Genomic DNA, 61,949 nt, shown 5'->3' on the forward strand with positions numbered 1-61,949 from the left:
TAGCTAACAGTTCTAATTCATCACCATTTCTCTTTTCTTTAAAATAATTATGATAATTTTAAATTTTTGATATCTATCATTGTTGTACCATTTAGGTACCTGATAAATTATACTTATATATTGATAGTATATTAAAAGTTATGAAATTAAATACAATATATTAATATGTATTTTATATAGGACACCTATACAATATTAACTAACAAACCGGTTCACTAATATTTACTTTATTTAAGACAGTGACAGGTATGGTCCCAGAATTTAGTCTTAATTTTCTTAAGCCAATCAAAGAAATAGTTTTGATAAACTTATGAATTAAAATAAAATAACACTGTGAGTTAAGGGGCTGTTACAGTGACATTTGTTGTCTCCGTCGTACAAGTGAGTAACATACCAAATTGTACGCTCAGCAGAATATGTTTATCTCTGTTAGTTTAAAAATTAGTGCTAATTGACCTCTTATAAAATTTAAAGGTAAGATTATTATCTAGACAATGACATAGGCTTTTTATTATATTTTAATTTTAAAGCGAGTTATGAGTATTTTAAGATGTACAAACAGTTTACGATTTTAAAATACATATAACTCACTTTAAAATTAAATTATAAAGTAGGTAATAAAGAAAAGTTGCAATAAGTACGTACTAGAAGAAATATCAAATTATTGTTTTGATAAATTTTGAAAATGAATAAACTAACTACAAAAACTTTTTTTCTATTTTAGTGGAAGAAACCGAAATTGTATTGCTACTTTCCCCAGACAACCATGTGAAAACAATATCAGATAGTTAAAAATTTTGCTCATATACCCTGGAATGTCTGTTTAGTGAAAACCCTATGGCTTTTTCCAAGTAGCACTATCACAGCAACCAAGAACACAACTTTTATTTGACACCATTGTTTAATAAGATTAAATAAATGAAGGACGAACTAGTGAAATATAAATTCGTAAATTATAATGCAATGTATACTTCTATAATCTTAAAATTTGCGTTTTTATGTAAAATGTGAAGAATATTGAAACAATTTCAATAAAATTGTTTATTTTTATAAATTTAGGAAATTAGAAAGAACGCAGTCACTCTTTATGTAATCCACATAAGTACTAATTACAAAAAGTAATCTACTTTTAGTAGACTAATTTTTTTTTAACCGAGTTACCTTTTTATTTCTGGATTTTGATCGGAGCGATGAACGTAATGATTTTACAATGATGTGTGTTTTTAAATTTTTTATTATATTATTATTATTTATATTTGTTGTTTGTTTACACACAACAAATAATGCTTGGATTTTCAACTTCAGTATCTTTTCCGGTGGAACAGTGAACCTTGTGGTTGCATTGGGGATGTCAAAATTTGGAATTCTCAGCAGTTTTCACAAGCGCCTGGAAAAACAAAACAATGGAAAACTGGAATTTTTACGCAACATCATTTTTTGACAAAAACGATTTTAGTTTTAGGTCACTCTTACAAAAAATACTACCTATACAGGGTGTATAAGAAGTCATTGTACGCGGGGTTTCTTAAAAATTATGGACCGATGACATAGAATTTCGTAAAAACGAAAAAAGACGTGTTTCTTTATTTTTTTGTTACAATTTCAAAATTTTTAAACACGCAGGCGTACCTACCAATATCAAAATCAACTTTATTTTTTCAAATGGTAATTACTATATTTTTTAATGGATTCTGGTAAAGATTTTTTTCCTGAAAATGTTGATATTCAAATCATCAATTTTGGTTTGCTAGTTTAATAACTAAGGTCCTAAGGTTAAGTAAAACAGGGCCTAAAATTATGATATTTTGCTACTGCACACCTAATTCTATATAAAACTATTTTAAAATAATGAACATAGACCTAGTAGTGCACATGCCATATATAACTTCATTGCACAATTGTTTTTGCTATTTATCAATAATTAGGTTGTTATAATAAATACAATCTAAGACAATCTTCTATAAAAGTTCTTGATACCTATATGACTAAACATTTTAAATTAAAAACGAAATAGCTTGGGTTAATATATTTATTATATTATAACAGACTTATAGTCAGTACATATTATTTTAGTGTTAAAAATTTTAAACGAATACAACATGCTAATTAGTAATTTTCAATAATTTAATTGAATATTAATCAAATAAAAATGTATAAAAACCGAAAAAAAAGTACTGCACACTTTGGCCACCGCACATTTAATATTAGCTACTGAACACAATTTTAGGCCCTGTAGTAAAATATGCATTAATATTTTTAATTTAAATAATTGGTGTAGGTTTAATTTACAACAGCTAAATAATTTTTTCATATAACTACCTTTTTATACACTTAAGTAGTTTAATCGGTAATCTAATGACACATTAATGTCTTAGGTATGTTAGGGTTTAAAAAAAATTGTATAATAAAAAAGTGCAATGTTTCGTAGTGTGATAAACTTGAAATTTGAACCATATAGGTTCCCTATATTGGTAGGTATTGCATGCAAACTATTAATTTAGGAGTTGAAATTCATATTTTTTAGTTTTGAACATTTACATTTTATTTCGTACTTTTCCTATCATACTTTTCTTACAATAGCATTAATTTGGGTTCTTTATTAGGTGGCTAAGGTAATACCAAATGGTATTTGATTCTTGTTATAATAATATTGGAAATCTGTAATTTACTCAGATTAAAAGTATGCCTAAGTTAGGTACAAACCTAAATTGAGTTTTATATTTATCTAAATATCTTGCAAATAGTTTATTTTAAATCACAATTATTAAATAACTCTCGAAGAATTTCAACTGCTGAATTCATACTTTGCATACGATACCTACCAATATAGAGAACTTATGGTTCAAATTTCAAGTCATAAATGTTAATTATAAGAAAAAAATATTTAGCTCTTGCAAATTAAACCTATACCAAATATTTTAATTAAAAGTATTAATGTATATTTTACTAAACTTTAGAGGGTCATATAGTTAATAAACTAGCGAACCAAAATTGATGATTTGACTATCAAAATGTTCATATGTTGATGTATCTTAATAAATTATTGTAATTATATAATTATACGTAATGACCAATCGTTATATAATTATCTGCATGATTTTAATATCCAATAAAATATTATATTTTATGATAAATATTATTTTATATATTTTACTATATTATTTAAAAACTAGCCTATTGTAATATCTTCACTTAAGTATCTCTCTTATTCATTGTGTAATTAGTCTTGCAATGACTATTTTTTTAAATTTTTTTTAATTAATTAATTTAAATGGTTGAAAATGTAATTTTATTTCTCAAATTCAAGTTTAAGTAAATTTTTTTATTTTTTTCCAATATTTTATTATTTTCAATACTTATAGATTTTTATGTAATTTGTAATTTAGTTATATAAAATAGTAAATTTTTCTAAATCAAGTGCAAAAGTAGCCGAAGCGTAATATTTTCTAGTATTGTCGTATATTAATATTTTTGTAATTTCAAGATTATATAATATAATAAATGTAATAATATTTTGCGTTTCTAGAATATAATATATACTTATAAATATAATATTAAAAAAAAATATAAATATTCGAAAATTAATAATACCGTATAGTAATGTTATTGGTATTGTTTTGGTTAAAATATAACAAATGTAATAATATTTTGAGTTTCTAGAATACAATATAAACTGATAATAATGTTAAAAAAAAATAAAAATATTCGTAATTTAATAATACTGTATAGTAATTACATTTTAGATTCTGAGCGGAGCGATGAATGTATTGGTTTTACAATAATGTGTGTTTTTTTATTTTTTATTTTTGTGTCTGTGTACACAATTAGTAGTCAAAATAATGTTTCGATTTTTAATTTCAGTATCTTGTATTCTTGTTCAATGGGAAAGTGAAACAAGTTGGTACTTTGAAATTTCCAATAGTTTTCATAAGCTCCCGGAAAAATAAAAATTAAGGAAAAACGGGAATTTTAATGCAAAATCTGTTTTTGATAAAATCGATTTTGATATTTGGTGTTACTGTAAAACAAATGATAGTAAATACATGCAATTTTAAGTTAGCCTTTTCTATACATGAAAAAGTTTTCAAATTATTTTTACTTGTTTTGAGATGTTTACGGATGATATACTCAGTTTCCAACTTTTTTAGATTTTTATTTTTCTATGAATGTCAATAAAACTTTATTTGTTGTGTAAAAAAGCTTGCAAATTTAATAAAAAGCTCCTACTATATTGTTACAATGAGATTTAAAAAATATTAAAAACCCTTAGTCACAGTTTTTTTTATAAGCATTTAAAGTTCAAATCCTGAAAAAATACGGAAAAATCACGAAAATTAGCAAGTTATTTTGAGTAAAGACTTCATAACAATTTTTCTTTTTAAATTTAAGATTTGAAAATGTAGTACATGATTATTCATACGTTTGTCTACCTTAATCAAAAAAAAAATGTTCACAAGAAGAAAATTAAATTTTTACAACATTCACTCGATTTCTTATGTAGTGATTTTCTTATTTTGTTGTAATTTAAAAAGGAGTAACTGTAGATACATGAAAATTTCACCGAATGCTTATATTTCTATATACCTCAAAATTTTGAAAATATTTTGACTCGTTTTAAGCTGTTTACTGACAATTTCAAATTTAAATTTCTTTAGTTTTTTTTTTTTTATAAATATCAATAAAATTGTATTTGTCGGGTCAAAAAGCGTGAAAAATTAATACAAATTTTCTGATATATTGTTACAATAGCAGATGAAAAATATTAAAAATACATAGGCACTTTTTTTTTCTATGTTTGTATTATATTTTAGTCGTACTGTGGATATCCTGTTTAACAGCACTATCGATAGTATACTAACGAATTTCTAATTAACAAAATGTTCTGTTAAACTAAATATTAGAGAGATCCAAATGTATTTATTTCTATTTTACAAAATTTTCCATGATACAAATTTTTTTGTTGCTTATATGAGTCCATGAGACTTTAATATGTATGTTTCACTGTACCTACATGTTATATTATTTTGAAAAAAAACTTAATTTGATTTGTAAATTATTATAATTATGGCTGTGAATATAATGCAGTAAAAATGCTTGTTTAATGCGTTTTAAACCTAAACAATTTTACTTTATAATACAACCTATATATATCCTAAAAAATGTAAAGTTTTAAAAAAAAAATCAAAAATGGTGATTTAATGAATAAAAAATTGACTTATGATGGAAATAAAGTCTTAAAATTTAAAAATCGGGTAAGTGGAAGTCACTCTGCTGTACATTGTAATGGATGGTGTTAAATTATATAAAATAATTGTATACGAGTGCGTATTTGACTATATCATTGTGATTAAATTAATTTATTTTACTTTGAAGCATTAGTACAAAAGTAAGTAGTATAACAATTACATTTGAAATTGTAATTGTATGTATAAAATATAATAATGTAACATTTTCATATACCCACAAATAGTATTTTTCACTGAAAACAAAATAACTGTACTATAATAGTTATTCTTAGTTTTAATATATACCTAATTTTGTTCTAATTTGAACACATTATATAATGTCTGTAAAAAATAACTAGACAGTTCTGAAAGTTGAAAATCATAACATATACTTTTAACTACCGTAGAATGGGCATAACCTGGGTTACTTTGATTTCGAGGGGCTACTTTGATACACTTATATTTTTATTCACAGGAATACCATGATGATATAATTTTTTTTTTCATAAAATGGGTTACTTTGATATTACATTAAGAAATATAGGCATCAAAGTTGCTCACGATGTTGTGTAACTTTGATACTTAGCATATTAAAAAGATTGATATTTCTGAATAATAATTTCAGAAATTTAAAAATTAAAACTTTAAAATATTGAGCATACCTAGCTCCAAGTAAGATTTAATTTTGAGAGTTTTATTGTTAATACCACAGGAGTTATCCATAAAATAAAAAGTAAAGTTTTCATAAAACTGTAAAAAATTATCTAAGTAACCCCATTTTACATTACTAAATAATTTGTAAATTTTCAGTTTGATAAATGTTGTCAACATTTGGAATTTAAATGCTTATAAAGAAAATCGTGCCTATGGATCTTTATTATTCCTCAACTGTTATTATAACAACTTATAACTTATAAGTAACCTTGTATAAAATTGTCGAGCTTTTTGACCCAACGAATAAGATATTATTGATATTTATAGAATTATACTAAAATAGTACAAACATCTCTGTTACTTTTCTTGTTAAAATAATTTTGTAGATAGATATATTTTAGTTAGTAAATTAGATATGCTTAATATTATATTAAGTCCTTTAATAGCTAATTGATATAAAAAAATTAAGGCCTGTATGCATGTCCACTTTATGTGCTAGATAAGACATTGTTATGTAGTGCATAGTTTTCTTTTTTCATTGTCTGTTGCACAGTGATATTTATGTGCCACATAGTTAACTAGCACATATTTGTTGTTTTGTGTCTATTATCAATTTATTTCTATAAAGTAACTACTCAAATTTAACACTAATTAGTTCCCATTGAAAATATATATTTAAACTTAAGAAATATGGATGATTTTAATCAACAATTTTATCATGCATAGCAAATGTTGAATAAAAATTTGATGAAAATTTCAAGTAACTATGGTAGATAGTTTTTGAATAACAACAAAATAAGAAAATTGTTGTATGAAACTTTGTTAATAATTTATGATTGAATATCCAATGCCTTACATTTATAGAGTTATACTATAATAATACTAACATTTCTGTTACTCTTTTTGATAACATAATTTTGTACATAGGTATATTTTAGTTAGTGGATTAGATAGGCTTAATATTATATTAAGACCTTTAATAGCTAATTGATAAAAAAAATAATAAAATTTATTAAATTATTAATTGAGATGTGTTTATTTTAAATATTTAATAACCATCTGAAGTTAAGACCTAGGGCGTGTCAGTAATGGACCACAATTTATCTACCTTGCTTCATATAAAATATTTGTTTACATTTTACTACCCGGATATTGGGCCACAAATTAAATCTAGATTTTTAAAGTGTACCCAGAGATTGGGCAAAATGTACAGCATAAAAATATAAGAATATAATATAATGTATATTATCTAATAATTATTTTTTACAATGCCTAAAATACAATAATTTTTTTTAATAAAGCCATACTGCAGATTTACTGATTTTACAAATTCAAATCTATTATGTATAATCCATAAATATAATTGAAATTGGCAAATACAACATAATATTTATGGCTTCGTAATATTTGAAATTTCAGATGGTTTTAAAGCTAGTTGAAGTTGACGATTTCTTTTAATTTCTGCCATTTTTCTTCTTAGTTTTAATACCGTTTCTTTCTTTTCAGCAATCTATAAAATAAAATATAATTAAAATATTAACTATTTTAATAAGTAACTAATATACAGGGTTTTCCATTTAACTTAAGACAATGGTTCTTTCAGAAAATAAATGTTTTTGAAAAAAAAATTTTTTCATAATATTAATTTGTTTCAGAACAATATTTTTTATCATAAGTATTATACCATATGCCATTTTAGGTTTTTTAACCTTTTGAATTAAAACATGCATTTTGAATTACATAAGCATGATATTATTTGGAGTATTTCCACATTCATTCGTTGAAGTTTTAAATACGTATAACTGGAACACGGATTTGTATTATATTAATACTTTCCTTTAAAATATCTGTATTTTGTAAGTAGTTTTATTCTATAAGAAAAATAGGAATCAATTAAGAGGACGCCACAAGGACATTAGTTGTCTTCGTCCTACAAGTTCGTAACATAGCAAATTAACGCACGGCAGATAACATTTAGCTCTGTTAGTTTAAAAATTTGAGTGAATCGACCTATTATAAAACTTGATGGTTAGAACATTATATGTGTTCGTATGGTGTTTTTTTTTAAGATTATACAGTACTTAAGTGAGTTATGAGAATTTTTAATTTATGTTATATTATACATGCATAACTTGTTAAAAAATTGAACTATCGTAAACTTTGGTAAGAACATTATCTCTGTAACCAACATACAAACACAGATTATCTTCTTACCATCAAGTTTTATAATAGGTTGATTCACTCTAATTTTCAAACTAATAGAGATAAACGTTATCTGCTAAGCGTAAATTTGGTATATTACGCACTTGTAAGCCACGGAATGGAATTTATTTAGGTAGGTACCTAACTAAATAATAATTTGTAAAGAAATAAAATAAGAAGAAAATTAATTCCCTGGGAAAATTGTTTACACATACGATACGTATTAATTTATTTTGTTATTAATCAAAACCATAAATGTCAAATTATGCAAAATATGCACCATAAAAGTTTCATAGTTAAAATGTTTATGTTATGAAACAAATTCTGTGACCACTTAGCATACCATACGATCAACCAGAATAAATACGCATGCAAATGCATACAAATACACGCTCTAATTATAAATCATAAACTACTTGTACAAAAATTTGATTTAGAATATGGAACTAAAAATGTATGTTATCACTAAAATAGTAATCAATTAAAAAAATTATTGTGAAAAAAAAAGTAAATAATATATATATATATTTAAAAATATGTCAGTTTTTGATAAGTTGAAGTTATGGAAAAAAATAATTTAAAGACATTAATAGTTTTTGAAAGAACGAGTGTTTAACGAGTTATTTTAAGACTTACGATCCTCCAGTAAACTTACTCTGTTTTTAAAACTTTCCAATTTTTTGTTTTTAGCCTCAAGTTTTGCTTTCATTCTTTGCAAATCTTCATCTTTTACCAAACCTCGACAGCCAGTACACATATTATCTAAACTATTTTCAAAATACCCTATACATTGTTCAAAGACAAATCCACCTCTACCATAACATTTTTCAATACTATCGATTTTTTCTAAAAAATTTTCCAACTCTTCCTTTGTTTTAATAGGTGTATTATATTCGTATTTCTTGCCATATATTTGTATTGTTGGCACAAGGTTGTTATAAAAATTAACTTTCTTCACAGTTACATCATTAGCGTCTCGTTGAAAAAACCTTGTTGCATTTTGTATATTAAGATGTTCACTCTTCCAATATAAACTAGGAAGTACAACTTCCTTAGACATTTCAAAAATAAGCCTGTGTTTATCGCTTGTAAAATACTCAGTATTGCAAACATTCATTTTAATACATTGTGAGGTTCTATCCTCAATTGGTTCCAAAGTGATGGACAACGAACTATTAGATGAATCATCATTTGTAAGATCAATTGTCATGGAAGTATTATCTGTGTCATCTGAAAGGTTATTAATTTTTTCAGTATTTGATTTTAATATTGAATTTAAATTACAAGTTAAAATGTATTTAAATAAGAATTTTTTACATAGTACCTTCTAAATTTTTTTTTTTTTCTTCCGATGACTGTTCAGCAGCTTTATTGTCTACTGCACTTATGAATTGATCTTCAGAAGTACTCAATATAGGCTCCTCATTAATTGGCACTGGCAAATTATAAGATCCTAATGATTTGAAAAAAAGAATTTTAATTTTAAATACAATTTTATTATAAAAAAGAAATGTAACATCAGAGAAAGATTATTTAAAAGAACATTCCCAAGTCATTATCTTGGATTAACTGATTTAAGAGGGAAAATTACTATTTTAAGCATGTTTAACCAACAAAAATAAGTAAGTTTTATATTTGCCGCGGTCATTAAGGGTAAATTTTTAAAAATTAATATTGAATTAATTAAAATTAAAATGTTTAAATTAATGATTATATATTGTAGTTGCAACTTAACATTATTAAAAAATATATATATTATTAATATAGAGAAAAGGAAATTGTGGTTATGAACTAGTATTTTTACTGCATGGGATTGCTTCATTCTAATTTATTAATAAAACCTTCTTTCTTATATTAAAACGTAAGAAGTTTGTAATATTCTAAATTTTTTTTTTTAAAAGTTAAGTTATTACATTATATAAAAAAATAAAACCTTGTATTCACCTAAACTATAGTAATAGAATGCTAATTAATAATTAAAAAATTAATACAAAATAAAATAACAAGTAATTAATTTTTTTCTTACCATTATCTAAAAATAATGATGGAACAGAGCCTGGTTTTAATCTGTTCTTTAATTCAGTATTCTTGAAACAATCAAGTTCAAAATGAGTACCACAAACTCTTGTACTACTCATTACTATTTCAGCAGGATTTTTTTTTAATCCGCATTTTTCCATCCACAATTTTCTCAACGACAAATCCTTCGGATAGCCAAAGAGACTAAGATTCATTGAATGCCTGTTAGAGCAATTTTTAACAGAACATCGTAATCCAGATACTAAAGTATGGTCCTTTAAAATTTAAACAAATAACTCATATTAAAAAAATATATTAATATTAGAAACAGCTGGGTTGCCAATTATAAAGTACAAATTAAAATATAATATGAGCTAAATACATATTTTAGTTATATAACATTCAATAGTCTAGTTTGTATAGACTCTATATATTTACGATAGTCTTAAGACTATTTTCTGTAGAAACTAGAGGGTATGGATCCTTCCATGTCTTGGTAACCAAAATAATGAACTTCAGAGTACTGGTTGTGAATAACATAGAATCAGAATTCTACTCACTACTATTGTGAGAACACTTGATAACCCAGCTAACCTTTCCCAAACATTGCAATATTGTTCAGGTGTAAGCTAAGAAAATTATTGATATTTACAATCAATGATTCTCAATACCTTGTTGGCTGTACAGTATATGATGCAAAACAAGTTGTGTTTACATAATTATTTGTATAATAATTATACAAAAACATAATACACACAGCTTTATTTGGGCGTTATTAGTTGAACATTTTGATTTTATATTTTACAAAATGGTTCATATTATGTACGCATTAAAGTATATCAAAATGTTCAGTTGCTATTTTAAAATAGAAATTCATACTGTCACGTATAATGAAAGGGAATAATTATGTATACTATATATCGACAGCCGCAAAAAACGTCATAATTCAATTTTACAAAACTTTTTTTTTTTCAATCTGGTTTACTATTTTTTCTGGATTACTATCAAAACTGATAGTAGCATAAATCTACCAAAGATGTTCTTACAATAAGATGCAGTTACTGCGTCTTTGTTGGAAATTCAGAAAAATAGTAGGACTGGTTTTCTTTTCACAAAACACCTTGACACTATAGTTAAATGGTTAAATGAATCACACAGATCCCCGATTAATTACAGTAGATATTTCCTAACAATACACTATTAGTGGCTAAAAAATATATCCCGAGAGTTTTCCAAAAAGAGTACATAAATTGTTGGTCAAACTACTAACTATTTTATAAATATAAGTGGACAAGAATATTACTGATGTCTAATAAGAAGCACTAAATTACTAAAGAAGAGAAACCAGGACGTTGAAGACCAAGGCCCTACATATCCAATAAGGAAAGCATGGAAAATCATAAAAAAGATAAAGATATCAGACTATATTGACCATGTTTATTAAAAATATTAATACTCATTTACTGACCGGCATATTTGTATTACTCATATCCTCATTGTTTCTAGTAAGTCTAGATGACTGCCTTGGTGATTTAAAATGGTTTTCAACAGTATTTCCAATATGTTCCTCTCTGTAAAATTTAGATTTTATGCAATTACTTTTATCATAATAAGCCAAATTTCTAGATTTACAAATAACTATAAAAACAAAATCTTTTCTAATACAATTTTCATTAACTCACTTCATAATATTTTGTTCCATTGGTAAAATTACATTATTTCCAGTTTCGACATCATTACTTTGAGTAGCATAACTGTATAAAAATAAAAATAGTATTGAAAATGAAAAATTAAATTTTAAAGATCCAGAAGTATTACTTAGAAGGAAAACCATTTCGATCATAAGGTTGGGGAATAGCATTTGAAAATAAAAATCGCTTTTTTCCTGGCCTATAGTTTTCTTTTAAAAAATGATCACTGCATATACGTTGCCAATCATGACAACGATCAATTCCAAAAACTTTAAGCCATTTTCTTCTCATGTATGCATTCTTGGGAATTCTACATTAAAACAAACATCAATGAATACAATAAATTGCTTATGTTAGGTTAGGAACACAAAGTAGAAATTACTAAGCTAAACCGGTTCAAAATTATTTTACAGTATCCCGCACCAGGATAATGAATCATGTCAATAATATGATTCAAAAATCCATGTGCGTTTTTTTCATAACAGTTTGAGCGAGTAAATTTCTAGAACCAACTGATACTCACCCATGATATATAACTTCTGGACGATTGACCTTAGTGTGTTTAGATGTGTTGAAGCACACAATACACTTATGCATTTTTATAACGTAGGTAGTGAAATATATTATTATCAAAAATTAATTTAAAAAAATTAATACAAAAGTGCAACCACCGAGACCAATTTGATAAGTCCGATATTGAAGTTAGCCTTATCAGTAGATAGTTATCTGTAATGTATGCAGTTGAAACGCAGAAAAGAGAACTCGATCAATGGACGTGGGTAGCCCTAATCACTCAGTCTTGGAACGTATACGACACCTGTATTCCGGTCTCCCATAGATCGATGATTGTGTTTTGAGGAGTAAGTTTTCTTGTGGTAGTTAACCAGTCATCTATAGAATAGTTGGGTGGTTAGGTATCACGTGACGTATTTTTTAATGGTACCTATAATATGTTTTAAGTATAATACATACATAATATGTCTACTGGAATCTCGCTGAGTACTGTACAAAGCACATGGATGAAACCAAAAAAAACATAACATTTTGATTTTACAGTCACAAATTTGATGAGATATTATTTTTATTATTAAAAATGAATGTTTGAAGAGCGCCTATTTATTATTTAACTAGAAAAACACACTGGGTAAAAAAATAATATTCTTTATAACCTCAACTCATAGACTTAAAGAAATAGACGGAACATTAGGCCCGAGAACTGGGAGGCGTGGTCGTGCCAAACGGATTAAGAGAGACAGCAAGAGTTTTATCATAAGAGTAAAAGAATTGGCCTCTGCTCCGAGGACAGCCAATTAGAGCGTTCGTTCAATTTTATTATTTTCTAAATGATAAGACAATGATAAGATGCCCGATCCTCGGAATATTAAGCTCCATCCACTTGCACGCGTTATCATAGCCCCGAGGCCCTAAATGCCCGGGTATAAGTAAAGGGGCCCGAAATTGATCAGCCCCGGGTCCCACAAGAACTCTCGCCGGACCTGTGTATATTATATGCAATTGTAAATATATTATACAATATTATATATTATTATCTGCATGACCGCATTAAAAAATATCATTTGCATGCGCCGCGTATCATTATATTGATATCGTTCTTATAATCTAAAATTCTATGATATTAATTTATAGAACAATATTATAATATCACAATATTGTGTTGCGTATTTATTGCATATTAAATAAAATGTCAGCCTAAGTCTGATAAAAACATTGTACATACTATGTAAGCTAATAGGCTATTAGCTTTTTGACGGCGACCGATAAAAACAGACACGGCCGAAACGCTATCGGCAAAACAATGCATTTTATCGGCTGCCGAAAATAGATATAATAGAAAATTCGCCAGTCTATGGTGGGGGGGGGGGGCATGGTGCCTTGGACTCCCCACCCCATGGATCCGCGCTTGAATGATATAATGTCATTGTATAAGAAAAACGATTATGAGCGAAGTCAGCCAGCCTATATTATTAAGTATATTTGATGGTATTACTGTAAATAAATTAATTTAATTATAACCTCGATTTAAATTTTCAATCCTTAGATATAAAAGTTGAACATTTTATAAATTTGATATATTTTGTTAAAATACAAACTTTAAATGCTTATAAAAAAAAATTGTGCCGATGTATTTTTAATATTTTTCACACACGACGAAAAAACGTGCGGTTGTATCTTTAATATTTTTCAACTGCTATTATAACAACTTCTGAGAAATCTTGTATTAAATGTTCAAGCATTTTGACCCAGTGAAAACTTTTTATTTTATATGTCTATTAAAAAGCTCAAAATTAATCAGAATATTCTGAAAATTGTATTATTTATAGACAATTATAAAATAAACATTTGTTGAAAATTTCAAGTATCTAAAATTATTCATTTTTGAATTACATCAAAATAAGAAAAACGTTTGACGATAAACTTCAGACTATCACAAACAATTATTGTTGATTTACGCTTTTTAGTTATAATAACTTATGTGGAATCTTATATTCACTTTTCAAGTCTATTGACGGAGTTAACAATATTTTACCGACAATAGTTATTTTAAAAACTAATAAAACCCTAAATTTTCTTATGCTTATAATTAGGTTAAAATGGGACAACGTATTTTGAAAACTAAATGGTATATAAAAAATGCTAATACAATAATTTTATCAGCATCTTTATTATTTAGTAAAAATTGTATGTAGGTATCTACAGTTTTCTTTTTAGAGTTACATCAAAATACAAAAACAAATTCATCAAAAACTGACTTTGCGTAAAAATCTCCGTTTTTTCTTATTTTTTTTATTGTTATTGGTTGTTTGTTTACATGACGCTTAGGAAAACTATCGGACATTTTTACTTTTTACCCCTTAAAGTACCAACTAGATAAACTTTCCTACCAGAAAAGATGATGAAGTAAAAATCGAAGCATTCCTACTGACCTACTGCCCCGAAATGTGATGACATAAAAAAAATATACACATCATTGTAAAATCAATATATTCATTGCTTCCACTTCGAATCAAAAATTGGCAAAGAAGTAACGTTGTACCATACCGTGGGTGTCAAGCAAACATCATCATTGAGTATTTCACTGTAATGAATGAATACAATTTAATTTCAATAAACAAAATTAATTTCATACAAAAAACAATATTTTGAGCCATGATGGTTTACTTTTGACCCCTCAAAGTACCTATTATAGATTCGTTAAGTTACTTCTCTAAAATACATTATCGTATTATTGAAGAATTTTGTCTATTACAAAATTATCTTCGGAAACAAAAAAAAAAACAAATAACATTGTAAAATCAATACATTCATCGCTCCGTGGGTTGAGAAACTTAAAATTAAAGTTTACATAAAAAACTTAATGTTATTAATTGTTATGTATTTATTTTGATTATTAAAACGTTTGATTTTTTAACTGTCTTATTTTTATAAAAATGATCGAATCTTTTTTAATTTATTGTTTAAATAACACTAACGTTTTAATATAATTTCAGATTTTTTTTTTCTAGCAAACTTTTTAACTTTTTTGTTAACTACTGGTACAAGTAATTTTGATTTATACACAAGAATGCTACTAAATTGCCTATCCAAAGAGCCATCCAAAACTATTAAACCTACCAATCGTAAATGATAGAAATACTTATTTTTCATGATGAGTGTGTTTTTTCTATTCAAATATACTTAACAACTAATTAATTGTGGACCGCTTAGGTCTATTCGTCATTTTCTCTCAATTATACAAATCAATTTTAATATAGAAATAATTCCATAAAATTGTAAAATTATTTCAATTTTGTTATGTGTTTTTATGTTTTAATGTTCTTTGTTGTTACAAACAAATTGTAAGTTATGATTATAGTTTTAAACTCGAATATTCGTCAAAAGCTATATGGGGAGTCAGGTTCCATACCAGTTTCCCCTTTTGATGTTTGCTTTCTTCCAATTAATTAATGAATATTACTATAGTTATGAATCGTTGAATTTAACCCAACTAAAATACTACTGATTAAACTATTTTAAGTTTAAAAATAATAAAAAAATATTTTGGCCTAATAAAAAAATTTTTTTTTTTGTAAATATATTATTGATTATATTACTATAAAAGTACAACTATACTCAATAATATTGAGATATTTAGAGCAAAAGACTTTGTGCTGGTGTATATTAGAGCTTTCAGTTGACCTTTAATATTAATGTTATTATAAACAATGCCAGTCTTATAAAAAAAAATTAAATCATTAACTAAATCTGACGAGAATTTATTACTTTTTTGTGGCTTAAGTTACCCATTATATGCTCCTATTATAAACACATCTCGACTCGACTTTTGCCTAAATTACAAAAATAACTCAGACGCAGGGCTGGGCAGTATCTCAGATACTAGTATTTAAGATACGTATCTGAGATAAAATTGTATCTTGTATCTTGTATCGATTAAAAATACTTTTTTTGACTTGTTTCTAGTATCTTTTTATGATTAAGATACTGGATACATTCAAAAATTATGTTTTATTTGTATAACTTTTTTCCTTATTGTCCAATAGAAAATTTTTGAATTTGTAGTTAGTAATTTCAAATTACCAGTTTATAATATTAGATTACCTATCATAATCTAAGTCAGACTGGCGATAATATATCAATATAAAGTGTCACATATGAAGTGATTGAGAAAAAAAACGAATTCTAAATTGTATGTATTAATGAATTAGACCAGCGGTTCTTAACCTTTCATAGATCACTGACCCCCGATGAAAGATTTTTGTGCATGAGTTGTAAAATATTGTTTTATGCGGACCGTAGACTGCCAAAAGATAATGGTTTGAAATAAAGTTGAAGTCAATTTCAACAGTGAATGAAATAATAGTGTATTTTTAGTAATTATAAAGTACCTAATTATAAAGTGTACAAAAGTCGTAATGACGTGTGTGTATTTGGCTGAGTGTTGTGAAGGTGCTCTAGAGTTTAGACTCTTTTATTTAATACTTAGATCATATTTTGTATATTGTAAAATGTCACGACTCACGACTATTAAAAGTACCTAGTTTATGTCTAAACATTGTTAATATAATATATGAGATAATTATAATATAGTATAATATAACATGCATTCGTAAAGCCATGGCTCTCAACAATATGTTATGATGTTGATTTGGTTTATGAGTTTGTAACTTAAGAGTTGTGAGCATTGTTTAAATTTGTTATCTTATAGATTTGTTAAACAAATTATAAATCATTTGTAAATATATTAAATATTTTCTTTGTTTCATACAACAAACCAACTTTTAAAAATGTTCACTTGAAAGTTGACGACTTTTAGATATAATAAACATTTTATTTTAATTTTTCATGAAATTTTAAAACCCTATAAATAATACACATATTATATATATATATATACACAATATACATATATTCTACTTTTCCTTTTGACGGCTCCCTATATGCATTAATGATATACCTATATAAGAAAACATAAATGTCTACAGACTGATAGGTAGGTACAAAAAAAGTATAATAAGCATATTAGATGTGTTTTTTGTACAATATAAAATTAATTACATTTATTTTAAGTAATTTAGTTTTTTTTTGAAGTAAAATTACAAAATGATGCTTCGTTACTTTTTGTTGTTTAATACATTTATATACAATCACTTTTCAGAGAAATAAATAATATTAATAGGTATATATCTAATATATAAAATTCTCGTGTCACAGCTTAGCGGATGCACTAATCCGTAACGGCTTGACCGATTTTTATGAAATTTTGTGTGTATATTAGGGGTAAGTCTAATTTACTGAATGGACAACGAAAAAATCTATCTCTCGTTCATTTACGCTTATCACTTTCTGATAAGCTGGTAACCGTTGACCAGCAACCAGTTAAATAGATAGTTTATGGTGGTAACCACAATTAAAGATAGTACTGCAATACTGCCTGTTATGTTGCCTATATTATTCTTAAAAGGGTTCTACTAACATATGAAGAAATAATAAGTACATTGTTGATAGGACATTGTCTATGGTTGAGCCTTGATTTTTAAACTTTTTATGGTGTCATAAACAATATACGGGGAGAATAAAATGTCTATATCGATAAAGCTCTTAAGGATTAAAAGACCAAAAATCTCCAATGAGAACAATTTTAAAAAATGAAAAACTAATCTTACTGCAGAAATGCAGAATACCACTGAGTTTCCATTAGAGGAAAATATTTGTTTCACCACCGGGTGTTCTACAAAACCCGAATGAAAATAGAAATTTCTTTTCTAAGTACATAGAGGTATATACTTTTTATTTACCCAAAAACTGTTGGTTATTACAAAAGAAATAGACATGATACATGTATGGACATCTGTATACCTGGACATTTGATAGTTCTTTCAACAAATGTCTATTTGTCTACTTGTCAAAAGATTGTGTAAATAACTTGCAAAGATCATTACAACTAGAATAGAAATTGATTGTGGGAAATTTAATGAATTATCTATTATGTTTTATCCATATAGGTATATTCTAATATATAAATATATGTGTGCCATACAATAAAATAATGAAATATGTACATCTTCGTGGACCTAAACATTAAATACTGAACAGTAATTGAATTAAGAACTTAATAGAATAATCTTGTTAATTAATATTTAATAATATTTAATAAAAAATTCAGAATATTATCCAATTGTTTTCAAATAAGTATCAGTATAAAATTATAATTTAAATAAAAATTCAATAAATATTTGAATTAAACTTATAATTAAGTATTACATAATGTATACCGCAAAAAGTCCAACAAAGGGTTAATTAATGTCTGTTCATTATTAAATAAAAAAAGGATAAAACTTATAATTTAAAAAAAACTAATATCATTGTTTCTTCAATGTTAATAAATTATAATTAAATATATCATATAATATTTTGTAATAGTTTTTTCCGGAAGTAATGTGAGTGACTGTTGAAATATAGTCGGTGGGTGATACTGGTTACGTCGTAATCTTGTAAGCCAGTGCATCTTAAATTATTACGTTGTCTGTACAAAAAGGTGAAGATTGATAAAATAAATTATTCAAATCAGATCGATTATATTATCAAAAAAAAATTGCTTATTCGAATGTGTAAAATTGATTTTTAGTGTTAATTTACACCAAAAAAGTTGTCTTCCAATTTATCAAACCAACCAATCAAGGTCATTTTCGGAATTAATGTTGAATCACAATGATGAGTTGAACGAAGACCATCCGCTTGTCTCAAAAAAACTTGTGGTGTCATCTCCAAAGGAAAAGCATTATCACATAGAACTCTGGCAAGCGTTACACGTTTGATATTCTCCAGTTGATCTTAAATTAAATATAGTTTAGTTAAAATGATGTTAATTCATTAAATATAACTTAGGTATACTAACAATCAGAGAATACTCCTGGTACGTCATAAAAATATCTATCTGCAATTCTAGTTCTTACAAATTGTTCCCTGATTATACACTGCATCGTAGGGCCGACCATTGCGTCATCAACGTGTTTCTCCAACAAAGCACCAACCAACAGATCTATATCGTTCCAAGTTTTGTATAGCTTCAACAATCTATCAGCTGACTAAAAACAACATGCAGAAAGAAAGTAATCACTAATCATTGCAGTAGTTATATTATTATTTATCAATTTCAATTTTTTTTTTCAAACTTACACCTTCCATCATGATCTCAGACAAATCTTGCATCTTTTCTATGTCTTTTAGTCCACAATATTTTCTAAATTGCGTGTAGCTTGGAATACCGTGATCGCGACTTCGTTGTATATCCAAACTGAGAATGTCCATTCCATACGAACCTTTTGGATCAATATTATAAAGGTAATTTGTAATCTATAAAAATATTTTTAAAAAACATATGCGTAAAGAATATTGTTTACATTATTAAAGTCATCAACAGTAATGTTGTATAAAAAAAAGTTTGTATATTGATTGTGTATCATAAACTTACCGATTGTGCAAACAGCATATCGACTTTTTGTGTAGCCTTCAAAATTAGTCCTATTAACATAAATCGGATACTATCCTCTTGAAACCAGTAATCGGTCATCCAAAAGTTTGTCAACAAAAGCGGTTTGTTATAATTTTTCTGTATAGAAACATCGAAATTCAATGTATGCGTCGATACCACTCCTTGAAAGCTCGATGGCCAGTTTAAACTAAACAAAAACATGCTCAACAATTATAATAGGTTATTATTGGGTAATTATGTAGGGTAGCATTTACGTATAACAAAATGCAACTTAATTATTTAAATTTTTCAAAGGTCAATAAGATTACTTATATATAATTGTATATAAATCATCTTATATCTAATTATAATCAAATTTAATAGTTAAAAAAAAATTACTACAGATCGAAAACATCTCATGGTTATAATTTATAAATAGCGTGATTTTCGGTTAACTTTTTCTTTTTGATAGAGGTTCAAAAACTTGTTGGGAAACCTCTAATCAAATGTCTTATATTAGCAATGAAAAGAAAAAAAACGTATAGATTTCTAGTGTGTCTGGGTAATTAGTTTTAAATTACGACAATATATTAAAAATTGATGGACTAAAATTCCTCAATTTACTGATGAAAATCCAATACTGTGAAAATATTAAATTCAAAACTCATAAAAATAAAAGTTACTTTTCAGTAATCTTTTTTTTATTGTTTACGGTATAAAACCTTGTGGAAAATCTGACAAAAAAGAACAAAAACACACATCGTTGTAAAATCAATACATTCTTTCGCTCCTAATTTCAAAATCTAAAATGTATAAGCCACCGTTTAAATATAAAAAACCGCACTGAAAAAAAAAATTACTATAATATTACCTATAGTTAAACAAATTATAGTAAATATAAATATTTAATAGGTAAGATAACTAAATTGATTTACTTATTATTACTATATAAATATAGTTATTAGTTATGGTTAGGTTTACTATATTTTATTGTTATGTAGTTTTGAATGTTTGAATTAACTAAAAAATATAGTGAAAATAGCACATTTCAGTTCGAATAACTATAATAACTTGACTATAATATTTTAGTAAATCTGATAATAATGTACAGTCAATCTTACTATTTTTATAGTATAAACAACTGTTTTTCCGTGTGCTAACAAGTTCAAAGGGGTGGAATAGCAAATAAGGTGACAATATTGTCGCACTTACGTATTGATCATATACATTTTAAAAGGAATATTTTTGAATACCGACGATTGTTTACGTCTATTTTAAAAACTGTCACCACGAAATGACTTACCATAATGCACGATAATTATAATGATGACAATAATAATATTATATATTGTGGTATATGCCCGTACCTAATTGAATTGCTGATCATAGAATTGGCAAATGGCAGTATCGCGGTCGCGAAGCTGTTGCTAACTGTCGGGTCAGCAGTCTCATCGTACGTGGTTCTTTGTCCCAGTCCCAAACCGTTTTCCTTGGTGTAGTTAACGCCAAGCAGTGCCGGCAGCCATTCGTTGTACGTGATGTGCTGTATGCACGCCGTCACGATTTTCTTGGCCTCTCGGAAAAGTTCTTCGTCAGTCCAGAAGAGTTTTTCTTTATACAGTTCTCCAGCTACCCGGTTGTGTTCCCTTACCCACAGTGTATGCACGGCATTCAGTGGTGGAAACGAGTTTGCTCGAATGTCACCAGCCATAAAACACGTGCCGGAACCGTTCTGACAAGCGTTCGTATCGGTGGTTTCCAGCGGCAAGATATCCTGGGCTTGTGGGACCTCATTGTCAGAATTTTTGCTCATTCTTTGTACTAAAAGTTGGCCAAGCGACATTTGTCTCAACGACAACGTTTGTTGTTCCGTCGTACCGTATATCATCGATGCGTCTAAATAATGGGTAGCTTGGTTCATCTGTGACACATAAATAAGTCTTAAATAGTGAATACCTACGAACTTTTAAATATTCTACAAGTTTGTATGGTTTGTGCGAATTCACAACGTCACGTCAGTTCTAAACACTGAAATGCTGAAAATATTTGCACCACCCCATGTACGCAGGTAAGTTTATCATTATGTTATTATTTAATATTTCTGTTACTTGTTCCATGGGTCCAAATGTACAATCAGAATTCACAGCTGGCCGCGAACGCACGTAGTTCATGCAGTCCTTGTAATCAAACAGATCCGGTTTAAAAAACCAATCTCCACCCGGTATAAATATGGGCTTGCAGGACCTTATGTTTTTGTTCAGAGTATATTGAATACTTTTGTCCTTATCACAACAATCCACAAATCTGTTATCTTTCCCTTTGGGTTTAATATACGTATTATTAAAATCAATCAATTTATATACGGTTATGTGTCTAATGTGCATACCCATAGTAGAAACTGCCGTGTGGGATAGATCGTGGCCTATGAACATCGTCCAGTACGCCATCATCATTGTTTTTGTGAGGTCAGGAGAGTCCTCGTCTTTTACAAGACTTGAGCTCACTGATCTAGGATTAGGCAGCTTTTTTTCGTTAATATTTGGCATTTCGTAAACACCTGAGTGATCGATTAATGAAATCACAGCATTAGATCCGCAAGAATGTAAATTGAAATATGTAATTTATATTTAACAAAATTGACGCGTTAGTTGGAAGAGTGCTATGAATATCTTAATGTTTTTAATAAAAAATAAATATATACGTATAGGTTACGGGTGATTTGCGTCATAAAAAAATTAAGAAATATTACCATCTGTGTATACTGGAAACAGCAAACGTTTATAAGGCGTGTTTGCCTTTCCCAAATATTTACGTTTCAGGTTGTTACAAGATCCGTCAGCACTACGATAGTCAAAGTCCTTCCAGATGCACGAATTGTTTATGTAATACTGGGACATACACATATCACCCAATGTTGTCCCATTCAGTTTTATCTTCGTTAAATCTTTGGCACATTGTATATCACTTAACCCGTGCCTGAAATGATAATTTAATTTATGCATATTATTATAATAAACATACATATTTTTTTTTTCATTGAGATATTTATTGTATGTTTATGTACTTCAGACAATATGTATCCTTTAAACTTCGTGAAACTTCAAATATAATTTCAGCATTTCGAGATCCTAAATCTCCGTCTTTGGAAGGCATAGAATCGATCAGTTGTCCATGAACCGGGCTTCCAATTGTAAAACCATTAATATTTGATAATATAATATCCTCTGAACGATACCTTTTATCAATTCTTTCAACAGCTTTTCGAATTTCATTGTTTATTTGGGAGATATCGAGTTGTTTGTACCAGTTATCCGAGCCCATACAACATGGTGCAACATGGTGGAATATCACCGTATAAATCAACAATCGTATTAAAGTTATCGAAGTACTCATTCTGATAATTTTGATAAACTGTAATCATATTATAAAATGTATAAATATTAACTATAACTGTAAAAATTAAGTAATACCAAGCGCCGAACATCGCACGAAAGGCAAACGACGTTATGTTATTATATTACGTTATTATTTACATTTTTTGTGATTGGCAGGTACCTATTCTTACTATAGGTAGGTAATAAATTGTGATAGTCATCCAGTGTCAGACGGTCAGCTCCGAACCACGAGTACTAAGGCAGCGGTGATACTGTGTGTGTGTATACGCGGCTTATATGATAATTATTGGTGTTTTCCTCATAGATAATATAAGAATGGATAGGACATAAGAACTTATCATATGAAACTTTAGTGATACTATTTTTAAGGTTATACGGGGCAAATATTGATATGGTAATTGATAAATAATAATAAATATTTTAAATATCTTAAATATTTAACAAAGTTTAGAGTAATTTTCCAGGCACAAGTGGCACAACAATCAAAATACAAACTGACAAATATCTTAATATAACTGACTATCATGTTATCATTATTATTTAATAAAATAGTTTTGCACATAACCTTAAAAAGCCCCATATCGTCTTTCTCTCTTTACGTTCTCTCTTCCCAAAAAAGCACACGGCCCCATATGGAACTGGTATAGGCATGTCCTATCCATTCTTATATTATCTATGGTTTTCCTCGGGTGGTGGCAATGACGCCAGCGGGACTGAGAGCGCTAACGTGTACCTAATACCATGACAAATTAAATTAAATTAAATTTGTCATGCCTAATACTGGCAATTGTAATGTATATTGAATTTCGACCGTTACAAATTGTTATCTAGATAAATTTAGCTATTACACAACACTGAATTGACGGGAGACAAGTGTTGTTATAACTTATGCGTAAGAACCTCATTATTTTAGTTATTTGATTGTAAATTTTAGTTAGGTACTTACTCTACGATAAATCTTTTATTTTGAATAATTAACAGATCCCCTGTTTATCCTTTTGACATCTATCATGCGATTGAACCGGTATTTATTGTATCGTTAAGCGCCAGCGTTTCTTATCCAATGATTGAGATGATTTAACCACTCACTCTGAGTGCCTTTTTATTAGATCTCCCGGACTTTTATCAGGTGTTCACGGTATCGCCCGGACCTACAGTCGTCGGTAGACTGATTTCGGTGGTCAATGGATAGTTGCCACCACTGGAGCGTCGGACGAACAACAATCCTATTGGTGGAAATACACTCTTTCCCACCCAACATCCTGGTTAGCTCTTCTACCCACACGCTGATCATACAAACAAATACACGTCATACAAATGCTATATTAATCTTAATACTAATCTTATATTCTGATAATAATATATTCATTAGATTTTTTAAATTTTTTTACATTATCGATTTACTTTTTCATTATTTTGTATTTTATTATTTTAGGTTGAATAACGTACATTTTCAAATGATTTTGTAGTTGGAAAATCATTTCTAAGATTTAAAAAGTTAATACGAGATCCCCCATTAGTTTTAAATAAAAAAAAAATTTACTGAAAAGTCCATTTAATTGTTAATGAGCGTTTGAAGTTAATTTTTTTTTCATATTTTCATTATTTACACATTTTTGCTGGTTTATCTAGTGTTTTTAAGAATTCAAACTTAAATTTGCTATAAAAAAGTTTTAAAAAAAAAGCTAAAAAAATTGTAACTTTTTATTTTTAATATTTTTTATTGCTATAATATAGTATAAAACCTTTAACGTCTATGAATTACACAAAATATTTTGATTTGTATATAATACTATAACCTTAAAACTCATTTGTATCAAACTGGAAAATGCTTACTATAAATAATAAGTTTTAGGTCATTCACACCACCTATATTTGTTTCAAGTTTCCATTAAAAAAAAAATTATCATTCATAAAATTTTTTTTATTTTTTGTATCCAAAAGCTACCATATAACTAACTGAACAAAAAAAAAAATACTTAATTTTCGATATATTAAATGGGTTGAATTTTGGGATAAAATGTTGCCTACGTACATGACATATTATATAACATTGATTTAACAAATTATGGAGGGAAATACACATTTTAAAATTGTAATTAAAAATTCGTAGGTACAAATTGTGTCAAAATAAATTAATGGTGTTTTATCTAAATTTATACATTCTATAGCGTAGGAGCAGTTTATATTTAACAAATTAATTTCGATATTTATAAACATATTATTCTCTGCAGTAGGTACAATAGATAAGCATATTTCAGTTTTATTATTGTTAATTCCGTCATAATCCTAAATAATAAAACGTACCTACTATTGTATATTAATACTATTATTTTTGATCATAAATATGTGTTGATTAAACATAATCACAGCGGACTAAGAAGTTTTTATCGTCCCTATGGTAAACTATTGCGACATTTTCATATTTGGTACCTTTTTAAAATTTGTTATTTCATTATTATTATTTTTTCTTTACTATTATAATATGTTATATGTTACGTACAATTAACTATAATCATTAATAATTAATAATGAATAATTAATGTTTTTATACTTTCCATTAAAGATAAAGTATCTAATTTCGAGAAAAAAACATTATATTATACTGAATTGTTGCACTGGAAATAAGGCGGATTGTGTTTTCGTGTTTCTAACAAATGTATTTATATGTGTGTTTGTTGAGTTGTGTTTGCGCCGCTGCCGATCCTACGAGTATGGCGGTTGTCGGCAACGACTCGCGATTGTGTTGGGGACAGGAGCGGGGGGAGTTACCCAAAATAGTGGTACTATAATTTGCAAAACAGAAACACTTGTATTTCTTACAGAGGTTTATAATATATTAATTATTATTTAATGGCGGGCGCCTGGATCTTAATCCTTACTTACTAATACATAGATATATTAATACAAATAATAATAATAATTGGCCCACGAACGGGTGTATAGGCATTATAACATGCACAAACAAAAATGACCTGACTCGGCGACACCTCAACACTTCGACGACTATTATGGTTAGCTTGATTGACGGCGGCTCCTCCAGTAGGACCTCGACGGACAAATCCTCACAGCACCGTCAAGCGCCAGGCTGTATCACCGCCAAACGGGAACGAGCGTGATGTTCTGTTCAGCCGTCAGCCACGCGCGCGAACAATACTTCGATCACAAAGCTCACTGATATAATATCTGATGTATTTTGCCGGCTTGTCATACAAACGTGAACAAATCTTAACACTCGTGCAGTCGTGCTCACAAAGGTAGGTTTGCCAGCACGCACGGCGCGTTGAGCGATCACGCTCGTTGCGCTCACATCAACGGCTGGAAAACGACGACTATAAATAGAATCGATGGAATTTCACTTTGGGTTTCGATCGTGGCTGGCAGTTACCAGTTCATTCCTTTGTAAAATATGTTGTCGAGGGGTGTGGAAAAATGAGAAACTGACTTTTGATAAATCGTTGTAATTCAGAAATACACGAGAGGTTTTACAGAGCCGGGTACGGGCAGAGTATGTGTAATACACTAATACATAGTAATTTGAGCAGCTGTATTGAACCAATGAATTAATTAACTGTTAAATAATAAAATATACAATACCCACACAGTTAAGGTATAAGTTTTATCTTTACATTAAATTATTAATATATATTTTTTAATTAGAATATACATTTATTCTGCAACATTTTAATTGCAAATTGTTATTTATTTATATTTATTAAAGATAGTGGTAAATTGGCGCTATTAAATTATTAAAACTGTATTATTATATGTATTTTAAATTTTAATAAATTTTGTTAGGTTCATAAATATAATTTACATATTAATTTAAATAGCTAATGACCTAATTAATATTTTAGTATGTAGTTTGATATCTGAAGATAAATCTTATTAATAATACAATTATGATTATAAGTATATTATTTTATAAAGTAGGTACCTAGTAAGAGATAATATAATCAACAATTCATTAAATAAAATTGAGAACAATTATTTTTTATACCTACAAGTTATTATTTTTTATTATTAATAGATTGAAATATTTAAATTTGTATCTTTTTTTCTAGCTATATATATATGTATATGGATCATATTGTATCCAAATACTTCTTGATCCGGCATTAAAAAAAATGCACAAGATCATATCTGTATATTTTGAAAATTGATATGTAAGGGGATACGATAGGTACCGTGATTGTCTGTTTTTGTCCAACACACGCGCAACATAGTACCTATTTTAGAGGTGTTTTTTGCCAAACATACCAATTGATCTAATGAAGCGATAAGAATGCTGAAAACAGATATGAATTTGACGTCAAATCGACTTGAAAACAACTTTCCCACATTTTTGATATTATAATCCAAATTCCTAAAATTGACATATAAAAAAAGGTTATTTAAAAATTATTGTATTTCAACTTTTGGAGAAGTTAAAATAAAAAAAGGTGGATGAGTGGATGTTGCTCTGCTGTACAGTAGGTTACAAGTGGGTCACTGTAATGGATGGTGTTAAATTTTAATTCAAAGATATAATATCATTGTATAAGAAAAACGATTCTGAGCGAAAGTGGTCAGTCAGCCTATGATATTACTTAGTATATTTGATGATATTAAGACGAATAAAGTAATTTATATTATATAACCTATTTACGTGAAATCTTGTTTTAAATGTTCAATCCTTAGCTATAAAAGTTGAACATTTTATACATTTTTAACTACAAAATAATTATTAAATTTTAAATGTCAAAATTTTTGTCAAAATTTGAACTTTAAATGCTAATAAAAAAAAATGGTGCCTATATATTTTTAATATTTTTCAACTGCTATTGTAACAATAAGGAGCTTTGCATTTTTACCCAACAAATAAAATTTTATTAATATTTACAGAAAAAAAACTAAAAAAATGGAAAACTGACAATGTCCGTTAACAGCTCAAAAAGAGTCAAATTAATTTCAAAATTGTATGGTGTATAGAAAATGCTAATATAAACATTCAGTAAAATTTTAAAGTATCTACAGTCATTTGTTTTTTAATTACAATAAAATAAGAAAATCATTACATGAGAAATCGAGTGAATATCAAATGTTGTAATAATATGAATTTCAAACGCTCATAAAAATGTAATTTGATTTGCTTGTAGTCAATTTTTATTTTATAAAGGTAGAGAAACTTATGAGTAATCTTGTATTAAATTTCTAAATCTTAGATTTAAAAAGAAAAATTTCTCAACTAAAAATAATTTGCTAATTTTCGTGATTTTTCCGTATCTTGTCAATATTTGAACTTTAAATGCTTATAAAATAAATTATGACTAGAAGAGAGACAAATATTAAATCCAAGAGATACGAATGCATTCCATCTGTTGACTATTGATGATCCAACATCCAACTGATGACACTTACTGATGTCTTTGAACTATTTTTGAAAGCTAAAAGTGGTAGCAGACAGTAGTTGTATAGGTAACCATTACACTAGATACCTATTAGATTAGACCATCGTAATATAATATGTTCTTTTGTGGAATCTTTCGATGGTGTTCAAAGGATCACATACAATAACGTTCGAGAATACTGGAGTTTACGAAAAAGAAATGCCAGAATTATACGAGTATTAATATGTCAATGCACAAGTAAGCTTAAAAAATAAAGTTATTTTATATATTTTATAATAATTGTAACAAATATTTTTTCAGGTAACTCTATTGGAAAGGACTTTTTCATATAAAGTGACTTGTGAGGTAATCTCTCTCCTGTAGGTACTTCTAGAGAGTAGGTAATTATATGATTTATGGTTATTAAATAGGTATTTAAATGTTACACACAGTTTATACAAGCAGACTTAAATAACTTACGTTTGTAATGTTGTACCTATTATATAGTTAGTAAATTTATATTTATTAATTTTTAGTTTAAAGTTTATTATTTATATTTTTTTAAGTTCTGCACTGTCGATAAAAGATTATTTTATTTAATGCATCACTTTTCAAATTATTATTATTTTGTACTTTTGTGGTATCAAGTATACATTTTGTATTGCTACTGCATACAACTATTGTAGCTTGTAAGCTGGGAGACCAGGACAAAGCGCATAGGTTAACTTTATGTGTCAAAAAAATGGTGTCCCAACTATTATTTTAACAACTATTTTTTTAATATTATCATAAATTAACTTCTTAAATTCATTATTTATTCCTTCAAAAAAATGTAATAAACACTCAATTAATAAAAAAATAAAAAAATTTTAAAAGTCGAATTTTATTTACTTTGCCCGGATACTAGGGTAAAGTGGTAAACAATGAGATAAAGAAATAATTTATGTTAATCCATTTAATAATTGTATAATATGAATACAAGCACATATTAATAAATTAATTCACAATAAAAAACAACATTTTTAAATATTATATTTAATTCTTCATAATCATAAAAAAAATATATAATATAAAATTCTTCTTTGTAAAATAAAAACAAAACAAAAAATTATCTTTTCATATAATTATATAAACAAAATATGACATTTTCAGATTTTCTTCATCAAATAAAAATAAAATATTTCCTAAAAAGATGATATTTCCACTATGCCCGAATTGATTTTTTCTTAAATAAACATAATTTTTTTTTAAGTATACGTGACTTAGGAACTTGTGTTTAATAACTATATAAACTTAGTATAATTATGAACATAATAAACTAAGTTTAAAAAAGTTGATTTATAAATATTATTTAAAAAACCTTAAATTCGTATTATGTATTTTTTAAAGAAATTTAACTATTTTCGTGTAAATGCTTTTAAGAAATTGTAAGTAGCGAAATAGGTATAATTGAGGAATAGTATTATTTTCTGACCTTAAACATTAATAAATACTAACATTTCAAAACATTTCGAAAATAATAAAATTATATTAATTTTGTTTTACACATATTTCACATAACTATTAGATTATTATAGGTTAATCTAAAATGCATACATTCCTAGTATATTACATTTATATACCTAGATTACAAAATAAAATTAAATAATTAATTGACTACAATGAATCAAAATCAAATCCGTATTTCATTAATTTAATATTCTTCGTTCATAAAAAAATGACATATTATTCTTAGTGATAACTTAACCTTACCCTTTCAGTATTAGAATGAGAAATGGACCAAGTGAGAAAATATATTATACATATTTAAATTCATTATTATTTATTATTTATTTGATCAAATGAAAACAATAAAAAGTCTAGTTTATTCAACACATTGTGCATAGTGTTCAAATATGTTCTTATACTTTTGTGCATACAAGTTAAATGTAAATGAGTAATTTAACAAAACTTAATATTATAAAAAAGAAACTTGGATCACCGATAAGTCAACCATATCTGGAGTCTTTAACTTGACTGTTTGTTGAAAATACATCATTCAATTTAATAATTTATATACTAAGATGAAACTATTGATATGTTTGGATCTTTCAGTAATAAATTAAAAGCTACTTCTTTAATAATAGGTAATTTATGGGTAAGTTATTTAATTAATGGACAGAAGTAGTATACTAAGTGGTGGCAGTAAACTGAATAAGTTTTCTGAATATGGGTAAACAAGGTCTAACAGCATGTTGGAATACGGGATCGTTTCCTAGGTTGAGACTTCTGATCATCGGTAAACATGAACTTGTGTTGCTTTTATACTGTTTTATATTGATATAAATCTGATTTTAACATTTATTATAATTTTTTTTTTTTTCATTATTATATTTTATTAAAACCACAATGGTTTTTTTTAAAAATTATAATACATGATTGATTCAATATACTTATTAGTAAAAGCATAATATGTGTATATTCATATTAGGTCTGAGGCCATTGATTATCGAACAACTAATTGAGTATACCCAGGAACCGAAATCGGCTCATTAACACCTACAGACGGTAGTGGATCTGTTGGAAATGGGTTGTTTGAAAAGTTACATTGATTTGATGATTGAAAAGATTAATCAAATTCACTATCATTGCTACTTATTGTCAATGGCGTACTACCCAATTTTATTTTAATAGAAGCTACTTCATTTAAATGTGGAACATTGACATGAATCTCAACCTACAACAACAACAAAACATATTAATTAAATTATTTTCCCAAAACAATAATTATGCATCATATTAATTACATTTAGAGAATAACTATCAGTTATAATATCACAATTTTTTAAATTGGGTACTGTTATTTCATTTGGAATTTGAAGTTGTTCCACACATGTTTCGATTTGTATTTTTCTACACCATCTATATAAACGTTTACAATATTTGAGTGTTCATATTTTATGTTACCAATAGGGAACTGTGCTTTATATTCCAAAGTCTATAAAATCCAACAAATTATTAAAATCTCTATATTACAAATAAGATATGAGAAAATTATTACTCTATCCAGCTTTATTTCTATAGAATTCACATATACATTGCTGTTGTTATCCAATTCAACTGTAACTGGTATAGATTGTTCATGTATAAAACCACTATATGGGATATAGGCAATCAATGTCATCGGGTCAGATCTACACAAAAAGCAACAGTAAAACTTTTCTTTAAATGCTGTCTTGGGTTCCTAAAAATTGATACAATAGATTTTAATATCCATCTATTTCTATGAGACTCTTGGAAATATAAAAATAGACTATACTACTATAGTACAATGGTTATTTGATAAAATTAGTTTTTATCTTATTTAATATTTAAAAATATATATGTTTTAAGCTATCTCCCAATATACGGTCCGCCAAAAATAAAAATACAAATTAACTATGGTATACTGTAATAATAATAAAAGTATAGTAGAGGACCACAGTACAAACTTTATTAAATTCAGTGATTTTACATGAAATAAATAATTGTGAAAATATCATGATTTTATTGATTAAAAAAAAAACATTTATATAATTAATATTAAAAACTGTAATAGATCAGAGGTTTTCAACCTTTGTGTAATGGTGGACTAAGATTTTCGACCAATTTTTCATGTGACCTTTGTGAAAATTATGTTCAATAGGGGACTACACACCCTCCCATGACTCCTTAATTTTTTCAACTACCATCACTAAAAGAAACAATTACTTTTCATTTAGTTATTTTTACTCATATTATTAATTATATAAATAACAAGCCATAATATTAATCACATTTTATTATTTTATTACATACTAATATTTTAACTTTTTGAGGACTCATTATTCAAAATTATTTGCGACCCTATGGTTGAGAAACACTGTTTTAGATCATCCACACAATATAATTCTATGTATTAAGAACGAATCAAAAATAATACCAATTTAATATAAAGACATAATAATATGTTCACATTTCACTGCTATACTATTTATTCTCCAAAGCAACCTGTCTATGCTAACATAAAATAAAATATACTTAATTATTATCTTTTTTTTAAATTAAAATTTTGAGATATAAATTAACCTTATGATTTAAGTTTAAATAATGCAAGCCAGGGTTTTCCAAAATTGTACGGTTACAAACATATGATAATATTATAATATATAGGAACGTAATATTACGTCTGGAGCTAGTAGTCCAATCATAATGATGCGGATATCCTAGCTATTGTAGACCATATTGAACTTTGTATTAAACTATTCTCATATTTATAATTAGGGAATACATTAAATAGTGGTAGACTGCATTTTGGGAGATAGCAGTTTCATGTTTAGGTACTCGATCGTCAAATAAAAATTACATTATGCATTACAAGTATACACTCGGGAATGACAGATAACACAGACGTATATTGTTAGGGACAGTGGCGCCCATCCTAATTACTAGGTGTAGCAGTCGCTACACCTTGAAAATAAGGGGTGGGTGGGTATAACATAAAAAAATTAACTTGAAATATGTTCATTATTAATTATTATAAAATAATGATAATGATAATGTTATTGTATTTTGTTCATGCTTCATATTTCGTAAACCGTTTGAAAATGAACAGTAAGCCACCCATACTATGTTCAAAATGAGATCGTACCGTACCTCGTCGCGCAGGCGGTGACCGGTTTCCCCCCGCAACCTTGTCATAGTTATAAATACAGTACCTATATATAGTTCAATAGTTGTAGACTTGTAGTCATAAGCCCGACTTGTATACTATTTATATAATACTCGAAAATCATTAATCAAATGATAGTATTGTGGGTACTGGGGATAGTCACAAATCACTATAGTAATAATTATTGGTAAATGCGAAAAAGAAATAAACGTGTGTTCGATGTCTGACGGAAATTTATTATATTTTTATTGCATACCAGAAAACAACGTATGACACACACACAGACGGGTGACGGCCAACCAAATGCAGATTGCCTATAGTGCCTATAGAGTACTATAATAGGTAGTATATTATTAAAATTATTAATAAATATTGTAATCGACGTTATAACGTCGTCGTCATTGTGTGACCAAAAATAACCAAAATCAACCTAAGTTTTACAATATTATTACAGTCATTCCTTGTAATAATTCCATTCCATAGTGACAGTGCCACAGTGTTAAGTGTTTCTGTTAATACTTGTAAAAGTATGAACTGTTTATCTGTTTGTCTGTTAATTAATTTATTATTTTGTGTAATTTCATTCCGTTCACCTGAGTATTGACTATTGAGTATTGATTATTGAGCGTGGATAGAATAAATATATAATCATCTGGTTTGTCCAGTTTATACAGTCCAGCCTGGAGAGTCCCGCAGCCTTTTTTCTTTAAATTCATTAAACCGTCAAATCGGTAAGTACCTGCCTACGATTATAAATTGTACCAAATATTAATTTAAGTATTATATATTACCAATAGTTTGTTAAATATGTCAATTTTTAATTTTATTTAATTTTAGTTAGGTATCAATTGTTAATTTTCATTTAATAATAAATACTTGGTAAATAGGTACTGTGTTTTTTTTTTATAGATAGTATACAAATTTCATCTTCGATGTCGCATTCAAGATGGTTGAAAAGTGTGATTGCGGAAAATTAAAAACAAAATATATCAATGATACTAACTGGATGCGACATTCAGATACCTGTCAAACATCAAAAATTAAATCAAAGAATACTGATATTACTTCTTTTTTTTCAATTGGTTGTAAAAAAAAAATTATGAAAGGTAATTATGTACCTTGTAACTTTTTAACTTAATATTTTCAATAATTGTCATAGACTATTAGCAATAATAAATCACTAAAAAGTATAACATAATATTAAAACTTATTAAACTAAAATTAGTTTTCAATTTTCATACTATGACTAATTTAACAATTACAAGTATTTGCAAAAGTCAAGTTTATTTGTTTATTGTTCGGTTATGAAATCAATAATTTAAAATTTTGAAAAATATTTTTTTTTTACATTTTTTCAAAAATGTGTCAACACTATCAAATAATGAAATACAATTATTAAATATTAAGTAGTATATATATAAGAGAAAACTTTGAACTGAAAAGTTTAAAGAACAATAAAAAATACCTATTAACTTTTATACCTATGAAATGTTAATGTAGAAATATCAGAAGTTAATAATCAAGTATTAAAGCCATCAGGTTATGAGAAAAAAGATAAAGTTGATGTTCATGAACCAGACTTAAGTAATGTCTTCGCCGAAGGTTCAGTTAACTCAGTTCTACAAGTCGCAGGTATTTTTAATTTTGTAATTATTTTTGTTCTGACTTCAGTATGATGAATGCTTATTTAGATTTTTAATTTCTGATATATTTAATATGGGCTTAAACATTATTATTAATGTACCTAAATTATGTGTAACAATCGAGGTTACAATAATAACTAAAGCAACATTTGTTTATTTAGAAGTTGATACTGTGATCGATTCTGGAGTTTATGAACAAGTTTTAAAGCCAGTGGATTCTGAGGAAAATAATAATGTTGATGTTAATAAACCAGACTTAAGTAATGTCTTTGCCGAAGGTTCAGTTAACTCAGTTCCACAAGTTTCAGGTAGGTATATTTCATTTTTAAATTGAATGGGTATTTGTTAAGAGGAATCTATGTTACATTTTAATAACTTTTCAGGATAAACAAAAAATACTTTTCCCTTTTCTACATTTTCTATACTTTATCACATAACACGCAAAACAATTAAGATTATGTTTTATAAAGAGAATTGCTTGTGAGCTTAATAAATAAATAAATAAATATCATAATCATATATTTTAACAAATTATGGGTATTTCAAAATAATTTCATGTAGGCAATATGACATGGCAAAGGTTAACACAATATTTTCATATTTTAGGTCAGAAATCAGATACTAACATAAATACATTGGACAATGATCCTGCAAAACTATGTTTACTGAAGAATCCAAATTATGAATTAATTACCAAAATATTAGAAATAAGTCCATCACAACCTACTGCTAACTCTCTTAATAAAAAACAATTTCCAATAAATAAAAATGGTAGAAGATTTCATTCTGAATGGTACAAAAAAATTCTTCCAGATGGAAAAAGTGTTGAAAATAGAAATTGGCTTAGCTATTATATTACCAATGACCATATTTATTGTATTGATTGTATGTTTTTTTCTTCTTCTGATAACCAACCGAATACTGCATGGACAAAAAATGGTTTCAACGCATGGTCTAGAGGATTAAATGGTATTGAACATCATGAGTGTACAGAGTCACATAGCAAGTTCAATGAAACGTTTGTTAAGACAGTCAATTTTACCAATAATTCCCTCATTGCAATCTCGTAAAAAAGAACAAGTGTTCAAAAATCGTGAAATTATGAAACAATTGATTGATATTATGTTATACCTAGGTAGACACGGATTGGCGTTTCGTGGACATCGTGAAGGATGGCACGAACAAAATAAAGGAAACTTTAAAGATCTTATTATACTTATTTCCAAATATTCACCTATTATGGCTCAGTATATTACCGAAATTAAAATACAAAAACACAAAAGTGAATGTTCACTTATCTCTTGGAGGAAACAAAATTTATTAATTGATACAATTTCTGAATGTATAGCAACATTCATAGATGAAGAAATAGTTGATGCTTGGTTTTTCAGCATATCAATCGATAGTACTTTTGACATATCGAGAAAAGAACAAGTTTCCTTTGTCATTAGATATGTTCAAAACGATACTGTCGAGGAACGGTTTATTGCTTTAAAAGAATCTTCGAACACACGAGGGGTGGATTTAGCTGAACTTTTCTATAGTGTCTGTACTGATCACAATCTGGATTGGAAACATTATTTAATCGGGAAGCTTATGATGGAGCAGCAAGTATGCGTGGACAGTATAATGGTTTACAATCAATTATTAACGAACAAAATACAAGTGCAGTGTATGGTGCTGGGCCCATAGATTAAACCTAGTTGTAATTGATGCTGTTTCCTCGGGTAACAATGCTATGGATTTATTTGGAAATTTTTGATTTTGTATGTTCGAGCAAAAAAAGAGTATCTTTATATGAAAAAAATAAAAAAAAAATCAATCCAAAATTACCAATAAGAAGATTTAAAAGAGTTACTACTACACGTTGGATGTCACATTACTATGCATTATGGACTGTACTCAAAACATTTAATGCTTTGATTGAAACACTTCAAGTTATTAGAGATACAGAAGGGCCAGGGGACAGACAATGTGGCATCACTGCCGGTGGTTTACTAAAATACTTTACATCGGAAATATTTTTGTTAACAGCTTATAGCTTTGAAAATATGTTCAAAATTTTTGATAAAACATCTCAACACTTGCAAAGTCCAGATTTTGATATTTACTGCGCTACCATGTTAATAGAAGACAATTTGAAATCCTTAAATAAACTTCGAACAGATGAATTATTTAATGAAATCTCTGATCAAACAAAAAAGTTAATTATAGATAGTGATTATGAGTTTGAACCTTTACCTCAACATAGATCTCGTAAGCGAAAACAAATGGCTGATGAAAACGCAATAGATGAAGTAATAATTCTCCCTATACAACATTTCAAAGTTAACACATACTTTTCAGCTCTGGACTGTATAATAACTCAGTTAACAGAAAGGTTCATTGGTAACAGTAATACTTCATCAAATAGCTCAAAAAGTCCTGATAAATCTACCCTTGGTTTATTAAAAGATATTAGTCTTTTGTCTAAGAAAAGGTTGAATGAAGTAAAACAAAATATTAAAAAACTTCCAGTAGATGCTTTTGATGTTTTTGGAAAAATTTATTCAAAATTTGTTCAACCAGATAATGCTAGACACGAGTATAAAGAATTTTGTAACTATTTTGAATTATTGGAAAAATGTGAAAGTTTGCCAAATATGCTTCATGATAACAGAGATACTGCGGTTTGTTTTGAAGATTCTGATATAAATCAAGAAGAGGATTTTGATTCAGAAAATGACAACTATTTAATATCAAACAAAGAAGATAATGATGCATCAGAAAAAAACATAAAAAATCATGGAAGTCTTACTTTAATATACAGGTATAATAAATATTTTATAAAATATATAAATTTAAAAATAAATATAAATACATTAATAATATTAAAAATATATTAATTTATTTTATCCAAATTGAAATATTTTCAAAGAATAGTTTGTTAGTTGGTTAATATTATATTAACTGCTATGTATAGGTATTTGATTATTTGAATATTTCCTAAATAATATAAACTTTTTGTTTCAGATTATTTTGCAATCACGGTTCTCTTAAAATTATGTTTCCAACTTTATTTACCATGTATAAAATTGCATTAACATTACCAGTGGGAAGTGTAGAGACAGAAAGAAGTTTTTCCAAACTTAAAATTATTAAAAACAGACTTTGTTCTACCATGTCTAATGACAGACTAGAAGCACTGATGAGGATAAATTGTGAGCAAGATATTGATATTGATTACACATGTGTAATTGATAAATTTAGTCTAAAATCTCATTGTTGATTAAAAATCTTACATTTTAATTTTAATAACTAAGGTGTATGTTATTACTTATATTTCATGAATAAACTAACAGTCAAACTCAAAACAGTCATATCTGTATTATTAATATGTAGTATTATCGTATAATGTATGGTATAACTGGTTATTAAACATAAAAGAATATTATGTTACCACAACCGCACAATGTATTATAAAAATAACATTGAGGAATGAGGATTAGAATAAGGTAAGCTGTTTCACAAGATTTTTTAATATTTTTATTTTGAAGGTTTTAATAAATTTAAAAAATATAATGTCCGTTACATATTGGTATGAATGTATAATATCTCTTTAAAAATGAATACACCTTATTCTGACAAAACACAGATTATATTGGTTGGTACCTTAATATTTACTAATATTATCAATTAAAATATTATAAAATTAAAATGTATAAAATAATATAATTTGGAGTTTGTGAGTGGTGGGTGGGTGGGTGGTTAAAATTTTTTTCGCTACACCTGAAAAATATAACTTGGGCGCCACTGGTTAGGGAATTATTTATTTATTATTATGTAAAATTTCAGAATAAAAATATTATACTTACAGCTAACAATGGTTCTTCATTTAAATGTACAGGAGAAATAACCCCAAACATTGTTTTTTTCTCTATATTCATTCTCCAAGGTATATTAATTTTGAATTTTGCTATATAAAATACTTCTCCATGCTCACCTTTAATTGTTGATGGTATCTCATGTGGTAAAGAAAAATTAAATGGATGGACATTTTCACCAACTTTTAATTGAGATTCGCCTTAAAAATAATGATTAAGTACCTATAAATAAATAAATATAAAAATATAAGATGAAGACTCCTAACTTAACTTATACCAAATTAATGGCAAACCTATGACACCCGTCCCTAAGATTACGCATTAAGATTAAGGCATGCAAAAACGTTTTAATTTCATTTTATAAATAATATAGTTATAGTATTTTGGAATCTTGGAAAAGATAATATAAAAACTTTCTTAAATACTTTGGTTTAAATTTTTTTAACAAATCTCAACAACAGAAATCCCTGATTAGACAGAAAGAAAATATCTGTAGTATGAACATATTACTGGCATGTAGTGATATTGATATTAAAGTAAACAGTTAAAAATTCTTATTTGTTCCATTTATTTAATTATTATTTTATATTTGTATAACATATTATTTTAGTACCTATACCAGGAGTGGTAAAACCTTTTATTTGGTATAGGTGGTGTCAAACAAGGGCATCCACAAGCCATTTCCCACCTCCAACCCCCGTGAATTTCTAACTGCGTTTACTTTAATATCAATATCAATATAACTATTATTATTATTATTATTATTCATTTCTACATTCTCACCTTTTGAACTTAACAGAAAAAAATTATTTTTAATACTTTTTAAATATTCTTCTTTTGCAGTGAAATAATGAACAAATGAACGACCTCGATGTCTAAACTGACTGCTGTGTTCATACCAACTGACATTAGCTTCTCCCCAGAATTTCAATTTTATATCTATAAAAACATCCAGTAGTAATGGTCACTATACCTAGGTACACATAACATATTATACAAACTACCAAATAAACCACTTACATTTGACTTTCACTGAACTATTAGAAATCACAATTAAAACTCGTCCGGTAATGGTTTGGCCGGGCGTAAATACTGCTGTTGGATCATCAAAAATTATCTGTACATTTTCCACACTCGTTGTAATTTCAAACGGATATTTGATGTTAATATATTCTGTGGAAGTCAACTGTCGGAGGTCGGACTGATGACAATATTCAATAGACTGTGATCAAAATGAATTGCAATAAAGTCGAACGTGGTTAACTCGGAATCGAAGGGACCGGCCACTGGCCAGTAAGTTCGAACTCTGCAGTCCGCATAGATACTAAACAAATGGATGTGGCACTGTCTATCTCACGGACCAAGGTAAATGATATATCTCTGTCTGTGGTCCATCTACCCAAATCGTGCACAACCTTTTCCAACTGTTGCGGGCCACATTCGAAATTTATATTGCGACCCGTATACAAATACTATTACTATAGGTCGGTATCTATAGTAGGTATTTGCCGTATATTATACCGGTTATAAAATATACATTATTAATATTATACTTAAAAATCATCATTTTTATTTAAACCTATAGAAATATCTAATTTTATAAAATGATCACGGGTCGGATCCGGTACATCATTATTCATATACTATGATCTATATTGTGCATAGTATGACTTGAAGCCAACATAACGGAGACGGAAATTACGTTTATCTCTCGCATGGGCACTTCAGCTACGAGAGAGAGAAATCGTTATCACTTATCATTCATATTATTATTCAATGGCCCATACCCATACTATTTTAATATGTTCGTGGCCCATACGACGTTTAATATCTATGGAGCTCGGCACGACGCGACAGTGGCGTCGTGTGCGTCGCGGCCCGCGGGACGAGCCAATGGCGGCACGGCAGTCGGCGTCGCGAGCAGACTTTAACGAGATCGTTGGTGTATCATGTCAAGGAATATATATATAAAAACGTGAATCGCAAATGTTTCATCACCGTCAAATAGGATAAATCGCGTTGTAACTGGTTACCGGTAACACGCTAGCTCTCGTTATCTTCTCGAAAACACGCCTAATAAATCAACTGATAACAAAATCGAAAAATACATTTTGCTTTTGCCTTTTGAGTTTTGGTACTTTTTCATAACTATTATCAATATTATCGATTATATAGTACCACAGATATCTATACTTATTACTTGGTATAGGTATCTGTGTATAGTACGTACCCACTTTTCATAATTTATTATAAGTACCAAGTTGTACGTTTGTGACACGGCTCGTTACATAAAATATATTCCTTTAGTATCTTGTTGTAGAATTCATATTATAAAGCATCTTTTTTTTCAAGATGGATTCAGATTTGAAAGATTTAGATATAGTTGAGATCCAACAGTCGGCTACTGAGAAGGAGGTAATTCAATTTCTAATTATTCATATAGAACTATTAATATATTTTACCATTTCAATCAGATTAAAACGGCATATCGGAAGATTGCTCTACAATGTCATCCAGATGAAAATCCCGATAATTCTAAAGCAGCTCGATCGTTCTCGACGTTATATAAACTATTTAACTATTCTTGAAGACATAGGAACTCGAGTAAGATTTCTTGCTTTAGTATTATAAATATATTTTTAATTGTATAGGTTTTTACTTGTTTTAGTTGGATAATCTCAAGAAAGTAAATGCTAAAACTGCTGAAGAAATGCGAGAAAAAGGATGTGATTTGAAAAGAAAGAAACATGATAAAGTGGAACGCAATTCCAAGGTTATTCTTAATTTAGTTAAATTTTTGTTTTTAAGTTCATTTTTTTTTTTTGTATAGAAAGAACTGAAGCATTTAAAAAAAGAATATTTATCTTTACTTGCAACTGTTAGAGCCCGCATAAATAAGCTGCTTAGGAAGCAAGCAATCGAAAAAAAAAGGATCGGTTCATTCAAATTAAAAGTAAAGTGGATGGCAAATGGAGTGTATAATAAAGATAATTTAATATCACTGTTTTCTAAAGTAATTTATCAAAATTATATTTTAAATATTTGTCTAATACTTACACTATATAACATTATAGTATGGACACATAATAAATGTTGTGGTTCTGGAAGACAAAAGTGTTGCTCTGGTTGTGTACAAATTTAAGACTTCTGCTGTAAGTGATTTTAAATTAAATTAAGAGAACGCTTCACAGATATTTGTTGTCTCCATCTTACAAGCAAATTTACACTCAGCTGATCACGTTTAGCTCAGTTAGTTTAAAAATTAGAGTGAATCGATTATGAATAACTATTATTAATAATTATTAATAACCTATTATGAAAAGAACGTTATCTGTGTTTGTATGTTGGTTTTTTACGATAATTCAGTTTTTAAGTTAGTTATGAGCATTTTTAGTTTACGTTATATTATTATATACACAAAACTTGTTCAAAAATTGAACTATCGTAAAAACACATACACAAACACTGATAATGTTCTTTTCATAATAGGTCAATTCATTCTAATTTTTAATTAACGAACCTAAACGTGATCTGCCACATTTCTCATAAATTTTCTATGTTACGCACTTGTGAGACGGGATAAGAAATGGTTGTGTAGCATCCTCTTAAGGTAAACTTTGTACAAATAATTTTCTGTGTTCATACAAATACTCTATTTTGTTAGATAAATGCCAAACAATTTGAAGTTGGTTATCCAAATTGTCCTCTAACTGTGAGTTTTCTTGAAGATTACGGACAAGATATTAAAAACAATTCAAATCATACTTCTGCTCCAAATCCTAGTACTAGCTTTTCGGCTTATCAAAATTCAAATGACAAATCTTACTGAAAATACTTTAAAAAAAACATCATCATTTGCTCAAGTAATTTTTTTAAACCATGTTAACCAATCTACTATTTATAAAAAAAATTACAATTTTTCATAGGCTTTTTTGGATTATTTTGTACTTCAGAGATTTTTACAATCTGGTAAACCTCAACAAGAAATTAATAATTCAAACAATATAAATACAGAAGAACCTAGGATAGTATGAAAAGTCCAACAGATTTGATTTACATAATTGTTATTAATACTTGTAGTTATTATTTTCATACTATGTATAATCATTTTTTATTCTATCTTCATTGACATTACAAAGTAAAGGATGTCCTCCTAAAAATTAGAAAAAAATATACTTAATAATATAAAATTTATTAGTTATTATTAGTTTTCAGTTTTTTAACATTCCTAACTAACAAATCTATGTCTATTGTCTATTGTCCAAAGATACTTTATTTAAAAATCATTAATAAATTTACCTTTAACTTTTTTATTTCAGTTTTATAATCAAAGATAACACTTTAAATTTACAGTTATACATATATTATTATAGGAATCACAAAAAAAAAAAAAATTATACACAATAATAGTTTTTATTTTTATATAATTTCGTACCTGTACGAGTGAAGTATGTATCTTTTCTTGATAAAAGTCTATTACCATGTTTGGGTAAGCGACATTCATCAAGCTAGCTTCAATACAATATGCGAACCAGGTGACATGGAAAACCATTTAAGATTTCCCCTCTTGAATTTTTAAATTTTATCAACCATTACATATCATAATAGGTTATAACTTAATAAGTAATAATTAATATATTTTATCAAGTAATAATGAAATGTAAATGTATGTTAATAAAAAATGAATATTTGGTACTAACTTCTAAAACGTGTGCATTTCGTTCTACCACTGCTGTGCACGGAAAATTCCCTTGCACACAAAAAGTTGTGCTAGTGAAAATAAATATATCAAATAAGTAAGCTAAGTAATTTCAAACATGATTATTTATAATTAAAATAGTTAATTATAACATTTTTTATTTAGATTTTATAATACAATAAATTATTCCTAACAATTAGGCGATACTTAAAAGTATCATCATACTGTGAATAATAACTAATAATACCTGTGATAAAAATTGTACAAAATAACTCACATAGACAGTGTTCATATTATGTCAATTGCCTAAAAAGAGCCCATTACAGAAGCTATTACATATTTGAATTAGTTAAATAAAAAAATAAAATTAATTTTGTTGATTATTCTGGCTTTGTGAATAAATTTCCGTTTTCCTTATATTTCCCTATTATTTTGAAAAATACTGAATTTTGATATTGGCCTGCCAGAAATACTAACTAAATACAATTTGATACAAGAAACCACCCTAAAAATAGAATATGGAATCTATTCTACTATAGAATGAGAACAAACAAAAACATAAAACTTATGGTAAATTCAATACATTTATCACTTAGCTCAGAACATAAAAGCATATCACATAATCATTGTATAAATTAATTAATTCCATGAACTTCACTCTGAATCTAATAATAATTTGTAATAAGTCATGTTTTTAAACAAATAAAACTCTACAAAAAATCTGGTAATTTGGTCTGAGCCACTGAAGTATTGTAGGTACCCAGAGATGGGAAGTAACCAAACTTAAGGTAGAAATTACTATAATAAAACTGCTTTTAAAATAATTTAATTACATTTTATTGTAAGTATGTACCTAATTGATACATACATAACTTAAGTTACTTTTTTGTATTACTAAATTACTCAACTTTATTGTTTTATATATGTTTTAGAACAAATTAATAATATTTATATATATATATATTATGTAAGTATAAGTACAATTTTCTACAATAATATTTTTGTACTAACTATTTTCTAAATGAGTTATTTTTAATAAGTTGTGATTTTAAATTATTAGTATTTTGGAAAATGCATTGTTATTTAAAATAAATTTAATAAATAAAGAATAAAATGTGTTGTGTATACAATTATGAATTATTATCTACTTTGATTCTTACATAAACAATTTATATAATTTCATATTTTTTATTGTCATTAGATTCTTAGATAATTAATGTAATTATTGACTATAGTTAGCTACAGTGATATTTTTACATAGAGATATGTAATTAAAAATTTATAAAATATTCAAATTTTAAATTGAATACAAGGTTCTTCATGATAAATTCAAAAATATTAAAATTATTATAAAAACACAATTTTGTTTTTATTGACATTTTAACTAAAAATTCGGACAAAAATAGATATTTAAACAATGTATAATAATGATCGTTATCTATTTTGTTGCAATTCAAAAATAGTTTCGAGAGGATTGAAACATTTAAGAGGACATCTACCCGCATGTGTTGTCTCCGTCTTACTAACGCATAAGGCATAACATATCAAAATGTAAGTTAAACAGTTCCAATTTTGTGTTGTTAGCTTAAATTTAGAGTGAATTTACCTATTATCAAACTTCATGTAAGAATAATATCTGTGTTCTCTCGTTGGATTCTTACGATATTTTAATTTTTAAGTGAGTTATTAGTGTAAAATATTAATAATTCACTTAAGGGGCACACGTATTTTCCATACGTTTTAGACCAATAGGTAGCCGGTGGTAAATTACAGATACTTCGGAATGTCTGATTTTATTTTTTTATACAATATGTATGAACTCTTTAACAAAATATCTAGGCTTTTTAGGAAGTCGATTTTTAATTTTAAAGGACCTTAAAATTAAGATTTGTTTTTCAAAAATACTATGAAATAATTGCATTAGGATACAGCTATCAACTTAAAAGAGTCTAACGCAAGTTTTAGAAGTGTGTATCTTTCAAGTTCTCAATTGATTTTCCACCACATGACTACAATCTAGTACTTAGCCACCTGTGCCTGACCAATCTGGCTGATAGGGAAGTTCAAACAAACCTATCAATTTTGTCAAAACTCATTGATGGTCGAATCAACTTACATGTTCTACTAAACAAGCTTAATTTTAGAATCTCAGTTTTTAATTCTCATAGTGTCTTAACCTTTTATATTCCCTTTTGTTCTGTGAATTATTTGAGAAACAGTCCTGTATCACAAATGATGAGAATAGTGAGGATATGTGGTTTCTATTGGAGGACTAAACCAGTTCCTATTTATGTAATTGTCATCACTATATTATTATAGCTCGTCCCGTTTCATAATAATAAATAAATAAAAAATAAATATATTAACTTAGTAGAAATACTTAATACATAGGTAAGATAATACCTTGTGTAAATACACAAAAGAAGTGAAATCTATATATATTATATTTATTAATTCATACAACTAGTCTACTCGTTAAAACAAATCTCCTAAATCTTAAATTATAGTTGAGAGCATACTAAAACTGAAGTCTAGGTCTGCCCGAAGTTGAGGCATCAATGGAACAATACATTTAGTTAAATTTATTTTTAATTGTTATAACCCACCCAATTCATCTTGGTACTCTGAAACTGTTATAATTATAAAAAAAAACTGGTCCAAAAACTATAATATACTAGCTGATCCTGTGCACTCTATTTCCCGTTAAATGTACCAACTCATCTATATGACTCAAACTTTGTTCAATTCGTTATTTAATACTTGGTGTATGGTGTTCAACATTTATCTTAACTTTTCTGTTGCCCGGAATAAAAATTCTGATTAGCAGCAGTATATTATCAAGTAGGCAATCTACCTGCGGTAGTCGCGGACCCCGTGCTGTTTGTACGTAAGTGTATGATTTAACTCTAAAGTATCAAAGTTATACCAAGTTTGTCGTTTTTACTTAATTCCACCTACGGTGGATTAATATAATCAATTAATACAAATCCTAACCTAACCTAACTGTACTAAAATCCGATAAATAAAAAAAACCAAATTGAACTCTTTTTAAATTAGCCTATCTTCTTCCAACAATAAAAACAAAAAATTGATTTTATCAAGATAAAATTTATAAGACATCAATATTTAAAAAATGATTACCTAATTTCCATTTTCAACCAATAGCTTATACCTTGTTTAAAATAACCTAATTATTTTACAATGGTGTTTCGTCTTGTTATATCTTGGCGGCTCGGCTGCAGCTCCAGTGTATGTGTTGAATTTGAATTCAATGATAATCATTGCATATGAAAAACTACTTTGATCAATAACCACTTTCATTACCAAATATATTTTCTGATATATTTATATTGCTTTTTTCGCAATTTATTTAATGTTAAGTATTAGTAATAAATAGGGTACAGTAAATTGGTCGTGGTAAAATTGGTTTTATGCAATTGGATAATTGGAAAATTGGTTGTTTAGAAAATTAGTCATTTTCAAAATAATATGTACATATATTATATAAAAATAATAATTTGTCTTTATTTTCAAAACGTTTGTAAATACTATTGAACTAGAAATATTTAAAATTAAATCAAACTTAAATGAAAAAAATTAATTATTCAAATTGGTATGAGAATCAATAATTTGAAATAAACTAAATAAACTGGATAAAATTTTTTTTACAATAATATTTATGACAAGATTGTTATTTATAAAAAAAACGGGCAAGTGCACCCATGGGTACCGATTTGTTGTACTTTAGGTAGTGTTTAAAGGGGTCGCTGTAACGGATGGGTTGAATTTTAATTTAATGATACACAACGATTATATACGAAAAACGATTCTGAGCGAAGATGTGGTCTGTCAGACTGTTAATATAAAAATCATATACATTAAACTTAAACATCATTGTAAAATCAATACCTTCATCGCTCAGAATCTAAAAATTAATCGATTAATATAGGTTACCTATTATAAACAAAATATATATTATACCTACATTGTTAATACAAAATATTTAAAATTATATTAGGTTAGGTTAAATTATTGTTTACATAAACTGTATAGGTATATATTGTTACCTCTGAAAAATTTGTCAAAATTACAATTTTGATTTGCAAATTCTAAAAATCAATTTTTCCTATTGAACTTTTTCACGACAAACGATTTAATTTTATATTCTTATTAGTTATTTTAAGAATTGACACGAAAAACGTTATAACCTATACTACGTTCTTTAAAAAATTAGACGAATAATGTTATAAGCAAATATATATTTTCTTCGAACTTTTAACATAGAGAACATCACGAACTAAACCGTTCTTCGAACTTTAAAAATAACATTATTGATCAAAATTAGTTCTGAGTGCCAGCCCCGGCTGGTGTCATTTGTTCCCGGATGGGTGACCACCCAGGTTTTAGTGACAAATCCTTGCCACACATACACGTGGTCAAACCATACCACGGTCACAGGCCGCAGACCGCAGTTGTCGAAGCCTTAACTCAAATTTAAAAAAAAAATTAAGTTTAAAAATCTAAAACATTTTCAACAATATTTAGTTTTTACGAAACATTGAAGAGGATAAACAACGCAAATCGTAACTCGTAATCATAAGGTAGGTACTGAAGTACTTAAACTTTCTTAAGTTAAATTAATATGAAACTATAGCTAGGCGTTCAACTAATTAAGTTTCAAATCCAGATCCAAATGTGCAATCTTAGTTATAAAACTCTTCATAAATGTATTATATACTCTATTTGTGTACATATATAGTATATATAGGTATAATTTAATAAAATATTATTTTATTTAAACGTAAATTACTGTAAAATGTTATTCTAATTGAATTTTCAAGAACGTATTATTTCAAAACGTTCTTCTGATATTAAATGTACGATAACGAATAACTTAACAACGTTTATTTGGTCCATCATTCAAAAACTCTAATATTATAATATAAAGTTTTTTTGGCGAAATTTCAAAAAACATAAACAATTTTAACGTTTTTCTAGTAAAATATTCGGTGAGCTATTTAATTCATAACATTATATCTAGGTATATTAGTTTGTTGAACATAACTTAATTTAACGTTTCTCGCCCGAACCAAAAATTAACGATTAAGGTCATCCTGGGAGGTTAACGAAGTCAGCCCTCCTAAACCTAATTATTAGGTAATTTGCGACTTTGCACTTAATATTTTGCAAATTCTGAAAATCAATTTGCAATTTTTTGCTTTTAATTTGCTAAATATTTGCATTACACTCTATTACCTGTAAGTTAACCACTTTTTTTTTTGCGCACGCACAGTATGGCGAAACGTTGTGACTACAGTTCATCGTAATTCTACAGTTTCACTGCGCGAAACACGGCCACGATGTATACGTAATAAACTGTATTGTCACGACATTTTCAAAATAATCTGAGTGCGCAAAAAGAAAAGTGAGTACCTAAACTTCCGGAGAACAGAGTATAGTTTGGATCATTTTTAAGATGGCGGAGGGGCTAACAAAATGACCTTGCATATTTGACCATGCATATTAATTATTATTATTGTATTTTTGTATTAACTATACAATTACTAATATTAGACTATACAAATTAGTAGATCACAGTCAACTAAATTCGTGGACACAGTAACTGAGGTTACTACCTACTATAAAACTGAGATACATTCGAACCGAGATACACCTATAAAGCGTAGGTACCTATATTATATTAACATAGGTATAGGATTTGCTTAAAAAAAACTGCACATGGGTGAAGCCAAGATATTCAGCTAATAATACTATATAATATGTGTAATAAATAATAATGATGGTTAACCATTTGTACGTGCTGTTGTTTAACTTATTATCGCTAATGTGTATAGGTACAATGTATATAATATAATATATAATTATTATTATTGTCCATTTGTACCTACATAACGTCTCGCTACTGCCGTCAAGTTTATCTCAAAGGGCCGCTTAGGTTTTAACAAAATTAAAGTTAGGTAGTTTACATTTGCAACTCTCACGTTAATATGTTAATATTTCGTGAAAAAGTAAATATAATATTCTTGTTTGCATAGTTAAAAAAATTACTAAAAGCAGTAGTAAATTGAACATACTTCCTGAAGTTCGATTGTAATTTCGAAAAAATGGTTTAATTTTTAAGCTTCTAAACTATGCTTTTTATGAATCACTCTTTTGATTTAAAGTCAGATGTGCCCAAAATAAATACAAAATATGTACCTAAACAGTTGTCACTCATGGTTGTTGGGCACCAAATTACAGTTCTATACTCAAGTATAAAACGAAAAATTGAACATAAATGAACTTTTAAGGAACTAGACAGCTTGAAGTCCATACAAATTCTGAGCAAAAACGTCAGCAGTATTATGGATTTACAAGAAATGCCGTTTAAACAGTGTTGGGTAGTATTGTAGTAACGTAACGCAAATTACAAATTACTGTAGCGCAATTACTTTTTCAGTGGGTAACGCAGCAGTAATTTCATTACATCTTACTTAAAGTAACGCAATTGTAACAAAATTACTTTTGAAAAGTAATTTCTATGAAGTAACTCACTAACGCGTTATTTTCCACGTTATTAAAATAATAGTTTTGAATGTATTACAGGTATAGGACATCCCAGAAAAAATAGAAATCAATTATATTTATTTTTGATTCCGATAATAGTTAACAATATTACTAAACATTCCAGGAATAAATGTGATCACTTTATTAGCAGAAAAAAAAAGTTCGGTTTAAAAATAAAATTTAATAAAAATTAATTATAATTTATGACCAAGGCTATGAATTTAATGCACTTAAAAACTATTTAATATGCATGCGTATATGCACTAAAAACTGACAAAATATGCATGAAAATATGCTCTAAATTTTCAAAAATATGCAAAAAAAACACAAAAATGTAACTTTTATTTTTATTTTTTCCATTATAATTTTTTATTAGTTTTAGTTTAAATATTAGTATTGTTACACATTGATATGACTGATATGAGTATATGACTTTTTAGGCTTGACTAGTCTTGATCTTCGTTGTATACAAGATCTATAAAAGAAATATGCTAAAAATAGATTATGTTTCTACTTAAAATTATATATTTTACCTTTAAAGTAGTTATTGCATTGTACAATCAATAATCTCTTTAGATTTTCAAACTTGAAAGACCTTTTGTTTAGTGCCAACAAAGTTTTATATAAAGAAAAGGAGTGTTTTACGTCTGATCGATTTATACAAAAAATTCATTAAAACATGCATTTATATGCCCTAACCCATGAAATATGCAAAAATATGCAATATAAGATTTGGTATACTAACTATAAAGAAATCAAAACAAATTTTGGCCGAATTCTTTTGTTATACAGTATAGCAAAAAAAACATGCAAATGCATTATAAATTCACAGCCCTGTTTATAACTTATTACTACATAAGTGATATAATTGTACATTTGTACATAATACTAATATAATATAGGTCTATTATCACTAGGTCTATGATTGTAAAATATATACATAATAATTGAATCATATGAAATAATGATGTGTGTTTTTTTTTACTTTTTATTTTTTATTTTATTTTTGTGTGTCATCACGGTTTAGGGCAGTACAGCTGATTTCATTTTCATCAACAGTATCTTGTTCGATGGGAAAGTGAATCTAGTTAGTGCATTCAGGAAGTCAAATTTATATATAAGCATTTAAATCTCAAATATTGACAAGATACGGAAAAATCACAAAAATAAGCAAATTATTTTGAGTTGAGAATTCATAAAAATTTTTCTTTTTAAATCTAAGATTTGAAAATGTAATACAAGATAACTCATAAGTCATAAGTTTGTCTACCTTTATAAAAAAAAAAAAATGACTACAAGCAAATCAAATTAAATTTTTATGAGCGTTTGAAGTTCATATTTTTACAACATTGGATATTCACTCAATTTCTCATGTAGCGTTGTACTGCTGTACAGCTGTACAGCAGAGCGACATCTAATTACCCACTTTTTACTAGGTATTTGTTTAATTAAATATAACATAATAATAATTAATAATAATAATACAATTATAATAATTTGGTCAATGATCAATGCAATCAAGGTCTTGTATTTATAATAATAATAAAAAAATAATACAATTTATTTCATTTCGTTTTACATATACATAAATAAATATAACAATATGAATTTTAAATGACGGCTCTAAAAAGCAAAGCTTGTAGAGGAGTTACAGAATTCTATCATTTAATACAAACCCGTTTTTAACTTAACTTGTATAAAATATAAGAAAATACAATGTATTATATTGGGTAATATATATATATATATATAACCAATAAATATATAAACGAATACATAACTATTAAATAATTACTAATAATAAATACTTAGTATCCTTTAATAATAATATTTTTTCAGATAAGAAAAGTATTTGTACAGTTGTTCAGGATGTACTTAAGTATACCTGGTACACCCATAGATGTGGCTATAGAAATTTGTCCTATTGAACTCCAAAAAATATAAGATAATTATTATTGAAATTGAAATATTCATTAAATTATTCTAAACATTTTATTAATTAATTAAAATTTTTTAAAAATTTACAACTAAAGAGCTGAATTTTAGGTTCTAAAAAACAATAAATACTGTTTGCACCATTCCTCTGGTAGCAGGTAAATTATTTAAGTATAAAAATAAAAACAAATTTATTATTAAAAAAATCATTCTTATCTCGTAATCAATGATTGAATACTATAATCTATGGTATAATCACGGATGAGAGTAACAGAATTACCAATTTGATTACAAAGAAGTAGATCTGATTGGTTTTAATTTTCATCATTCTTAAATCAAATTATTTGTTTTGCAAGAAAAAATTGTTATTAGAAAAAATCACAACTCGAGAAATTAACAAAATATATGATTTTTTATGAACAATAATCGAATATATTCTAAAATATGAAAAATAGGCTAAATATTCTCTTATGTCCAAAATATGCTATATATGCAAAATATATTTTTCCTACTAACTCTGTGATGGATAATTCTTCTATATTTTTCACCCTCGAAAAGTTGCATAAAGACAATAAAATTATGTAAAAACAGTATGTATTGTATAACACAATGTTGAGAACCAATTGTTTCAACATTAACATATTATGTTGCGTGTGAAATATGGTAGAAAAAGCATTTGTATCAGAGACAAAAAAATTATGTAAAGTTTGTAAGAATCTATGAAATTATGTTGAACCTAAATTTGATTTGTAATAATATCAAGATGTATCTTAAAAACAAGCATTATGATACTCTATAATTTTTCATTTGGATAGTTATTAATTATATCAATATTGTTAGTTAATAATCGAACCTAATTTTTTTCTATCCTCCCTTATAGCTATGGTAACTATGACTATAATGTATAATTTCTACCGTTTCAGAACAGTATATATTCAAGACTTACTACCCAAAATTTAACCACCGATAAATGTTGGTTAAATTTAAAATAATACTTTAAAAACATGGAGGAGAAATATTGAAGTCAATAAATAAATAAATATGAAGAAGTTAAAATAACTTATTTCACAACGTCTCCAAGTGCTCCTAGTGCTTCACGACATCGTTCATAAACAACATAACTTATACTAACAGCAGGCGCTACTTTCATAAAATTTGGAGTGATACCTCTGTACAAGCCAGCCATACCTTCTTTCATCCAAATTTCTCTAAACACTGACATCATTGTCCTTGTATCAGGACCTTCAAAATCTGAAACAATAATAAGCCAATTATTAATGAAATAATAAACAATATAAAAGTAATAACTTACGAGGTGCTTGAAGACGTGTACGGACAAGAGCTAAAGGGTATGAACACACCTGGCCACAAGTACTAGAAATAGTACCACACGCTAACAATAATGGCACACCAGGTTTTTCACTATCGTTATGTGAAGTGATATACTTATTTTTTAATGTCTACAAAATAATAACAGAATATAATTGTTAAAATAATGCAGTTTTAATAAAAATGTTTAACTACCAAACTTGTATTAATCAAAATATGAATTCAAAATATGTACAAATATTGTACAACCATCAGTGTTATGGCAAACTTGAAATTGTTAAGAGGCAAGTCTAATATTCCATCTAAAACCATCTAAAGGCGTTAACTGTCATATTTTTAACCAACTGTTGTAGTAAATACTAAAATACTTGTTAATTCATAATGTTACCAATTGGCAACCCATCACCCCTTAAAAAATTCAGAGAGGTTATAACCTCTCAATCACCTCCTTTGCCACACCACTGCTAACCATGATGGTAAGTTATAAACAGTTTTCAATAATAATAATTCAACAAATGTGTGGTGTGAAAGATTTAAAAAGAGTGAAATATTAAATATTTAATTACCTACTCATTTTCAGTTATTTAGTTAATATAAAATACATTTTGAAAAAAATTTGAAACAATAATATTTTATTACCGAAATAAATATACTTTTATATTAAACACTCCAAAATTAAAAATTTAGTACAGTTAAATTATATTTACTTATAATTATTGTTGAAATATTACATTATTTAAATTACATTTTAAATTAAATTTTTTTTTTAGATTTTATGTAGCTATATATTATAATCAAGAACTAACTTAATCTTTAACTGTCTAAGACGGGGGTTCTTAAACTTTAGTAAGACACAGACCTCTGATGAAAGATTTTTAGAAATCGCGATCCCCCCCTCTTATATTAGCATTGCAGACCCTCAGGGGGCCACGGATCATAGAGTAAGAACTGCTAGTCCAAAAGATTGTCAGCGCACTATTTGTTTAACCTTAATGACCCATAATATGCAATTTTGCAAGTTTTTCTTTCAGAAGAATCAATTTTGAATGGTCAAGTCTTTTAAGAACTTTATTTGTGTGGTTTTTTTTACAATATTACAATTATTATTCTATGTCATAGAATCTATGATATATGAATATTTTTAAAGTGTAATATTTTACAAACTTATATAACTTGTATAAATAATGTTATGTTCAAACAAATATAATTCTTAACATTAAGTGATAAGCCACTTTAATATCAAAATACAAAATTGGTTCTGTTGAACACAAATCTTTTGTTGCACACGAGCGAGAGAGAAAACAACAATTAGTGCTACAATATGCTCTTGAATAGAAAAAAATTAAATACTAGGTAATCCATGTCAGTGTTTACACTCATTTTTTTAAAAAGTTTTTGAAGTATTTTGACATATAAATATCAAATTTTGAACGAGAAATATTGTATTCCAATGACAACCAATTATGTAAAAACAGATTATCAAAAAAATTAAAGCTCGTATAATCTTGTAAATTAAAAAAAAATCACCTCATAAACTGCAAGGTCAATACCAGCATACGGAAGTATACCTATAAGGTTGGGAACATAACCTCTGTAAAAACTGCGCATACCTTCACGGTAATACATTTTTTGAATACAATCAAATATGCCCTTGTATTGATTACTTTTTCTAATGGCTAATTTTGTTTTTAAAACCTAAAAAAAAAAAAATCATAAAATATTATAATTATAGTTATAAAAATAAAAGAGTAACATACTTCTAAGGGATAAATTAATGATTGACTAAAACCTCCAGCAAGGGATCCGGCCATAAATTTTTCAAATATTGTTAAGTCATTAGTTCTTGAACCTTGAATAAAGCGTTTAGCTTGTTCATAAGCCATAAATTTAAGTGCAGACTCTGGAGCTATCTTGAGTACATTTATACCATTTCCACGCCACATGCCTAGTTTGCCTCCTTCATTTAACATGTTTTTGAAACAAGCTGTTATATTGCTATGTTGATTGCCGTATACCTAAGACACATTTTAATCCATTTTTATAGTTAAGTAATAATTATCATAATTATATTTTCAAAGGTACTAAAAATTTAATTGGATGTACCTATTGTTTTATTTGGAATTAAAATTATAAGATATTATATAGAAATTTAAATAAATTTAAAATTAATTAGATTATTTTGTTATAAATTAAATGAGTTAACATAGTCTTACTTGTAAATATACTTTAAGCCTATCTAAAGGTGCAGTAAAAGTTCTTGAGACAGCGCCAGCTACACCACCAGACACAAGATGCTGCCACCACATCCCTGTTATTATTTCAGCCTGAGTGAAATCATCTGGCACATTCATATCTTCTCCAATGTCTATACACTAAAAATACAATTTAAGCATTCACTTTTAACATTTTGTACTATTTACAATAAATTAAATTTTTTCAGAATATATAAAATTTGTACATTATAATATCTATAATATGAACATGACTAGACTCAAGTTACTAGAGATATAGTACATAGCTACAGGAATAATACAAAACTGTTTTAAAATGTGGACTTTTGAGGAATATTATTTTAATTGATCTTATTGTTTTTACTATAACAAATAAACTATACTACTATGTGATTGAATTATAATTAAATTTGAATGATTCAGTTTTATTAGAAATTAAGAATAATTAATAGTAAAAATAATTGAGTAAATATGTTTTATAGATTATTTTTTATAAAAATCCAGTTACAATCATCCAGGTCATTATATTTTTTTGTATATATTGGGTTTAGCCCGTTTAAATTTTTAAATAAATAAATATCATTAAATATAAATGAAAAAAAAAGTATTTAAATGTTAAAGCAATAGGATTAACCACAAGTCATAATAGTTAATATTATTCATTATTTTAAATTTTAATATATAGAAACATACTTTATCTTATAAATAATTAATCTAAAGAGTAGATCTAAAACAATTAAGTATTCATTTATCTATTACAGCTAATAAGATAGAAATCAATTAAAAAAACAAGGAAGAGTTCTAGATAAAATTACAAATTTAAATAGTAGACCTAACATTGGCGCAAATAAGGTGGGACTTGGGGGGCTAAGCCCGCCACCTAATGTGAATTTAGCCCCCCAGGATTATTATTGTACTAATGTAATTTTTTAAAGAAAAAATTAAAATATGACCTACGTCGTAGTAGGTGCATAATATACATAAAAATAAATTTAAAAAAAATCAAGGGTATACTCGTAATTTATAAAAATTGTTTAGAGATTTTGAACATTTTGTACAGTGTATACATGATTACATATAAACGATAAACCTATGACTATTATCGGAAATAATATTAATAGTTTTAGTTTTATGTTTGTGTTTAGCACAATAATGTAGACAATAGATATCTATTTCATTTTAGTAGTTTGGCTTTATTTAGTATAGAAAAATACATAAATATTGATGTGGAATCGGTCTTAAATAATTTTGCAAAAACTCAAAGAAGAATTAATTTAATTTTGTAAATATTAATTAAAATAAAATTGTGTACATTTATTATTTTATATGATTGTGATCTTTTAAATTTAATTAAGTATCATTACAGCTGTTGGTGATTATAATTAAAAATAACAATTTCATGATTATTTTGGATCATTTAAAGGTATGGAGACAAAGCCTCAACTTATAATTTTTAGTTAAAAATAGATGGGGTTAAGCCCCTCCCTATTGAAATTCCCTATTCGCGCCTATAAGACCAAAGTCCCAAGAAACTATTTAACTATAAAGCTTTTAACAATGCATTATAATGTTTGTTTTTATAACTATGTGCATAAATAAGGTTAGTTTATCACTACAAAAAACGTTTTATATTAAATATAATAAAAAAATATTTTAATGAAATAGTTAATAAATATAAATATACTTAATCATTGTTGTCTTTTAAATAACATATAAAGTACATGTTACTTTTTAGTTGACTATTATAATAATATGTTACTTTTTGATAAAAGAAAAATTAATCAAAATGTTGTATAAGTACCTTAGTTTAATATCTAAATAGGTACATAATATTACTTTAGAATCCTTTTTTTTCAAGTACCTACTTACTTTGTTTGAAACCATTTTTCTGTATAGTTTTAAATACAATATATATATATTACAGCACTAGAGACTACAATAATAATAATAATAATAATAATAGTTATAGAAACGCAAATAAAATTCACTGCATCACATACACACTTAACATAACTAATTCCTTGCACAGGCCTAAAGCAGAATGCTGCTGAATTTAATCGGAGACATACTTGTGATACATGTGTATAATTATTGAACTACATAACATTCCTGACATTAAGACTATATAGTATTACTTAAAGTATATTTATTATGAATCCATACTTACAGCTGAATGCCTCCAATATTTAATTAAGTCGTGTAAGTCTGTAAAGGGGAAGTTAAGTAAAAAATCTCTCCATTCTTCAAAGCTAATTTCTAAACTACCATCTTTATCCATCCTAAAATATGTATATAAAAAAACATTGCAAGCTCAATTTATTTTAAAACATCAACCACAAATTAATTACCTTTTAAGAAGTCTTATAGCTTCAGCGTCGTCAATTTCAATCCTTAATTCTTGGAAAGCTCTTATAATCTCATATTGATCAATTTTCCCTAAAGAAATTATAAATAAATAAACTTGAAAACAAATTTAAAATGGTAATACTTAAAAATAAATTGTTGATTTAAAGTGGGTAAAATATTTTCTTATTTGTCATGATTTAGAAAATGTGACAAGTCTATTAAAATATGACATTTCAAAAACCTCAAATTATTGTAATAAGTAGTGCAGTATTCCTTTCGATTTGTTCATTCATATATTATCCGCAATGCGCAGTACTAAATACGTTAATTAATTATATTAGTTTGTAGAAGATTATCAACATAAACTTAACGTAAACAATGATAAAAAAGTATATCAGAATAACATTTTGCATAAAACTTTGGAAAAACTCAAGTTATATTTTGTCACAAACAAACTCAGAATTTTGTAAATATTATCTTTACAAAGTAGTTTTACCTTAGCAAATAAAACATTACAATTGAATGAAAAAAAACCACAGTAAATAAGGTAACTTATACTTAATAAGAGAGCCAAAATATATTGTACAAAACTAAATGCTATTATTTAAAAGTGGCTATACTAGTATGCTGTAGCAAAAATATGTACTTTACTGTAGACAGTTGTAAACAGTTTGAAATGTATAAAAAACATAAATAAAACTGTTAACCAAAATGTACTTAATATAATAAAAATAATATATGTGCTTTGTATATAGTTAAAATAATATGGTAATTATAATTTTATCCTTAATTTTTAATCTGCATTTCATAATTATGATTGTACTATTTGTAATGTATTAACTTAATCTAGATTGTTTATTTTATTTATTTAATACTATAATAAGTTTCTGATTAAATTATTAAACATAACCTACTATTTTACTCAAAAATTTTAAAATATATTTTTTAAATCTTATAGATGTACATATTAAAAATTATAAAACATAAATATATAATATAATATATTGTACTTTAAATATATTTTTTTCATGCATAATTAACTAAACATAAGGAATAGTCATAAATCATAATTATCATTAAATTTTTAGAGTTGGTGTTTATTAAATAAATTCTTACCATCTTTGTTTTTATCAATTTTTGAAAAAATTAGTCTTAATAATTGTTCATGTTCTTTAACATAATGTATAAATTCAGCTAATGTAATGGAACCACTTTTAGTGGCATTAGACAGTTCTGAAAACTTCTATAAAACAAAATAAAATATAAAATTAAATAAGTTACTTATAATTATGATAATATTAACGTAGGGTAAAACCATATGCCCCGTTTAAAACAGAATTGTCGTTTATTTTGAGTATTATGTTTTCTTGTCCCAACAAACTTAAAATGGGACACTTTTGGACCCGTTATCTTCATATTATTTTCATTTAATAAGCGCCGAGTACTGACGAACAATTTATTGTCAGTAATAATAATGAGACATGTCAAATTACACATTGTAATTATGAACTAAAACCATCACCCATTCTGGTTTCCAACACACCTCGTCTAACGGACACATGGGTTGTTATTTCTAAAATATAAAAGATATTAAACAATTTTTGGAGGAGTTCTATTATTTTAGAGTGAAGGCAAAGATCAAAGTTGTTTGTTCTGTTTTTTTTTTTTTTAATAGATATGGTTACCCTATGTTAAATTCTATTTTTAAAAAAAGTATTTACTTACTTGAACATACTCTTCATCATGCAATGCAATGGACAACTCAAGTATGTCAATTTTACCGTTCTTGTCCATGTCAAGCGATTCGAATAATTTAGCCAAATTAAGTTCATATTTGTTAGGAACCTCATGTAGATAATGAGGAGGCATTATGCTTTCAGTGTCACTATGTCCAACAGTCATTTGATGATTAATAGTGTTCACCATTTTTTAACTTAGCTACCTAAATAAAATGTAAGTTTAATTTTATTTCTATACTCAAACTAAGTAGATTCATACATAACAAATAAAGTCATAGATACATACAATTTCACATAAGGAAAATATAAAATTAAACTTTGAAATTTGAAATAATTATTATTAGAAAATTAATGAGTGTTCCTACAACAGTCCTAACTATAAAAAAAAATATCAGACATTTGGAACAACTGAAACGTCTGAAACAGTCAGGTCTCAAAAAGGCAGTCATAGTTATCAGCAGGTTTCAATACTGTATCAACTTAATTTTCTTATCAAAGTGGTTACCTAGTGGTTACGATATACGACACAAAGAAATACGTTGGGCGTCTCTTCGATGAATGGCATTCATGATGTAGATAAACCTGACTACACTCAGCGCCGAAAAGTGACTAGTAATTTGACAATTGATGGCGTTATAATTGTCGTCATATGAGTTAATTATCAATTAAAATATTAACGAAGTTCATAAGTTAATAATCGTATAGTTTTATAATTGAACGATTGAACCAGATAATAATGGGCTGGTAATTAAAAGGTTCTACCTAGAACCAACAATTCATCTTTGCATTTTGATCTAACAACAGTTTTTACACTATAATTTATAAAATATTTTTTCATGTTATGATAGGTAGTAATACTATTGTAGTTCTTTGACGTACCTAATTTTATATAGAACCATATTCTAGAAATAAGGTATTGGCTTACAATAATTGTTAAATATTACATTACACACATCTTCACAGTCACACATGTATTACACAGACTTGGATGTTACCTACTCGTATTATTTGTATTTGAATCTTTTAATGATTGATGGCGCAAGTGTTCCATCGTCGTTTTGGATTTAAGTCCGTTCCTTGTGGTAGTAGTACACTAGTACCTACCTACCTAACAGTAGTGTGTCGAATACGATCAGTCTTTTTTTTTTGGCGATATCATATTATGGTTGCAGTTTGTCTACAAACTGTTTAATTTAAGATTGTTAAACATTACATAAACTAAAAATGTATATAGATATTATACTGACTCGAGTCATAGGTACCTAGTACCTACTTGTATTGTTCATATTTGAAATGTTTAATAATTAATGGGGTATTATATTGTAGAGCAATGTTAGGTAGGTATCACTGAAAACTCGAACAATCAAGTAGATAGGTACCTAAACTTTACTACTGATTCTTTATTGTTAGTTAAAACTAAATAATGTATCACAATATAATATATAAAAACTTGACTTGTATTTTGTAAAAAACTTTATTTAATTCTAAGTTATAACTTATAACAAACCTAACGTTATCATCCCCGTTGTACCCGTCTGTCCATAAGTTACCAATACATTGTTACGATTGCTAATATTAAGGTATTTATTAACTGTCCATAGTTAACGTAGGTACATACATAAAAAAAATTGTATGTGTAATTATTGCATTGTATTAAAATACGTTTAGAAACTGGGAATTTAGCACGCTCGTGGAGTGAGGTTTCCTAAAGTCTTGTTTATTCAACGTAAGAAAATTGAGAGATGGCAGACTTGTATTTTGACTTCTATGACTAGTTTGATCAATTAAAAATATAATACTAAGTAGGTACCTAGATACTGTAATAACGCAAAAACACAATACATATAAAAGCGACTCCTGTCGGTAGTAATATTAAAATCGGATGTTAAAATTAGGTATCTGTACGATTATTTACACTAAGTGCTGGAGAATAATACCAGATGCAAGGAGGTACTAAAATTACGCTATTACCTTCCTCCAGGTGTTCGGTGGGCTCTCGAGATCGTGTATTCGAGAATTTGATTAAACACACCTTACCTACAGTACATTTTTGTGCATAATACACATATAATATAATATCCGCAACCAATATAAAATGTTATATTCAATGCTTTACCTGACTCGGAGATGTTTGTGTGTTATGCTCTAACAGTTTTAGGTGACACAGATTTATACATAATATAATGATATGTCTGCATAATGAGTCAATGAGTACTTATATGTAACCTACTTACACCTACCTATGTCCTATATCTACATGTTATATACAAGTTGTGTAACATAACGTTTTTTCCCGATTTGTTTGACTAGCTGAACCCGTGCACTTTGCGTTACCCGTTAAATGTACCAACTCTATATAACTCAAACTTTGTTCAATTCGTTA

General features: G+C 27.1%; 4 protein-coding genes and 2 pseudogenes across 4 annotated transcripts; 2 read left to right on the top strand and 4 right to left on the bottom strand.

The window, feature by feature from the left end:
* Positions 1–7,059: 7,059 nt before the first annotated feature.
* LOC132934904 (uncharacterized) lies at positions 7,060–12,861 on the bottom strand. Its single transcript, XM_061001314.1, has 10 exons — positions 12,764–12,861; positions 12,609–12,682; positions 12,315–12,517; positions 11,919–12,101; positions 11,783–11,854; positions 11,569–11,671; positions 10,108–10,375; positions 9,406–9,534; positions 8,737–9,311; positions 7,060–7,389 (listed from the first exon to the last, which is right to left on the bottom strand). Exons 3-10 carry the CDS (start codon positions 12,386–12,388, stop codon positions 7,270–7,272), a joined length of 1,524 nt encoding a protein of 507 aa, XP_060857297.1. The 5' UTR covers positions 12,389–12,517; positions 12,609–12,682; positions 12,764–12,861; the 3' UTR covers positions 7,060–7,269.
* A 5,771-nt stretch (positions 12,862–18,632) lies between these two features.
* Positions 18,633–24,249, bottom strand: LOC132935944 (peroxidase-like). Its single transcript, XM_061002595.1, has 10 exons — positions 24,123–24,249; positions 22,846–23,192; positions 22,531–22,757; positions 22,168–22,338; positions 21,890–22,098; positions 21,149–21,702; positions 19,782–19,989; positions 19,487–19,663; positions 19,206–19,395; positions 18,633–19,140 (listed from the first exon to the last, which is right to left on the bottom strand). The coding sequence occupies exons 2-10, from the start codon at positions 23,172–23,174 to the stop codon at positions 18,938–18,940; spliced, it is 2,268 nt and encodes a 755-aa protein (XP_060858578.1). The 5' UTR covers positions 23,175–23,192; positions 24,123–24,249; the 3' UTR covers positions 18,633–18,937.
* Positions 24,250–30,441: 6,192 nt separating this feature from the next.
* LOC132938303 (arrestin domain-containing protein 3-like) lies at positions 30,442–40,039 on the bottom strand (annotated as a pseudogene).
* LOC132933995 (uncharacterized) lies at positions 36,729–38,125 on the top strand. The gene is made up of 2 exons (XM_061000276.1): positions 36,729–37,666; positions 37,870–38,125. Exons 1-2 carry the CDS (start codon positions 36,729–36,731, stop codon positions 38,123–38,125), a joined length of 1,194 nt encoding a protein of 397 aa, XP_060856259.1.
* LOC132934777 (dnaJ homolog subfamily C member 17-like) lies at positions 39,975–44,345 on the top strand (annotated as a pseudogene).
* An 8,636-nt stretch (positions 44,346–52,981) lies between these two features.
* LOC132938310 (mitochondrial adenyl nucleotide antiporter SLC25A23-like) lies at positions 52,982–59,985 on the bottom strand. The gene is made up of 10 exons (XM_061005081.1): positions 59,853–59,985; positions 59,553–59,769; positions 58,944–59,070; positions 57,830–57,917; positions 57,649–57,760; positions 55,464–55,622; positions 55,008–55,265; positions 54,778–54,945; positions 53,234–53,381; positions 52,982–53,172 (listed from the first exon to the last, which is right to left on the bottom strand). Exons 2-10 carry the CDS (start codon positions 59,751–59,753, stop codon positions 52,982–52,984), a joined length of 1,452 nt encoding a protein of 483 aa, XP_060861064.1. The 5' UTR covers positions 59,754–59,769; positions 59,853–59,985.
* Positions 59,986–61,949: the final 1,964 nt, after the last annotated feature.

Source organism: Metopolophium dirhodum, chromosome 1 (assembly GCF_019925205.1).
Source record: "Metopolophium dirhodum isolate CAU chromosome 1, ASM1992520v1, whole genome shotgun sequence".
Lineage (NCBI taxonomy): Eukaryota > Metazoa > Arthropoda > Insecta > Hemiptera > Aphididae > Metopolophium > Metopolophium dirhodum.

Bases quoted from the DNA above. Each gene is read 5' to 3' on its own strand.
- LOC132934904 (XM_061001314.1), bottom strand. From the start codon at position 12,388: ATGCATAAGTGTATTGTGTGCTTCAACACATCTAAACACACTAAGGTC. The intron at 10,376-11,568 runs GTCAGTAAATGA...TAAATTTTAAAG, and splicing joins TGAGTAATACAAATATGCCG to GACCATACTTTAGTATCTGG. The intron at 9,312-9,405 runs GTACTATGTAAA...ATAACCTTTCAG, and splicing joins AAAAAAAAAAAATTTAGAAG to ATGACACAGATAATACTTCC.
- LOC132935944 (XM_061002595.1), bottom strand. From the start codon at position 23,174: ATGAGTACTTCGATAACTTTAATACGATTGTTGATTTATACGGTGATA. The intron at 22,099-22,167 runs GTATGCACATTA...TTAAACCCAAAG, and splicing joins CACGGCAGTTTCTACTATGG to GGAAAGATAACAGATTTGTG. The intron at 19,141-19,205 runs GTTAGTATACCT...ATTTAATTTAAG, and splicing joins ACCAGGAGTATTCTCTGATT to ATCAACTGGAGAATATCAAA.
- LOC132938310 (XM_061005081.1), bottom strand. From the start codon at position 59,753: ATGGTGAACACTATTAATCATCAAATGACTGTTGGACATAGTGACACT. The intron at 59,071-59,552 runs GTAAGTAAATAC...TTTGTTTTATAG, and splicing joins ATGATGAAGAGTATGTTCAA to AAGTTTTCAGAACTGTCTAA. The intron at 57,761-57,829 runs GTAATTAATTTG...TACATATTTTAG, and splicing joins GCTATAAGACTTCTTAAAAG to GATGGATAAAGATGGTAGTT.
- LOC132933995 (XM_061000276.1), top strand. From the start codon at position 36,729: ATGTCACATTACTATGCATTATGGACTGTACTCAAAACATTTAATGCT. The intron at 37,667-37,869 runs GTATAATAAATA...TTTTTGTTTCAG, and splicing joins AGTCTTACTTTAATATACAG to ATTATTTTGCAATCACGGTT.